This window comes from Eschrichtius robustus, chromosome 7 (genome assembly GCF_028021215.1).
Source record: "Eschrichtius robustus isolate mEscRob2 chromosome 7, mEscRob2.pri, whole genome shotgun sequence".
In the NCBI taxonomy this organism is placed as follows: Eukaryota; Metazoa; Chordata; class Mammalia; order Artiodactyla; family Eschrichtiidae; genus Eschrichtius; species Eschrichtius robustus.
Window position 1 is genome coordinate 15261708 of NC_090830.1, and position 72089 is coordinate 15333796.

The 72089-nt window shown below is 43.2% G+C and overlaps 1 protein-coding gene across 2 annotated transcripts; it reads right to left on the bottom strand.

Moving 5' to 3' along the window:
• Positions 1-930: 930 nt before the first annotated feature.
• Positions 931-53557, bottom strand: RAB4A (RAB4A, member RAS oncogene family). 2 transcript variants are annotated; one of them, XM_068547655.1, is made up of 8 exons: positions 53252-53557; positions 20780-20860; positions 18544-18658; positions 13952-14014; positions 12685-12839; positions 11181-11276; positions 7274-7407; positions 931-2658 (listed from the first exon to the last, which is right to left on the bottom strand). In XM_068547655.1, exons 1-7 carry the CDS (start codon positions 53280-53282, stop codon positions 7292-7294), a joined length of 657 nt encoding a protein of 218 aa, XP_068403756.1. In that variant the 5' UTR covers positions 53283-53557; the 3' UTR covers positions 931-2658; positions 7274-7291. The 2 variants fall into 2 exon arrangements, with proteins under 2 accessions (XP_068403756.1, XP_068403757.1); XM_068547656.1 differs by lacking the exons at positions 20780-20860; positions 53252-53557 and having other exon boundaries at positions 12685-12801; positions 18544-18644.
• Positions 53558-72089: the final 18532 nt, after the last annotated feature.

The window sequence follows — 72089 nt, forward strand, 5'->3', positions numbered from 1 at the left end:
TGGAGTGTAGAATCTTTTTCTAGGAAGACTGAGAAAATGCTTTTCTAGATATGTAAATTAAGAGCATCCTGAAAACTTAATAAGTTGTGGGAAATACATACATAACATTTGTTACTAGATATATTTGGTCTTTATATCTGGTTCCCAACACAAAGCTCCTAAAACCCTTAGAATTTCCTGAGTTTTAGGGGTCCCTTGTGAGCAGAGTTTATGCTAATGAATTGACTTCAGGTGTGTCCCCTAGAGAGCCTCAGTGTGGGGCTGGTCACCAGAAAGATCGAAGGAACTTTTAGCTCCACCCACTGGCCTCAGGGAAGGGGGGTGCTGGAGAGCAAGCTCTAGAAAAATTCTTGAACAGCAAGATTTGAGGAGCTTCTGAGCTTCCGGGTTGGTGAACAGGAAGACATCCATGGGCCGCGAGGGTGGTGCACCGCAAACTCCACGGGGACAGACGCTCCTGTGCTCGGTACCCTTCCAGACCTGGCCCTATGTATCTCCTCGTCTGCTGTTCATTTGTATCCTTTAATATCCTTTGCAAAAAACCAGTAATCTCGTAAGGAAACTGTTTCTCTCAGTCCTGTGAGCTGCTCTAGAAGTTAATCAAACCCAAGGAGGGGGTCGTGGGAACCTCAGACTTAGTGCTGACTTAACCTCGGCACTTAACCTGCGCTGGTAGGTCAGAAGCACAGGTAACAACCTGGACCTGTGACTGGCATCTGCAGTGTGTGTCTGGGCGCGGGTGGTGGTGGTGGTGGTGATGCCGGCTCAGCCCTTAACCTGTGGGATCTGATGCCATGTCCGGGTAGACAGGGTCAGAACAGAACCCATCTGGGTGTGTGAAGAACCAGAGGACTGGTTGGTGGTGTTGGAAAACACTCCATGGACCAAATACCACATTTTCCCCCCTCTTCATTTTTCCTAAAGGCCTTTATTAAGAACCACCATGGTTTGGTTCTCCAGCAACTTTTATTGGTCAAGGGATGTGGAATTATACGCAGTACCTGGGGTTTCATTAACAGGCTCACTTATAAATCAACTTAACATTTATCTTATTTAAAAAAATTTTTGCTTTTGAATAAACTGATGTGGTCAAACAGACATGCTCCTACCCCATGCAAAAAGCTGTTCAAAAACGAGCAGCTTGCAAACCCACTGTAAATGAGATACTGAATGAAACATTCTTCTAGCGAGGTCCAAGAAGCAGTTCAGTCTGAGAATTTGCTTCATATTCTGACTTTTCAAAATCAAATATTCAAGACATAAAAGAAGCAAAATTAAAGTACCGAAAGCAGCTATATCCTGATATTTTTATCCAAGTCACTTCCCAGAGTTTGTAGTGCTGCTGTGCTCTGTTGGTTAAAACAAAACAACAAAAGCAGTAGGCAGCTTCCAACTTAAAGGTAATGAAATTTACCAGTTTGCAGCTAAAAGTCACAGTGGAGGAACACATATAAGGTGAAGAATGCTTTTAAACCTTTCAGCTTTAAATAGTACTGTATTTTAACTTTAAAGAAAAGTTCTATTATATATTTTTTGCATAAACATTTTAAAATAGTAGAACCAGTCTTTGTAATACAATATATATTAGACTTCAATATAACTCATGTGAATTAAAAACATGTTAACTCGGTAACTGTCATAAGGCAAAAGCTGTACAGAAACTTCTTAGTGGTGTCCCTTTAAAATTAACTTGATTTAGCGGGTTGCCTTAAAAATGAACACAAAACAATAGAAGACTAAAAAAGAGGCAGTGATGCTCTAATACTGAATCCCAGAAAAAGCACAGTAGCAAACGATGTGTTTTCTAACAGGAAGACAGGTGGTTCAGCGAACTGGGACCAGGTGAGCAGCCCCTGGTACGTGGTTCATCTGTTGCGCTGAGCAGATGCTGAGAGTAGGTCGGTTGCCTAGGAAGTTTGGTTCAAGGCACCAGCATCTTCAGCACTGATCACAGCGCCTGAGACAGAGCAGGTGCTCAGCTCTACTTCCTGAACCGATCTGATGAAGATGCTTTAGAGTCAACAGGGTGCCGGACAGTGTCAAGTTCATGGAAAAACTCCATTTTTCATTTTATTTTGGTATGTGAGTAACTACCGATCTAGTATTTCGAGTGTGGCTCACATAACACCTTGTGGACTGTGGTAAATGGAATTAACTAAGCACTGCATCGGCGATCGATGCCAGAGTCTCTGAATATCAGGTCATAAACATAACCAACTGTGCAATATAACCGGCACAATGATCAAAGCACACCTCACAATGAACAGATTTTAGTTCAGACGATTAAAAAAAAAATAAAGTATTAGACTGCATTTAGTGCAACGCTCTATCAATCATACGATACATCAGATACCATGCTGTGGAGACGTACTGGACTAGCATATATACAGTACACAGCCAGGATTCAAACCAGGGTCAAAGGGCGAAAACGGAACAGAACATTTTTACATACATGTATACACTTAATGGTCTTGTCCACTGAATTGGATTTATTATATATGTTTGCTGTGCCACATCTACGAGCTTGCATAACAACCCAAGTTATTTTTTTTGCACAAAGATCTACTTCCATATAAAGTAGAAAAAGATGGTGGTTAAAAAAAAAAAAAACTTCTTCAAGCTCCAACAATTGTGTCCCAAATACCACTGTATGAACACCTAAAAAATATTAAGAACAATTTAGAAATATGCATAACTAAAAATGTACAAACAAACATCGATTCAAGTCACAAAGGGAACTAGTGAATGAATACTTCCAATTTTTATTTAAACTTACCTAGGCATATTAGATAATGTGGACTATACAGAAAAAAGAGGAAGCTTTAGAAAGTTAAAATCTCTACTTGCAAATTTTATAAATGAGCCTTAGCTACAGGCACATTCATTTAGACTTCAATGAACCCAGGAAAAGACTCGTCACTGACATAAAGGGAGAAGAACCTCTCAATCACTCCCATCAACTTTCCTTTCTCAGCAAGAGTATAAGGATTTCCCACAAACTCTTTCAAGCAGAGTAGCTAAGTTTTGTTTTAATTGGTAAGGCTGGGTTTAATCTAGCATTTTGCTATTTGTTTTATATTTTCCCCATCTGCTCTTTACTTCCTTTTTTCCTCTTTTCCTGCCTTCTTTTGTATTTAGATTAATTATGTATTTATTCCATTTTAATTCCCATGTTGGCTTATTAGCCAAAACTCTTCACTGTGTTGTTTCAGTGGTTGCTTTAGGATTTTTTTCTTAAGATTTCATTTCTTTAGAGCAGTTTTAGGTTCGAAGCAAAATTGAGGCGGGAAAAGTACGTAGAGTTCCCAAAGCTGCCCTGCCTTCACACATACACAGCCTCCCCCGTTACCAACGTCCCCACCAGATGGTATATTTGTGACAGCTGATGAGCCTACACTGACAATTCGTAACCACCCCAAATCCATAGTTAAATTACAGTTCACTCTTGGTGTTCTATGTTCTAGGGGTTTGGACAAATAAATGACGACACGTCTCCAGCACATGGTATCATACAGCGTATTTTCGCTCTCCTAAAAATCCTCTGTGCTCTGCCTATTCATCCCTCCCATCCCCAGCCCCTGATCTTTTTCCTGTCTCCATAGTCTTGCCTTTTCCAGGATGTCACATAGTTGGAATCATGCAGTATGTAGCCTTTTCAGATTGGATTCTTTGTTTTTTTTTGGCCGCACCGCATGGCATGTGGGATCTTAGTTCCCCGACCAAGGATTGAACCTGTGCCCCCTGCAGTGGAAGCGCGGAGTCTTAACCACTGCACCGCCAGGGAAATCCCCAGATTGGCTTCTTTCACTTAGTTATATGCCTTGAAGGCTTGACAGCTCATTTCTTTTTAGTGCTGAATAATATTCCATTGTCTGGATGGACCGCAGTTCACCCATTTGCCTTCCGCAGGACATCCTGTTTGCTTGCAGGCTTTGGCAATTATGAATAAAGCTGCTATAAACATCTATGTGCAGGTTTTTGTGTGGACATAAGTTTTCAACTCCTTTGGGCTAATAGCAAGGAGTGAGACTGCTGGATCATACAGTATGCTTACTTTCATCTATCTACCTATCTATCTACCTACCTAATGGTTTTACCCGTGTTATACGACTGACAGTTTAAACACTGATTGATTATAAACATGTCTTGCTAATTTATTTATTTTTAAGCATTACTCTTTTTTTTTAATTTAATTTTTATTTTTGGCTGCGCTGGGTCTTTGTTGCAGTACGCAGGCTTCTCATTGTGGTGGCTTCTCTTGTTGCGGAACACGGGCTCTAGGAGAACGGGCTTCAGTAGTTGTAGCGTTCGGGCTCAGTAGTTGTGGCACATGGGCTCTAGGTGCGTGGGCTTCAGTAGTTGCAGCACGTGGGCTCAGTAGCTGTGGCTTGCGGGCTCTAGAGCGCAAGCTCAGTAGTTGTGGCACATGGGCTTAGTTGCTCCGCGGCATGTGGGATCTTGCTAGACCAGGGATCGAACCTGTGTCCCCTGCATTGGCAGGTGGATTCTTAAGCACTGCGCCACCAGGGAAGTCCTAAGGTTAGTTTTATAAGAAAATGCCAAGCTGTCTTCCAAAGTGGCTGCACCATTTTGCATTCCCACCAGCAATGAACGAGAATTCCTACTGTTCTACATCCTCACCAGCATTTGGTGCTGTCAGTGTCTTGGACTGTGGCCATTCTAATAGGCTTGTAATGGTATCTCATCGTTTTACTTTGCTTTTTCCTTGATGGCATATGGTATGGCGTATGTTTTCGTATACTTATTGCCATCTGGATATCTTCTTTGGTGAGGTGTCTGTTAAGGTCTTTGGCCCGTTTTTAAATTGGGTTGTTTGTTTTCTTACTGTTGCGTTTTAAGAGGTCTTTGTGTATTTGGGATAACAGTCCTTTATCAGGTATGTGTTTCACAAATATTTTCTCCTGGTCTATAGCTTGTCTACTAATTCTCTTGACATTGTCTTTTGCAGAGCAGAAGTTTTTATTTTTCATGAAGTCCAGCTTACCAATTATTTCTTTCATGGATTGTGTCTTCAGTACTGTGTCTAGAAAGTCATCACCATACCCTAGGTCATCTACATTTTCTTTTATCTTCTCGGAGTTTTATAGTTTTGCATTTTACATTTAGGTCTGTGATCCATTTTGAGTTAATTTTTGTGAAGGGTACAAGGTCTGGTATCGAGATTCATGTTTTTGCATGGATGTCCAGTTGTTCTAGCACCATTTGTTGAAAAGACTATTTTTGCTCCATTGTATTGCCTTTGCTCCTTTATCAAACATCAGTATGTGGGTGTATTTCTGGGCTCTCTATTCTGTCCCACTGATCTACTTGTCTGTTATTTCACCAATACCATACTGTCTTGACTACTGTGGCTCTATAGTGTTTTGAAGTTGGGTAGTAACAGTCCTTCAGCTTTGTTCTTCTCCCTCAATACTGTGTTGGCTATTATGGGTCTTTTGTCTCTTCTCCACATAAACTTCACAATCAGTTTGGTTTTCCTCATATAGATGTTGTTAGGGTTCTACCTAACTATTTCCTTTTTGGGGGGATGCTAATGTAAATGGTATTGTGTTTTTCATTTCGAATTGCACTTGTTCATTGCTGGCATAGAGAAAAGTGATGGACTTTTGTATATTAACCTTGTATCTTGCAACTGTGCTATATATAATCATTTATATAGAGTTTGTGGATTTTTTGGATTTTCTACACAGATTATCATCAGTCAACAAAGTAAGTTAATTTCTTCCTTCCCAGTCTGTATACCTTTTATTTCCTTTTCTTATTGCATTAGCTAGGACTTCCAGTATGATGGTGACAGGGGACCTCCTTGCCTTGATATTAATAGGAAAGCTTCAACTTTCTCACCATTAAGCAGGATGTTAGCAGTAGGTTTTGGGTGGATTTTCTTTATTAAGTTGAGGAGATTCCCCTCTATTCCTACTTTACTGAGAGCTTTCATTGTGAATGGATATTGGATTTTGTCAAATGATTTTTCTGCATCGCTTGATGAAATCATGTGGTTTTTGTTCCCTGTTGATGTGACGATTACATTAATTGATTTTGGAATGTTGAACCAGCCTTGCATACCTGGGATAAATCCCACTTGGAAGGATGTAATTCTTTTTATACATTGTTGGATTCAATCTAACATTTTGTTGAGAATTTTTGCATCTATGTTCACAGGAGATACTAGTGTGTAGTTTTCTTTTCTTGTAATGTCTTTGTCTGGTTTTGGAATTAGGGTAATGCTGGCCTCATAGAATGAGTTAGGAAGTGTTCGGTCTGCTTTTGTTCTGTGAAAGAGACTGAAGAGAATTGGTATAGCTTCTTCCTTAAATGTTTGGTGGAATTCACCAGTGAACCCGTGTGGGCCTGGTGCTTTCTGTTTTGGAAGATTATTAATTATCGGTTCAATTTCTTTAATAGATATGGGCTTATTCAGATTGTGTATTTGTTCTTGTATAAGTTTTGGCAAATTGTGTCTTTGATAGAATTAGTTTATTTCATGTAGGTTATCAAATTTGTGGGCATAGAGTTGTTCACAGTATTCCTTTATTATCCTTTTAATGTCCATAGAATCTGCAGTAATGTCCCCTCTTTCATTTCTGATATTAGTAATTTATATATATATATATATATATATATATATATATATATATATATATATATATATTTTTTTTTTTTTTTTCCCTTAGCCTGGCTAGAGTCACTGATTTTACTGGTCTTTTTCAAGGAACCAGCTTTGGCTTCGTTGATTTTTCTCTATTGATTTCCTGCTCTAATTTTTATTATTTCTTTTCTTCTGCCTACTCTGGCTTTAATTTGCTCTTCTTTTTCTGGTTTTCTATGGTGGACACTTATATGATGGTATTTAGACCTTTCTTCTTTTCTAATACATGAATTCAATGCTATAAATTTCACTCCAAGTACTGTTTATGTTGAATCTTCCCGAATTTTGATAAGTTGTGTTTTTTCATTTAGTTCAAAATATTCTTAAATTTCTCTTGAGATTTCTTCTTTCACTCATGTGTTATTTAGAAGTGTGTTGTTTAATCCCCACGTATTTTGGATTTTCCAGTTATCTTTCTGTTACTGATTTCTAGTTTAATTCCACTGTGGTCTGAGAGCAGACACTGGATGATTTCTATTCTTTTAAATGTGATCAGGTGTGTGTTATGGCCCGAGCCTCCACCTCTGAGCCTGCGCGGGGCTCTGGGTAGCAAACCGGGGGCGAGGCCGAGGGCGGCGGGGCCGCCACGACACGGGCACCTACCTGTGCACCCGCGCTGCTTCAGCAGCCACACTCCTGCGCGCTCGGGGCCTGTGCGCGGCGTGGAGACCGCAGCTGTCTCAAGGCAGCATCTCCATACTGAATGCCTGAGCCCATTCTTTCTGGGTCCAGCTCACCTGAGGACCAAGCAAGTCTTTAGAAAAAGTTTTCACGCTTCTGTGATCCCCACAATATATTAAGTGAAAAAAGCAAAGTGCAGAACACTGTGCATATACAACACAATTTTGAATAAAGAGGAAAAAATACACACGTTTGCTTGTATGGGCATAAAAACCTCTTTGGACGGATACATAAAGAACTGGTAATAATGGTTGACTTCAAGAAAGAGCTCTAGATAGCTAGGGGACAGGAGATGGGGTAACAGAGGGTGACTCACTGTATCCTCTTCTGCACTTTCTGAATTTGGAATTATGTGAATATATTATGTATACAAAGATTTAATTTAAAATTAAACCACAAAGATACCATTTTTCACTTATGAGACTGGTAAAAACCCACGTATGATAATACACCCTGTGGGTGTGGCTTTAGTGAAATAAACCCCTTCATTCACTATAGTGGGATGATAAACTGCTACAACCCCGATGGAGGAATTTGACAGCCTCTACCTAAATTCCAAACGCTTGTGTTCTTTGACGCAGCAAATCCACTTCTGGGAATTTATCCTATACATACACTCACACACATGTGAAATGATATACAAAAGGTTATTTACTGCAACATTTTTTGTTACAGCTAAATACTGGCAACAACTCAAATGTCCAAAGTAGACTGGTTAAATAAATTATGGCAATACACAAAATTGAACACTACACACACACACACACACACACACACACACACACACACACTATGTGTGTATATGTACATTAGCATATATATGTATATGGAAGTCTCTAAATACTGATTTGTCATCACTGGTAGGTATAGTAAGTGCAGAGTTCATAGTACGCTAACTTTTGTGTAAAAAGGAGGGGAGAAAATAATGGTTTTTGAACCATACGAATGTACGTACTGCCTCTTTAGAAAACTAAAATTAAAAAGTACTGCTGAAATGGATAAACAACAAGGTCCTACTGTATAGCACAGGGAACTATATTCAATATCCTGTGACAAACCATAATGGAAAAGAATATGAAAAAAAAATATATATGTATAACTGAATCACTTTGCTGTACAGCAGAAATTAACACAACATTGTAAATCAACTATACTTCAATAAAATCTAAAAAAAAAAAAGTACTGCTGGAGAATTCTAACATATCCTTATAGTTTTTCATCTGATGTAACTATGATTTGGATGATCTCAGAAGAAAAAGATCCTGAAAGCTTTATATGAATTAACTCACACACACTGTATTCATGGGTGGATACCAAAGGGGGAAGGTAATCTAAATAAAAGCTCATGTTGAGCTAGCTAATACTCAACATCACACCAATTTTAATGATAACTATTTACGCTCTCGTCTTTAAAAATAACAGTTCTGTACCAGGTTGAGTAACTTTTTGTTGCTGTTTTCAGATCAAAAGACCACAGAAGGGTGAAGCGGCCCTCTTCCTGCTGAGACCAGCCCTCGGTCTGGGACCCTGACGCTCTCCCACTGCCTCACCCGCCCCTACCTTCTCCGTCCGCTCCCCTCCTGCCTTCTCCCCTTTACCTTCCTCTCTCTTCTCTCACGTCATTTACACGTGCTAAGACTTCTTCTGTTGCTGAAACCTCTCATTAAATTAACCCTCCTCCAGGGAGGCGCCCAGGCTCTGCTTCCTCACCTCCTCTCTGTGCTCAGCTGCTGTCTTCTCCCTTTGTCATTCTGCTGGTAAAGATGACCAGTGACTTCCTACTGCCCCGCCCCACGGGACACTTTTCAGCTCAAGTCTTAGCTTATGAGACTTTCCTCTGATGCATCTGATAATGAACAACCCTTTGGCTGAACCTCGGCTAAAGTGATACCCACGTTCCCGGGTCTCTTCATATACCTCTGCCTTTTCCCCTCCTTCTCTCGCTCATCCTCTGGTCTCCAGGGCTTCGCTCTGGGCCACTGCTCTGCCCACTCTCCACTGATCGCTGAATGATCTCGTTCCTTCCAGAGCTGCCACTACTCCTACAGATTGATGGCTCCCAAGCAGACACTGCCAGCCAGGAATTCTCCCCACAGCTTCCTGGATGCCTCCTCGTGTTTGTTCCAGTGACGCTGCCCAGGGAACCCTCCACAACAGAACCATCTTGCTTCCCTTGAGCCGGCTTACCCTCTGGCTCTGCCATGACCCTCTGGGTCACCGAGTTAGTTACCCGTGGCTGCCCCTCCCTTCCTGACCCCGCCTCTTCAGCCCCTCCCCACAGTCAACGGGCCTGCCCTGCTATTTAGCATCTGAGTCACCACGCCACTGCCAAAACGTTTCTTGGATTCATCTATGTCTCTTCATCATCTCCGCTTCCACATCCTCGATAAAGCTTTAATCAGGCATCTTTTTTCGGATTACTCAAACATGCCTTAGTTGCTATCCTGGCCATCGGCCCTGGGCTCCCTTCAGTATGTCCCTGATGTGACCGCCCCCACACACAGGATTTGCCTCCAGCCACAATCTGACCGCATCATTCACTGCCCCCGCCCCTGAATGGCCACTCACCCCTACCGCAGTGGTCCTCAATCTTGGACGAACATCAGAATTAATCACACGAGAGAGCTTTTTAAAATCTGATGCTGAGGGCTTAATTCAGCATCTATAGAGGTGGGTCTTGGAATTCAAATTTTTATGCATCCCAGGACACTCTAGCATACAGGCAGGGTGGAGACTCGGTCACCACAGGGTATAAAGTTCTAGATCCCGGATCACGATTCCTGGCCTGGCTTCTGCCTCTCCTCAGCCTTCTCTCCTGCCATTCCCCGCTGTGGTCCTTCTGTTCTAGTAACTTCAACTTCTCCCCCAGTCTCCACTCGTGCTGTCCCTGCTGGCCTCCCCTCCTCCCCACTCCCCTGCCCGCCTCCTCCTCCTCACACTTGACAGCCTGAGCTCAGTCGCCACCTCCTCCTGGAAGCCCTTCCTGATATCACCTCCTAAACAGGTAGGTTCTCCTTCTTCGTGTGCCCCAAGATCCTGTGCGCTTCTCAGTTACTGTATCGACCACACCGTATTATAATTATCTTTTGACTGCTTCCCATGAAAGACAGTTTCTTGAGGGCAAGGGTTGTGATTAATTTATTTCTGTATCCCAGCACCTGACAAAGAATAGGCATTCAGATATTTGAATGAATCAATTAAAAACTGAATGTCCACATATAATTTTGGTGATATTTAAATAAAAAGTAACTCTAATAAATGACAACTACATATTAGTTTGTCAGCTGCCTAAATTAGGGGTACTGTAAATTTATTTTTACTGAAGCAACAAACAGAACAATGATGAGACAGGTTACTACTGAGGCACGCTCAGTGAGCTTCGGGAGTAAATTCTCCCCGATGCCTGATCTAAACCAGCGGCACCCCGGAAGGTGCCCATAGATCACGTCAAGCCACACGGCTGGTGCCTCTCCACCACACACGACCGCTGGCCCAGCAGAGTCCGAGGTGCTGACGGAGCTCGGACAAAGGTCCGTTCTTCCTGAAGTGATGGCTCCAACAAAGGCTGTGTTTCTAAAAGGAAACACACCCTGACACCCTGACTCTGTCCCTTGCGTCACTGGGGCCAAGGATGCCGCTGTGAAGGAGGTGTGGGCTCCCACCTCAGCCGCGGACAAGACCTTCAAGCCCGTGAGTGGCGACTGCAGGTCGGCATGGGGAGAGAGGCCACTCTCTGACCAAATCACTCCTGGAAGTACTGAAAAGTGACACTATTGAGCTAGAGAGGAAACTATGTTAAAGGAAAGTTTATTAATGGAAAGCCTTTTACCTGATTCAATTTTGTTAAGTATTTTTCTCGCACACTGTACAAAGGCCTCTTCCACGTTCTCCCCGGTTAGTGCGCTCGTTTCCAGAAACATCAGCTCTAAAATCGACATCAAACAAAACACGAAGCCATATTTAGAAGACAATCACAATTATTCAATTCATAACTGCCGGCTTAGTACACTCTTAGAATAGTAGACGAAAGAGAATTTAGTACTTAAAACCAGGTATTTCTGCAAATATGAAATCAATAAATGTCAAAATATTTTTTTAAATATCAGAAGAAATCTAACTTTTTATGAAAAGTAACTAGTATTTTGCGCTAGCACTTAAATGTGTTGAAGAAACTAAGCAAGCAGGACGCTGGTAAGGAAGCAGGCTGGCTGAAGGCACCCGGCTGTTGATATAAGACAAAAAGTAGCAATTGCCTTTCCAATAGTCTTCACGTCACCACAAATACAACCTACAAGTGCTGACGTTTGGTGTGCCACCCTGACAGTGGGGGGATCTTACACGAATGAGCCCTCTTCTTCTTCACCAGCTGGTGACTCATGCGGCAGGAGGCTGCTCTCCTTGCTTTTGTGAGCAAACCACCACCTCTCCAGACCCTTGTTTCCTTCCTTGTAAAGATGAGTTTCATTTAAATGACAGATAAATTCCTTTCGAGCTTTAACATTCTAAGCGTGCATATTTCTAAACAGCTTCTTTACAAACTCACGAAGGCTTATGTTTTTATCGCATGTTTATTTTCTTAGCAGAAAACCTGTTCGTTTGTGAGAGTGTAAGCTGGTAGTCCTGGAGTCCAACTGAAAGTTGATATTAGGATATTTTAGTTATTGATTGCTTCTAAAAATTAAAGTTATTTTAAAATGTCTGAATTCTTTTCATTCAGCTGTCTATAAGCAACCGTTAATTTTGTGTGTCATCCTTATGTATTCTATATGGAAATTCAGAGAAGTTTCAAAGGCATCTTTAGCCAAATGACTTAAATTTAATGCAAGTGAAATAAAGCCAATTAGTCCAGTATGTCTTCTACTGCTTCCCTTTCTATTTACATCTAATATTTCACTAACTTAGCTTCAAATTACATTTTCTGAAAGATGACATCATCTGATTAGGGCCTTTAAAGATTGTTATAAATTTCACTTTAAACCAAGACCTGTGATATTCAAAGATCCTAGACTGAAAAGTCACCACAGAATGCTAAGAGATTAGCTTTTATCATCATAGTAACCTTTTTTTTTTTTGGCCACACCACGGGGCATGCGGGATCTTAGTTCCCCGACCGGGGATCGAACCTGCGCCCCCTGCAGTGGAGACGCAGAGTCTGAACCGCTGGACCACCAGGGAAGTCCCTCATCATAGTAACCTTCGTAGGCGGAATGCAGTAGGGTGAAACCATGCTCTGTGAGTCTAATGTACAGTAAAGACAATAGGAGGCTCCACGCTTCCTAACTACAGCTGCATCTGAAAGCCCCAGCAGGTGTGACAGGCGAAAGGCCACTTGCCATTTTCCTGAGCAAAGCGGGAGGCTTCCAGGAAGGTGACCTCCCGATCGGCGTCCAGGTCCTTCTTGTTCCCGCAGAGAATGATGACGATGTTCTGACTCGCCAGCATCCTGGCATCTGTTAACCAATTAGTAAGCGCATTGTAGGTTTCTCGGCTGCGTGATACAAGATTGTGAGAACAGCACAGGTATTTTATAAGGCTAGCAACGCTTTCCAGCCACTCACACCACTCGCAGCGCTTCGGCACACGCAGGGCGATGCCCACAACCTTTACGGCAACGCAGACGACCTGGGTGCCCCAGGTGTACGCCACACCCACAGGGTGCATTTCCTCTCGTTTCCGTGAAAATGAGGCAGCAAGTCAGACAGCTTGCTGCCTGTCGTTTGCCCAAGCAGGGTGCAGTATTTACTGGGCTCTTGGCTCATGCGACACGTGAGCAAGACCTAAGCCTAACTGCTGCCGCTCAATGGATCCGTGTGACACGCTTCACGGGAATTTAACACACTGATTCTCTGTAAGGACTCTGTGACACAGACTCTTATCATCTCCTGTTTCCACAAGAAACCTGAGGCCCAGAGAGACTAAGTTGCCCAAAGTCACACAAGCAGCCAGCGGCAGAGCCAGGACTTCATCAGGTGCATCCACCTTCAGGACTGTTTTCAGCCCTCATCTATCTAAGGATAAAATCCTCGTATATTCTAAGGACTGACCAAGGAACTGAATTTTAAATTTAATTGTGATACCTGGGTGATAGCTACACGCAGGACAGTGCACTCGGATCCTCATGATGGGCCGAGAGCTCTGTATGAACCAAACCTCACGAGTATTATGTGGTCATGACTCCACGGAACAGACAAGGAAACTAAAGTCCAGACGGCGGAGCACCTCGCCGGAGGACCCGCACCGCTGGTGAGGGGAACTGGGATTTGAACCCAGGCCATCCCAGCCTACAGCCTGTGCTTGATGGAGGTCCGTTACTTCTAATGATTTACCACACGCAAAGCTTCGCTTTGCAAACCTTAAGGAAAGTATCAAAACATCATGTTAAGAAACGTAATGACACGGGGGATGCTTATCTATCTGAAGCTTGGGAACACGCTGCTTTACATGGTAAAGTGGTGGAAGGGGCTGCTTCGAAAACCCCCAAGACCCCCAGGGAAAGGGCTGAGGGGCTTCCCGACCCACAGCCCTACCACCGACATGCCCAGCACACCCGCGGGGAGGCTCGGACCTCGGGGAGCACAGGCCGCGGAAGGGTGTCATTACCTGGTGATGTCATAGACGAGCAGCGCCCCTGCCGCGCCCCTGTAGTAGCTTCTCGTCACAGACCTGGAAGAGTGACAGGCTTTCACTTTCCACCACGCGGAGCCCATACCCCTGAGCACCATCTTCCCACACAAAACACCCATTTTTGCCTTGGAAACCACAACATGGGGACAGAGGTGGCTTTAAAGAGAAATGATTCAAAGTTATCTGAACATGGGCATGAAGGGCTGTCCTGCCTGAAATCGTGTCACAGGAGCGACGGGGAGGTGGGGACGCGAGGCTGGGATGAGTGTGATCCTCCCTGCAGGGCGTGAGGCTGCCCCGCACAACTGAGGGTGCCTTTGAGAACGGCGGGGGAGGGGCAGAAAGGGGGCATCACAGGGTCACGGGGCACGGAGCCCCCGGCAGCCCCTCTGCTTGCCCGGGGCCCGTGCCTTCCTGTGGACGCGGGGCAGCGCGCGGCTGCGCCCCCGACGCCCGGCCGCGCTGCCCGCGCTCGTGCCCCCGCGGCCTCACCTGTCTTCAGTGAACCCCCACCCGAGCGCCGCTCGCCCGTCCCCGCAAGCTCCAGGATTTCTCCTGCAGTAACACGCTTCCTCCCCTGCATCTCGACTCTCTCCCCGTGTGGCAGATTTTCCCGCTAGCAGAATACAATGTGCTCCTCCGGCACCTCCCGTCCTGGACGAGAACCAGGCTCCCGCTACCGTCCCATCGCGGGCTCCTCCCGCACCCAAACTCCTCAGGAACTGCTTCGCCAGCACCGCCTCCTCCTGCTCCGTGGACACAGCAGCTCCACCGACCCCGCGGCACCTGCCCTCCCCCGCTGCCTGGACCCCTCCCCCTCCCCCCAGGCCGCAGCCCCACTCCCTCCCGGTCTCCTCTCACACCAGCTACTCTGGACCATTCCTCTGAATCTGCCCCGTTGGTCCTGGAGCTCCTTCCCCAAGGCTGGGTCCTGGGCTCTCTTTTCTACCAACGCTCTCAACTCAGGTTTAATCAGCTCAGACTTCTTCCGTAAGAGCCATGCGCTAGCCCAGCAACTGTGTGTGACCACAATGAACGCGTCACAGTCAACACCTGTCAGGCAGAACCCTTCGGCTCCCGGCCTACAGGCCCCTCCTGGAGGGGGCCCCACCACCCACTCTGTTTACACAGCCAGAAATCTCTCCACCCACTCTGTGCCCATCACAAAGTGATGAGATGCAACGTGTCCCACAGTGGACACATCAGTCAGGACCCATCTCACCAAGTGGTCAGGTCCTATACCGTGCACGTCTCTACGCCTTCACCAGCACCGTCCTGATCCGAACCACCAGCTCTGCCAGGACCCCTGCCACATGCGTCCCCTCTGTCACCTGTGTCCCTCAGTCCATCCTCCAGGTCCTCCTCGAGGCCTACAAGGCCCTGGTGCTCAGGGACTGGGGCTCAAGTTCAACCCCCAATGGTCAGTGATCTAATCGATCGTGCCTACAGACTGGAACCTCCCTAAGGACCCCTAAGAAACGGGGCTCAGACAGCTCCCGCCACCTCCCTGTTCCCCAGGCTGGGGCCCCGGTGGCTCCACCTTCCTCTCTTGGTTCCTCCCTTGTGCTGGTGAAGTATATCCTCTTGAAGTTTCTAAGAAAGAATATATGAAAGACAACCTTTGTTTCCCTCCATTTTTCTATAACTGAAGGTATTTTGATTTTATTTCACACTTGATGGATAGTTCGGCTGAGTTTAGAATTTTAGGTTGGAAAAAAAATTTTTCACGTTGGGTTTTGAAGGCAAGGCTTTAATTATCTTCTAGCTTCCAAGCGTTGCTGCTCAATAGTCCAGTGCAATTCTCATTTTCATTTCTTGATATGTGATTTGCTTTCCCCTCTTGGAATCTTTCGGTATCTTCACTTCATCCCTGGTGTTCTGAAATTTTACGCGGCAGACCCTGGTCTGGATTTTCCCCCCTCATCTGTGTTTGGTGTAAGGTGGAATCTTACGGAGTCTCATTCCTCTAGTGGAAAATTTTCTTCAATTGTTTCTTTTACTGTTTCTTCTGTCTTCAGGAAGGCTCAACTGGTCAGGCCTTGAGCTTCCTGGACTAACTCTGTATGATTTTTTATGTTTTCTTCCCTTTCTCATCTCAAGTTTACTGTTTAACTTTCTGGAAGAGCACTACTCCATTTAATATATTATTTTAATTGCTCTTTTTAAATTATAATTTTGTTCTTATTCCCTGAATGCAATATCTACTCTTATTTGTGAGGATACTGTAGTTTAGTTTTTGTCTATTCCCTGAAAGTTTCTATTTTCTTTATTTTGGGCTCTTTCTCTTATCTTAAAAACTTTCATCAAGTGTCTGGTGATTCTTGGTTGATCATTTATATTCAAGAACAAGGAATGCCAAACTCTAAAAGATGCTCTTTATGTGTGGGCTATTCACTGTGAGGCAGCTGGACAGAAATTGGGCTATTTCATTGGTGAAACCAAAATGTTAGTATCTTTAAGCCTTTTCTTTGGGGCTATTTTTCTGCAGATAAGAATCGTTTCTCCTGCCTGAGACATACACACCTGGCTGCCAGCAGCTAAGGAAGAGGTGGGGGAAGAGGGTGAGGGTCAGCAGACTTTCACTTAATTTCTGTCTTTCCAGTCCTTGCCTCACTCATCCCTGCCCTCGGCTGGACCTCTACTTTTAGTTTTTAGAGGAACGTCCACACTGTTCTCCATAGTGGCTGCATCAACTTACATTCTCACCAACAGCATAGGAGGGGTTCCCTTTTCTCCACACCCTCTACAGCATTTATTGTTTGTGGACTTTTTGATGTTGGCCATTCTGACCAGTGTGAGGTGGTACCTCACTGTAGTTCTGATTTATTTGATTGGGTTGTTTGATTATTTTTGATATTGAGCTGCATGCTGTTTGTATATTTTGGAGATTAATCCTTTGTCAGTTGGTTCATTTGCAAATATTTTCTCCCATTCTGAGGGTGGTCTTTTTGTCTTGTTTATGGTTTCCTTTGCTGCGCAAAAGCTTTTAAGTTTAATTAGGTCCCATTTGTTTAGTTTTGCTTTTATTTTCATTATTCAAGGAGACAGATCAAAATAGATATTGCTGCGATTTATGTCAATGAGCGTTCCGCCTCTGCTTTTCCTGCAGGAGTTTTACAGTACCTGGTCTTACATTTAGGTCTTCAATCCATTTTGAGTTCATTTTTGTGTATGGTGTTAGGGAGTGTTCTAATTTCATTCTTTTACATGTAGCTGTCCAGTTTTCCCAGCACCACTTATCGAAGAGACTGTCTTTTCTCCATTGTATATTCTTGCCTCCTCTGTGGAAGATTAATTGACCATCGGTGTGTGGGTTTATTTCTGGGCTCTCTATTCTGTTCCACTCACCCATATGTCCATTTTTCTGCCAGTACCACGCTGTTTTTTTTTTTTTTTTTTAAATAAGAAAGTCCTTATAAGTCTGTCCAAGGTACTTTCTTTTTTTTTAAAAATAAATTTATATATTTATTTATTTTTGGCTGCGTTGGGTCTTCGTTGCTGCACGTGGGCCTCCTCTAGTTGTGGCAAGCGGGGGCTACTCTTCGTTGTGGTGTGCGGGCTTCTCATTGCAGTGGCTTCTCTTGTGGCAGAACACAGGCTCTAGGCGTGCAGGCTTCAGGAGTTGCAGCACGTGGACTCAGTAGTTGTGGCTCACAGGCTCTAGAACGCAGGCTCAGTAGTTGGTGGCGCACGGGCTTAGTTGCTCCGCGGCATGTGGGATCTTCCCAGACCAGGGATCGAACCCATGTCCCCCGCATTGGTGGGCAGATTCTTAACCACTGCGCCACCAGGGAAGTCATACCACGATGTTCTGATTACTACAGCTTTATAGTAATATTGTCTGAAGTCTAGTTATGATACTTTCGAAGCAAACAGTTTTTGAGCATTTAAAATATTATACCTGACTTTAAGTGAAATGCTTGCACTGGGACTGAGTTTTATTTAACTGAATTTTGAAACTGTGACTATCTGTTCTGTTTGACTTTCTGTATCTATTCAAAAAAACATAACTAAAATATTAATCTACTTTCCTGCTTTAGTAGTTACAGAATATCAAACATGGAACCTATCTGCTGTGGACTTCGGTCATCATTCTAAACGTCGATTATGACTTCAGTGTAACGCAAGTGCTGAGTAGAGAATATTCTGTGGAATGTTTTAATGTAAAGCAAAACCAACCCCCAAAGAGGTTTTAAAAAATTCTCCTTTTAAAGTGAAATATAGAGAAAAATTGTTTGTGCTACTACTTTGCCTTGGTTTTAATCTAAAAGTAAATTGTGGAATATGCAATGCCACGACCTCCTAATGTACCACTAGGTCCCAAAGAATAAATTAGCCTCTAAATTAGGCCGTGTGCACTCGGAAGAGATTCTAATGTATTCTTTCGTAAATCAATGCTGTGTGGAGAAAAACTGACTTTTAGCTTGTCATAAAGCTTCCAGAGGTGAACTTTCTAAAATCTGTGAGGGTGGGGGGAGGGAGGAGGGGACCACGTACATTAAGAGAATATAATTGATTATTTCAAACCCAATTTTCAAGTATTTTTATTAAGTTAGAGAAAAAGCTACCTGAATCGTTCTTGGCCTGCTGTGTCCCATATCTGTAACTTTACATATTTACCACCAACATTTATTATCTTTGAGCCAAATTCCACTCCTATTGTGTGATTTGAGTCATCTTTGACTGAAAAAGAAAAAGAAATTTAATTTTAGAACATTAGGGAAACAGGCTTATAGATTTATACAAGTAACATTAAAATCAAGAGTTCTTTCTGTCAATGGAAAATGTAATTTACTGTCGCCATTCATTTCTCCAACAGTCAGATGATAATAAGCATTCACTGTCTTAAACAGAATACACACAGTTCCTGTTCTCAAAGAGACAATAAAGCTTTTTCTCAAAAAACCTAAACAAGCCATATATTTAAAGCTGAGGCTTGGTGGCCACGCCATATAAGACCATATCTACCTGACCACCGCTAAGGTTCTCGTGAATGGCAACTGCACAAAATACTGGGTACCATCTTGGAGGGCTTACTGCCCAGTGACAGACTGCAACTTGGCCAACGATAGTTTCAACTATTCGGACAAACATTCTAAAGAAATATAAGCAAAGGGAAGGAAAAGCACCGTAGCCCAAGAAAGAAACTTGATGCTCACCAAAGATTAAGGGAAAAAGAGGAAAAGATAGAGTAAAAAACTCAGAACAAACACACCCCAAACCAAGACCTCTATGCACATTACAGCTGTTGAGTTTCATGAACTCGAGTATTGTGTGTGGCAATCATTTGGAATGAATTTGCTGGAGAAATCAATACTGTCTGAATGGGCAGGGAGGTTGGCAAAATAAGTAGTTTGCTAAACCCAACTGGAATAAGCTGTCTTATAAAAGAAAATTTCTGTGATGTGAAAGGAAAAGAAAAAACAAATATCCTGGCTACACAGTCCATTGACTGGTTTATATTTTATAACTGTAGGATAAAATTTAATTGTACCAGAAACCAGGGCGCCATCTGACGGCTGTGTTCATTGCTCCCTGGGGGCCTGGGGGAGGAAAGGGTCTGATTCCAGCAGCTGGTCTCAGGCCCAGACAGTGCAGACCGGCGTGGACATCCGCTGGTGTCCAGCTACTGGGCCAGCCTGGCAGGAAAAGCCTTCAAAGGCAGTAACGAAAGGCCAAGGGCATCCTGATTAAGACACAGCTACGAGAGCAATACAGTGAAGCCTCATTACATCATTACTGTGGTCGTGAGGGGTGAGGGGTGAGGGGAGGATGTGAAGGGAGGGTGTCCCACGAGGCCGGGCACCTGGCCCAGCACCCCCTCTTCTGAGATGGAACAATGCAAAGTCTGGGTAACTCGTACAGAACCCCAGGCCGCCCAGCGGGTGAACGCCTGTCAAATTCAAGAGGGACTGAGCCACGCTGGGTCCGTGTCACTACATGGAGGTTCCAACAAGCTCCTGGTCGATGGAAATGGAAGCAGCAGAAAACATTTCTAGAATCTTATTCTTCAGAGCTCTTTCCCAGGACACCCTTTGCTGCCTCTGTCTCCACCGTCCACCACCTAATGCATCTCATGCATTCTTACTTAAGAGGCACTTCATTAAGTGAGATTAATTTTCTGTGTTCGGGCCTTCACCTGACTACCTCTAGATAGACAGGTCATTCTCCACAATTCTTTCCATTCCTATATAAGCACGGCTTATTTTAAGGGCCTTTCAAACCTACCGTCTTTTCCAGTAGCTTGGAATACAAAATTCAACCTCTCTCACCAACACAGGGCAAGTCAACGGCACAAGATATTTTCTGTGGTCGAAAGGCCTGGGTTTGAGTCTAACATGCACCGTTACTAGGTGACCATGCCAAGTGCACACACCAAGTCCTGTAAACCTCTGTTTATTTACCTGTAAAACAGGACTGACAACAATAGCTGCCTTAAGAACAATACAAGGCCGCTGGGGACCAAATGCTATCTTATCCAAACTGTACAACTAGGGTTCTCGGGCCACTCCTGCCAGGAAATAGAATTCCACAGCACCATACTGTATTTTAGTATCTGGAAAATGTACAGGACAATTCACTACATAATGAACAATGACCTACTACGAAACTGAAACGCTAAATAAAAAAATCAGATTACTAAACGTTTAATAACATAAACATTTTATGTCCTTTAAAAATATTCTTAAACTATGACATTTTCCCTGAAAACATATTCGGAAGTTTTGTCCTAAACAAATCTGCACAAGAGCGTGCCCTCGGGAGAAGACATGCAAGAAGCACCGACCATGTGATGTCACTTACATTTTTTTTCAATAAACTGATGAAGCAAGCAAGACTTGCCGGTTCCTGCGTTCCCAATAACCAAGAATTTAAACAAAAAGTCTGAAAAACAAAAAGAGACTGTGAAACATAACTTCAGAACAGGTGCTGGTGAACTTAGACTACAATCATAAAATTTAATGAAATCTCAGTTAATATAAAAGAAAAAAGAGGTAACTGAATATTTTGTGAAAATGGCAATAAACACACTGACTTACCTTTCCACCTTTTCGATATATGGCTTATATGCTAACCCAGTGCCTTTTCAAACTGCTCTGGGGACAATTTCTTTTGATACTGCAAGTTTGAAAACTCCTCTTGTAATGACTGAAATCTCTTTGCTATTCAAATAAATACACACACGGCGACAAGCAAAAATCGCCTAGAAATTGCAATTTTTCTGTACAAAAGAAAAAACCTGGTAGACTTATAGGCTTTGAGAAGTCCACTCCTTTCTTCTTTCAGAAACAGGTGTAAGTTCTCCCTGCACTTGCAGACTTCTGTGGCCTTGCCTTTATTCCTGTGTCTATGACCTTTGGGAAGGCCGGCCTAAGCCCAGGGGTTTGGGTCAGTACTCCGCGTGTGATATTTGTCCCATTCAATATAGAGAGGGCTCTTCACTTCTTCTTTACACAGGGGAATAGATTTAATTTGGGATCCTACTTTCCATAAACTGGGAATAGAGCCTTTCTAGAATGGAGTCTGTGAATCAGAACGACGGGGCATCGGTAGCCTGACACTGGCTTGGTGATTCATTTTGCTTTTTCTGTTGGCGAAGAACTCTAGTTCTGTTCAGCCTAGCGCTGCAGGCACCAAGCCCCTCTCCACCCTCACACTTTGACCCCGACCCACGTCTGCTGACCCCCGGGCTGCCAGGCTCATCCTGGGGCCCTGAAGGGCCTGCTCCACATTCCTGGTTCTGTCGGGGGCACCTCTGAAGGTGTCACCTCCACACTCCTGTTTCAGACCCGACCACGCGCTCCCAGCCCTGGCTCCTTCTCCCCCCGCCCACCCAGTGAAGCACAAACGGTCAATTTCTTTGCTGGTGCTTGGTCCAGCCCTGTTCCTAAGAACTACATTCTTTATCACCCAAAGGTCAAGCCTATTCAACCTCTCATGCTTTTCAAATAGTTACAGGCAATTAAACTTGTAGGATAGTGCTATTAACAATTGTTAGCATTTAAAAATACCTACAGTTTTATGCATCTCACTGCCTGTTTTAAAAGCATGCCACACCAGTGTTCATAACAGCACTAATCACGGTCGCCAGAAGATGGAAGCAACCCAAATATCCATTGACGGATAAACGATAAAGAAAATGTGGTACATACATACATTGGAATATTATTCAGCCTTAAAAAGGAAGGAAATTCTGATACACGCTACAACATGGATGGACTTTGATTGTGCTAAGTGAACTAAGCCAGTCACTAAAGGAGAAATACCACAAGATTCCATTTATATGAGGTACCCAGGGTGGTCAAACTCACAGAGACAGAAAGTAGAAGGCTGGTTGCAAGGAGGCGGGAGAGGGGAAATGGGGAGTCAGGGTTCAATGGATATGAATATCGGTTTGAGAAGATGAAAAAATTCTGGAGATGGATGGTGGTGATAGTTGTACAACAATGTGAATGTACTTAAAGCCACTGAACTGTTGATTTTAAAATGATAAATCTCATGCTATGTATATTTTACCACACATACAAAATAAAATACGCAAGTCTCATCATTGTCATTGAACAGCTTTTACAGCCCAAGAAATTAAGATTGTCAGGTTAAAATGAAAATACTGAAATTTCTCAATCTTGTTCAATATCCTCTTCTATTTAAGAAATAAAGCCCAATACATTACGTAGGTTGTAAACATTGGAAGATGAGAACCAGGTAAAGATGCTGCCAGTATATAGGCAAAAGTAAGTCTTGAGAGCGAAAATAATTTACATATACAAATGCGAATGTTTCCCATGTTTTATATGCACATAGCAAAAGGAGTTTCACAAATCCATCTAATCCTGAAACAAAAACTCATAGATCTAAGCACAGACTTTGGCTTAATGCTTGTTCCATTATTATTTTCTGCTTTGGAAGTTTTGCTTAAATGGACTCTATTATGGTAATCGCTTTCCAGATTATACCACAACCTCAACAGGTTAAAGGGTAACATATCAACTGACTTGCACCTTGCTGGACAAAAGACAAGTAAGATGTGTAATTTCCATATGTAAAAATATTTAATTCCTCCAAAAAACTCTTCACACTCTGAATCTTGTAGCTCCAAGAGGTAAGTTTTCATACTTAAATAGAAAACCCTTTTTTTGAAAACCCTCTTGGGTTAAACAACTAAAAATGCTGGAAAAAATATATCATATTAAAAAAAATACATAGCTGACCTTCCAGGAAAGAAAAGGAAATCTCTAGATGCTTGGAACTGGAAAAAGCAGTAGGGGCCCCAGATGGAGGGTTGTCAGTATTGAGTTTTAACATCTGTGGGGCAGGATTTTCAAGAGCTTGTGTCCACGTGAAGGAAGGAGTAGAGAGCTGAATCTGAACAAGTGAAGGACAGGCTGGAAAAATCCTCTCACCAGCTCAGGAGGACAAGGAACCTTCTCTGACTCTGCCCGACCTCTCAGCAGGATTAGCAGAAAAACATTACCCTCTGAAGATTTATCATGGGCTGGCTCCACAGGTGAGTGTGAAATTCAAACTTAAAAAACATGTCGACAATGAACCTCCAAGTCAAGAAAGTTAAAACAGTAAAAATGGCCTTAGAAAGTGATATCAACAGGATGCCTGGAAGATGCAAATGCAGATCACTCTGGAAGGACACATCCTCAAACCGGGATACATAGGCGTCCCATGCTTACAGCTCCTCTGAAGATGAGCAATCCTCACAATCTAAAATTACAAAACACTTCAACAATCCATCATGAGTGAGTCAGCAATCCAAAGACATTACAATTTCAAGAATTTGATAAAAAAAAGAACCTGACAAGGTATACTCAGGATGATTAATACCATAAAAAAGGAACTGAATCCATAAGAAAAGATGAATCCATAAAAAATGATATAAAAGAAAAGGTAGATTTCCAGAATGTGTCTGTCTAGAAATAAAAACTGCAGTCATTAAAAATAAATAGTCAATGGATGAGTTAAAGAGTAGAATCAACAAAACTAAGGAGAAAATTAGTGAACTGCAATCCAGACGGGAGAAAATTACTAGGAGGCAGAACAGAGAAATGAAGAGAGAGAAAATATGAGAGTTTAAGAAAAATGCAGAATTGAAGGAAAAGGTCCAACATATAGGTCTAGTACATATTCTGGAATGGAAAACAAAACAAAACAAAACAGAGAATGAGGTAGAGTCAATATTAAACTGTAAAAGCAATCAGCAAGAAAGGAAAAACTCCCTACTAAGGAACGAGGTTCCTTAACCGCAAAGGTCACCATCTTCACAGTGTTGGGGCAGGAGCACAAGAACAAGGAACTGTCTAATGCAGAATTCGACGTGCAAAAAATGATCCTTAACACCAACGTGGACTTCTGCTTCCAAGAAGATGGAGTAGAAGTACTTTTCCCCATTCCGCCTGCTCAGGCCAACTTAGAACCCTAGACGCTACATACAAAAGAAACATAAGAAGACTTTGAAAAGTGTAGAGAAGGTGGCAAACTGGCCAGGGATCTTGGGGCCTGAGGAATGACACAGTGATGAGTCCCTTGGGTTTTTCCTTTTCCCTCGTATTTCCCAGACTTGGAGCTGAACAAGCTGGCAGCCTGGAAATGCCAATGGAGGCAGATTTTAAGAAGCCCCAACAAAAGCCTGCTATCGCAAGTCATCGAACCAGGAAAGGGCAACCTAGCAAGAGAGAAACCTTTTACACAAAACTGCTCTACTCCAGACAAACACTACAGGAAAAACTGTGGCCTTATGCCACCAATGCCAGCAAAGGCTGAGTGGGGAGCCTGGACCACCACCCTTCCGAGGCTGCAGTGAGGTTCCCTGACGCCCCCAGCAGGGCGGTGTCCCAAGGCCAGGTACGGAGCCACAGTGCCCGTGGGGACATGTAGTCATGGGGTGTGGGACGCCGGACACTGGGGCTCTCACCCCGGCCCAGCAGTACAAGGAACAGCCCTGGCCCTGGGTGTCCATGGGAGCTCGGTGGGCAGCCTGGGCTTCCAACTCACCCAGCAGTCACGGAGCAGCGCCCAAGAGCAGAGACGAGTTAAACAAGAGATTTAAATAAAAATCTAAGGTCTCATCACATAATGCAACAATGCCCAGGATTCAAACGGAAATCCTTCATTATATCAAGAACCAGGAAGATCTCAAACAGAAAGAAAAAATATGATCAACAGATTCCAGTGCCAAGATGATAGAGACGTCTGAAAAATCTGACAAAGATTGTAAAGCAGCCATCATGAATGCTTCAACAAGCAATAACAACATGACTGAAACAAATGAAAAGGAGAAATCTTCAGCAAAAAGAAAGGCTTAATAAAGAAAAAGAAGATATAAAGAAGAACAAAATGGACGTTTTGGAATTGAAAAATACAATAACTGATGTATGTAGCTCAGTGGATGGGCTCAAAACAAAATGGGACACAGGAAACAATCAGTGAACTGGACTTCAAAATGATAGAAAATATCTAATCTGAACAACAAACAGAAAACAGCCTGAAAATATATTAATAGAGCCTCATGGAGTTTTGAGATTATTAAAAAAAAAAAAAAAATCTAACTTTCATGAGCCCCAAAAGGAGAGAAAAAAGAGGATGGGTTTGAAAAAGTATTCAAAGAAATAACGGCTGAAAACTTCCTAAATTTGGCAAGACACATAAATCCAGCTTCGCAGAGCTTACTGAATTCAAACAGCTAGATTCTTCCGAACAAAAGTCCAAATACATCCATGCCAAAATACATAATTAAATTTCTAAAAACTAAAAACAAATAAACAAAAAAAATCTTGAAAGCATCCAGAGAGAAATGATACCTTACCTACAGGAAAAAAACAATCCAAATGACAACAGATTTCTCATCAGAAACCACTGAGGCCAGAAGTGGCACCAATATTTTTCAAGGGCTGAAAGAAAAGAACTCTCAATCCAGAATCTTATATCCTAAAAATATCCTAGAATGAAGGAGAGATCAAGACATTCTTAGAGGAAAAAAAGAACGAACAGAATTTGTCACCAACAGATCTACCCTAAAAGATGGCTAAAGGAAGCTCTCTAAACCAAAAGGAAAGGAGTTCCCTGGTGGTCCAGTGGTTAGGATTCCGGCCTTTCACTGCTGGGGCCCAGGTTCAACCCCTAGTCGGGGAACTAAGATCCTGCAAGCTGTGCGGCGCGGCAAAAAACAAACAAAAAAACCTGAAAGGAAGTGATAAAAGGAATCATGGAACATCATGAAGGAAGGAAGAACATGGTAAATAAAAATATGGGTAATTACAATAGGGTTTTCTTCTTCTCTTCTTGAGTATTCTAAAGTATGTTTGGGTGTTTAAGCAAAAATGGTAACACTGATGTGACTAAATATAAGAGGAGGAAATATTTAAGATGATTATATTTAAGATGATTATATTACAAGTGGGGTCTACCTGTGGGGTAGCACAGGTCTACCCCAGAGATACTGCGGGTTTAGTTCCAGACCACTGCAATAAAGCAAAAATCACAATAAAGTGAGTGACACAACTGTTTTGGTTTCCCAGTGCATATAAAGTTATGTTTACACTATCTTGTAGTCTATTAAGTGTGCAATAGCATTCTGTCTAAAAAAACAATGTACATACTTTAATTAAAAAAATACTTTATTGGTAAAAAATGCTAACCATCATCTGAACCTTCAGCAAGTCATAATCTTTTCGCCACAGGAACATCAAAGATCACTGATCACCATAACAAATATAATAATAATGAAAAAGTCTAAAATATTTTCATTATTACCAAAATGTGACCCAGAGACACAATGTGAACAAATGCTGTTGGAAAAACGATGCCAACAGACTTGCTCAATGTAGAGTTGCCACAAACTTCAATTTGTAAAAAACGCAGTCTCTGAAGAAGCACAATAAAACAAGGTATGCCTGTAAGAGAAGGCAAGGTTTTTATATTTCATTCGAACGTAAAATGATGACACCAGTAGACTGTGATATGTATATATAATGTGATACCTAGAGCAACCACTAAAAAAGCAATGCAAAGAGATATACTCAAAAACATTATAGGTAAATCAAATGGAATTCTAAAAAATGTTCACATAAACCACAGAAAGACTAGAAAAAGAAAAGAGGAAAATGAAAAACAGAACAGAAAGCAAAAATATAAAATGGCAAAAATAAATTCTAATAGATCAATTATATTAAATGTAAACTATATAAATATATCAAGTAAAAGACAAATTGGCAGATTAGTTGAAAAAACATGACCCAACTATAAGCTGCCTACAAGAAACTCCCTTCAATTATGATGTTCAGGCAGGGTGAAAGTGAAAGGATGGAAAAAGGTATATCACACAAGTATTAATCAAAGTAAATCATTATCATTATCAGCTAAAACAGTCTTCAGGGCAAAGGAAATGACCAGAGAAAGAAAGTGTCACTATATAATGAAAAAAGGGTATTCCACCAATAAGACATAGGAAGCCTCAATGTGTGCCCCAGAAAACAGAGCTACAAAATACATCAAACTAAAGCTTGATAGAACTGAAAGGAGAAACAAACCCACGATTATGGCTGAGACTTCAACACCCCTCTCTCAACACTGATAGAACAGCTAGACAGAAAATCAGCAAAGACACAGAAGAACGCAGCTTAGTCAACCAAGAGGATGGTCAACATTTACAGAACACTCTGCCCAACAAGAGTGGGACACATATTCTTTCCAAGGGACGATGGAACGTAAATCAAGATGGACTATACCCTTGGCCATAAAACAAACCTCAACAAATTTAAAAGAACTGAAATCATATAAAATGTGTTCTCTAACCACAAGGGAATCAAACTAGAAATTCATAATATAAAGACAATAGGAAAATCTCCAAATACTTGGATACTAACCAATCCATGTCTAAATAACCCATGATTTAAAGATGAAGTCTCCTGGGAAACAGAAAAATACACTGAGCTGAATGGAAATGAAAATATAGCTTATCAAGATTTGTGGGTTACAATTAAAGCAATGCTGAAAGGAAAATTCAGAGCACTAAATGCATGTATTAGAAAAGAGGAAAAGTCTCAATCAATTATCTAAGCTCCTACCCTCGAGAACACAGAAAAAGAAGAGCAAAATAAATAAAGCAAGCAGAAGGCAGGCAAAAAAGAGCAGACATCAATGAAACTGAAAACAGAAAAACAAAGAAAATCCATAAAACAAAGAACTGGTTCCTTGAAAAGATCATTAAAATTGATAAACCTCTAGCAAAACTGGTGAGTTCAAGGTCTGGGGGCAGATCAAGGAAAAAGACAGGACCTTGAGATGGTCACAGCACACACCACCTTCATTTGGGTAGCACTTCGGCTGGCTGCATGGGAGGGAAGCCAGACAGCACCAGCTAGAGGCCTGTCACAGCCCCAGAGTGTGTCTAAGCAAAAGTTTGCAGATGAGAGTGCGGCTTCACAGGGTATTCAAAGCAGGCAGCCTCTAAATGGCTAAAAATATGCGTATTGGGGCTATATTTAAAGCAACTGAGTGGGTAAGAATGGAGTTTGCTGCTGGCAAGGCTTTGAACTAACGTCTCAGCTTGCTGTGAAGAAGAACACCACAGAGAGGCCAACATGCAGGGCCATCTTTAACTCATTTATGTAACAAAGACTCACAACAACAACAAAGGGAGGACACACATAGTCAATTTCAGGTCACAGCACTACAGACCCAGCAGGGTAACAAGAGAGTATCAAGAACAGCTCCACATACTTTAATTTGACAACTTAGATGAGATGGACCAATTCTTCAAAAACACAAAGTAGTACAACTCACCCAATAAAATAGATAACTTAAATAGCCATGTAACTTAAGGAAACTGAATCTGTAATTTTAAAACTAACAAAAAAGAAACATTTAGGATGGATGGTTTTACTAGAGAATTCTATGAACATTTAAAAAAAGAATCAACACCAACTCTATATAACATCTTTGAGAAAACTGAAGAGGAGGGAACCCTTCCCTAGTTATTTTATGAAGCTAGTATTTCCCTGATACCAAAGCCAGAAAAAGACAGCCTTAAAACAACACAAACGACAGAGCAGTATCTCTTATGAACATTAACAAAATATTAGCAAAGAGAATTCAGTTTTACATATATAAAAATTATACACGATGACCAAGTGGGCTTTGTTTCAGGGACGAAAGGCTGTTCAATATTTGAAAATCAATCAATGTAATTTCTCTACTAACAGGCTAAAAGGAAAAATCACACGATTATATCAACTGATGCAGCAGAAGCATTTCGTCAAAGTCAACACTCATTCATGATAAAAACACTCAAAAAACAAAAAAAGACAGCAACCCAGAGAGGAACTCCCTCAACTGATGAAGAGCATTTAAAAATTTCTACAGCTAACCTTACACTGAACAGTGAAAGACTGCTTTCCCGCTAAGATCAGGAACAAAGTAAGAATGTCTGCTCTCACCACTCTATTCAATATCATACAGGAAGTTCTAGCCAGTGCAGTGAGGCATAAGGAAACAAAGGCACACAGATCAAAAAGGAAAAAATAAAATTGTTCCTATTGGCAGATGATATGATTGTCTACATAGAAAATCCAAGGAATCAAAAAAAAAACAAAAAAAATAAAAAAACCCCAAAACCCTCCTATAACTGATAAGTGAGTTCAGCAAGGTCCAGATTGTAGGATATAAAAATCAATCGTATCTCTACATACTAATGACAAACACATGAGCGTCAAAATTTAAAATATAACAGCACTTGCAATCACTGAAAAAAAACCTCTGGCATAAGTCTAACAAAAACATGTAAAGGGTTTCTATGATAAAAATTACTGCACGATGCTAATGAAAGAAACAAACGGCAATCTAAATAAATACAGAGACGTACTGTGTTCATGGATTAAAGACTAGACAAAGTAAAGACGCCAATTCATTCCTATTTCTAACAAGACTTTTTGGTACATATAGACAAGATTATTCTAAAATTTATATGGAAAGACAAAGGAACTGGCATAGCAAAAACAATTTTGAAAAAGAAAAACAAAGTGGAAGCAATCACCTTACCTGAGTTATTATGTAGCTACAGCAATCACACTGTGAGGGACTGATGGGGGAGACACACAGATCAATGGAACAGACCAGAACTAAGAAGTAGACCTACATTAATACGTCCAACTGCTTTTGAAAGTGCAAAAATCATTTCACAGAAGAAAGTGAGCCTTTTCAACAAATGGTGCTGAAGCAACTGGACATCCATGGGGGGGGGAAAAAAGAACTTTGACCTAAGCTTCATATCTTATGCAAAATTAACTGAAAATAGATCACGGACTTAAAAGGTAAAACATTACTATGAAACTTTTAGGAAAAAATAGGAGAAGAGCTTCAGGAACTATGGCTAAGCAAAGAGCTCTTAGACTGGACACCAAAAAAAAAAAATCCAGAAAAGGAAAAACTGATAAATCTGACTTCACCAAAATTGAAAACTTTTGCTTTGTAGAAAACCTTGCTAAGAGAATAAAAAGACAAGCTACAGACTGGATGAAAAGATCTGCAAAATATCCAACAAAGGACTAACATCTAGAACATATTCATCAATTAAAAAAAAAACCCTCTCAAAACTCCACAGTAGGGCTTCCCTGGTGGCGCAGTGGTTGAGAATATGCCTGCTAATGCAGGGGACACGGGTTCGAGCCCTGGTTTGGGAAGATCCCACATGCCGTGGAGCAACTGGGCCCGTGAGCCACAACTACTGAGCCTGCGCGTCTGGAGCCTGTGCTCCGCAACAAGAGAGGCCATGATAGTGAGAGGCCCGTGCACCGCGATGAAGAGTGGCCCCCGCTTGTTGCAACTAGAGAAAGCCCTCGCACAGAAACGAAGACCCAACACAGCCAAAAATAAATAAATTAATTAAAAAAAAAAACTTCACAGTAAAAAAATTCAAACAACTCACCATTAGAACTAATAAATGAATTCAGTAAGGTAGCAGGATACAAGATTAATATACATAAATCTGTTGCATTTCTTTACACTAACGATGAAATATCAGAAAGAGAAAGTAAAAAAAAAACAATCCCACTTAAAATTTCATCAAAAAAATATCTAGGAATAAACTTAACCAAGGGGGTGAAAAACCTATACACTGAAAAATATAAAACATTGATAAAGGAAATTGAAGATGATTCAAAGAAATGAAAAGATATCCCATGCTCTTGGATTGGAAGAATTAATATTGTCAAAATGTCCATACCACCCAAAGCAATCTACAAATTTAGAGCAATCCCTATCAAATACCCATGACATTTTTCACAGACCAAGAACAACAATCCTGAGATTTATATGGAACCAAAAAAGACCCATAATTGCCAAAGCAATCCCGAGGAAAAAGAACAAAGCTGGAGGCATAACCCTTCCAGACGTCAGACTATACTATAAAGCTATAGTAATCAAAACTGTGGTATTGGCACAAAAACAGACATATAGCCCAATGGAATAGAACAGAGAGCCCAGAAATAAACCCACAGTCAATAAATCTATGACAAAGGAGACAAGATAATACAGTAGAGAAAACACAGTGTCTTCAACAAGTGGGGTTGAGAAAGCTGGACAACTACATGTAAAGGAAATCAGAACACTCCCTCACACCATATACAAAAATAAACTCAAAATGGTTTAAAGACCTAAATATAAAACATGATACCATAAAACTCCTAGACGAGAACATAGGCAAGACATTCTTGGACATAAATGGTTGCAATATTTTCTTAGATATAAGAAATAAAAGCAAAAATAAACAAATGGGACCTAATCTATCTTAAAAGCTTTTGCACAGCAAGGGAAACCATCAATGAAATGAAAAGATAACCTACAGACTGAGAGAAAATATTTGCAAACGATGAGACCAACAAGGGGTTAATCTCTAAAATATACAAACAGCTCATGTAGCTTAATATCAAAAAACCAAAAACCCCAATCAAAAAATGGGTGGAAGATCTAGATAGACGTTTCTCCAAAGAAGCCATACAGATGGCCAACAGGCACATGCAAAGATGCTCAGCATCACTGATCATCAGGAAAATGCAAATCAAAACCACAATGAGGTACCACCTCACACTCGTCAGAATGGCCATCATCAAAAAGTCTACAGGAGGAGCTTCAAGATGGCAGAAGACTAAGACGTGGAGATCACCTTCCTCCCAACAAATACATCAGAAATACATCTACATGTGGAACAAAACCTACAGAACACCTACTGAACGCTAGCAGAAGACCTCAGACCTCCCACAAGGCAAGAAACTCCCCACGTACCTGGGTAGGGCAAAAGAAAAAAGAAATAACAGAGACAAAATAATAGGGACGGGACCTGCACCAGCGGGAGGGAGCCATAAAGGAGGAAAGGTGTCCACGCACTAGGAAGCCCCTTCGCGGGCGGAGACTGCGGGTAGCAGAGGGGGGAAGCTTCGCAGCCGCGGAGAAGAGCGCAGCAACAGGGGTGCGGAAGGCAAAGCGGAGAGATTCCCGCACAGAGGATCGGTGCCGAGCAGCACTCACCAGCCCGCGAGGCTTCTCTGCTCACCCGCCGGGCGGGCAGGGGCTGGGAGCTGAGGCTTGGGCTTCGGTCGGATCGCAGGGCGAGGACTGGGGTTGGCGGCGTGAACACAGCCTGAAGGAGCTAGTACGCCACAGCTAGCCGGGAGGGAGTCCGGCAAAAGTCTGGACCTGCTGAACAGGCAAGAGACCATTGTTTCAGGGTGCGCGAGGAGAGGGTACCAGAGCGCCCCCTAAATGAGCTCCAGAAACGGGCGCGAGCCGCGGCCATCAGCACAGACCCCAGAGACGGGCATGGGACGCTAAGGCTGCTGCTGCCGCCACCAAGAAGCCTGTGTGCGAGCACAGGTCACTCTCCACACCGCCCCTCCCGGGAGCCTGTGCAGCCGCCACGGCCAGGGTCCCGTGATCCGGGGACAACTTCCCCGGGAGAACGCACGGCGCTCCTCAGGCTAGTGCAACGTCACGCAGGCCTCTGCCGCTGCAGGCTTGCCCCGCCTCCTCCGTACCGCTCCCTCCCCCGGGCCTGAGTGAGCCAGAGCCCCCGAATCAGCTGCTCCTTTAACCCCGTCCTGTGTGAGCGAAGAACAGACGCCCTCAGGCGACCTACACGCAGAGGCGGGTCCAAATCCAAAGCTGAAACCCGGGAGCTGTGCGAACAAAGAAGAGAAAGGAAAATTTCTCCCAGCAGCCTCAGGAGCAGCGGATTAAAGCTCCACAAACAACTTGATATACCCTGCTGCTGTGGAACACCTGAATAGACAAGGAATCATCCCATATTGAGGAGGTGGACTTTGGGAGCAAGATATATTATTTTTTCCCCTTTTCCTCTTTTTGTGAGTGTGTATGTGTATGCTTCTGTGTGAGATTTTGTCTGTATAACTTTGCTTTTACCATTTGTCCTAGGGTTCTGTCCATCCGTTTTTTTTTATTACTTAAAAATTTTTTTTTTCCTAATAGTTTTATTTTAATTATTTTATTTTATTTTACTTAATTTTATTTTATTTTATCCTCTTTCTTTTTTTCTTTCTTTTTTTTCTCCCTTTTATTGTGAGCTGTGTGGATGACAGGCTCTTGGTGCTCCAGCCAGGTGTCAGGGCTGTGCCTCTGAGGTGGGAGAGCCAAGTTCAGGACATTGGTCCACGAGAGACCTCCCAGCTCCACGTAATACCAAACAACAAAAATCTCCCAGAGATCTCCATCTCAATGCCAAGACCCAGCTCCACTCAATGACCAGCAAGCTACAGTGCTGGACACCCCATGCCAAACAACTAGCAAGACAGGAACACAGCCCCATGCATTAGCAGAGAGGCTGCCTAAAATCATAATAAGGCCACAGACACCCCAAAACACACCACCAGACGTGGACCTGCCCACCAGAAAGACAAGATCCAGCCCCATCCACCAGAACACAGGCACTAGTCCCCTCCACCAGGAAGCCTACACAACCCACTGAACCAACCTCAGCCACTGGGGACAGACACCAAGAACAACGGAAACTACGAACCTGCAGCCTGCGAAAAGGAGACCCCCAAACACAGTAAGTTAAGCAAAATGAGAAGACAGAGAAACACAGCAGATGAAGGAGCAAGGCAAAAACCCACTAGACCAAACAAATGAAGAGGAAATAGGCAGTCTACCTGAAAAAGAATTCAGAATAATGATAGTAAAGATGATCCAAAATCGTGGAAATAGAATGGAGAAAATACAAGGAACGTTTAACAAGGACCTAGAAGAACTAAAGAGCAAACAAACAGTGATGAACAACACAATAAATGAAATTAAAAATTCTCTAGAAGGGATCAATAGGAGAATAACTGAGGCAGAAGAACGGATAAGTACCTGGAAGATAAAATAGTGGAAATAACTACTGCAGAGCAGAATAAAGAAAGAAGAATGAAAAGAACTGAGGACAGTCTCAGACACCTCTGGGACAACATTAAACGCACCAACATTCGAATTATAGGGGTCCCAGAAGAAGAAGAGAAAAAGAAAGGGACTGAGAAAATATTTGAAGAGATTATATTTGAAAACTTCCCTAATATGGGAAAGGAAATAGTTAATCAAGTCCAGGAAGCACAGAGAGTCCCATACAGGATAAATCCAAGGAGAAACACGCCAAGACACATATTAATCAAACTATCAAAAATTAAATACAAAGAACAAATATTAAAAGCAGCAAGGGAAAAACAACACATAACACATAAGGGAATCCCCATAAGGTTAACAGCTGATCTTTCAGCAGAAACCCTGCAAGCCAGAAGGGAGTGGCAGGACATAATTAAAGTGATGAAGGAGAAAAACCTACAACCAAGATTACTCTACCCAGCAAGGATCTCATTCAGATTTGACAGAGAAATTAAAACCTTTACAGACAAGCAAAAGCTAAGAGAATTCAGCACCACCAAACCAGCTTTACAACAAATGCTAAAGGAACTTCTCTAGGCAGGAAACACAAGAGAAGGAAAAGACCTACAATAATAAACCCAAAACAATTAAGAAAATGGTAATAGGAACATACATATCGATAATTACCTTAAATGTAAAAGGATTAAATGCTCCAACCAAAAGACATAGACTGGCTGAATGGACACAGAAACAAGACCCGTATGTATGCTGTCTACAAGAGACTCACTTCAGACCTAGGGACACACACAGACTGAAAGTGAGGGGATGGAAAAAGATATTCCACGCAAATGGAGATCAAAAGAAAGCTGGAGTAGCAATTCTCATATCAGACAAAATAGTCTTTAAAACAAAGACTAGAATAAAAAAATTCAAATAACTCACCATCACTCTGATACCAAAGCCAGACAAAGATGTCACAAAGAAAGAAAACTACAGACCAATATCACTGACGAACATAGATGCAAAAATCCTCAACAAACAGGAGACAAAGAAGGACACTACATAATGATCAAGGGATCAATCCAAGAAGAAGACATAACAATTGTAAATATTTATGCACCCAACATAGGAGCACCTCAATACATAAGGCAAATACTAACAGCCATAAAGGGGGAAATCGACAGTAACACAATCATAGTAGGAGACTTTAACACCCCACTTTCACCAATGGACACATCATCCAAAATGAAAATAAATAAGGAAACACAAGCTTTAAATGATACATTAAACAAGATGGACTTAATTGATATTTATAGGACATTCCATCCAAAAACAAGAGAATACACATTCTTCTCAAGTGCTCATGGAACGTTCTCCAGGATAGATCATATCTTGGGTCACAAATCAAGCCTTGGTAAATTTAAGAAAATTGAAATCGTATCAAGTATCTTTTCCGACCACAACACTATGAGATTAGATATCAATTACAGGGAAAAGTCTGTAAGGAATACAAACACATGGAGGCTAAACAACACACTACTCAGTAACCAAGAGATCACTGAAGCAACCAAAGAGGAAATCAAAAAATATCTAGAAACAAATGACAATGAAAACACGACGGCCCAAAACCTATGGGATGCAGCAAAAGCAGTTCTAAGAGAGAAGTTTATAGCAATACAATCCTACCTCAAGAAACAAGAAACATCTCAAATAAACAACCTAACCTTACACCTAAAGCAATTAGAGAAAGAAGAACAAAAAAACCCCAAAGTTAGCAGAAGGAAAGAAATCATGAAGATCAAATCAGAAATAAATGAAAAAGAAATGAAAGAAACGATAGCAAAGATCAATAAAACTAAAAGCTGGTTCTTTGAGAAGATAAACAAAATAGATAAACTATTAGCCAGACTTATCAAGAAAAAAAGGGAGAAGACTCAAATCAATAGAATTAGAAATGAAAAAGGAGAAGTAACAACTGACACTGCAGGAATACAAAGGATCATGAGCGATTACTACAAACAACTATATGCCAATAAAATGGACAACCTGGAAGAAATGGACAAATTCTTAGAAATGCACAACCTTCTGAGACTGAACCAGGAAGAAATAGAAAATATGAACAGACCAATCACAAGCACTGAAACTGAAACTGTGATGAAAAATCTTCCAACAAACAAGAGCCCAGGACCAGATGGCTTCACAGGCGAATTCTATGAAACATTTAGAGAAGAGCTAACACCTATCCTTCTCAAACTCTTCCAAAATATAGCAGAGGGAGGAACACTCCCAAACTCATTCTACGAGGCCACCACCACTCTGATACCAAAACCAGACAAAGATGTCACAAAGAAAGAAAACTACAGACCAATATCACTGATGAACACAGATGCAAAAATCCTCAACAAAATACTAGCAAACAGAATCCAACAGCACATTCAAAGGATCATACACCATGATCAAGGGGGGTTTATCCCAGGAATGCAAGGATTCTTCAATATACGCAAATCAATCAATGTGATACACCATATTAACAAATTGAAGGAGAAAAACCATATGATCATCTCAATAGATGCAGAGAAAGCTTTTGACAAAATTCAACACCCATTCATGATAAAAACCCTCCAGAAAGCGGGCATAGAGGGAACTTTCCTCAACATAATAAAGGCCATATATGACAAACCCACAGCCAACATCGTCCTCAATGGTGAAAAACTGAAACCATTTCCACTAAGATCAGGAACAAGACACGGTTGCCCACTCTCACCACTATTATTCAACATAGTTTTGGAAGTTTTAGCCACAGCAATCAGAGAAGAAAAAGAAATAAAAGGAATCCAAATTGGAAAAGAAGAAGTAAAGCTGTCACTGTTTGCAGATGACATGATACCATACATAGAGAATCCTAAAGATGCTACCAGAAAACTACTAGAGCTAATCAATGAATTTGGTAAAGTAGCAGCATACAAAATTAATGCACAGAAATCTCTTGCATTCCTATACACTAATGATGAAAAATCTGAAAGTGAAATTAAGAAAACACTCCCATTTACCATTGCAACAAAAAGAATAAGATATCTAGGAATAAATCTACCCAAGGAGACAAAAGACCTGTATGCAGAAAATTATAAGACACTGATGAAAGAAATTAAAGATGATACAAATGGATGGAGAGATATACCATGTTCTTGGATTGGAGGAATCAACATTGTGAAAATGACTCTACTACCCAAAGCAATCTACAGATTCAATGCACTCCCTATCAAACTACCACTGGCATTTTTCACAGAACTAGAACAAAAAGTTTCACAATTTGTACGGAAACACAAAAGACCCTGAATAGCCACAGCAACCTTGAGAAAGAAAAATGGAGCTGGAGGAATCAGGCTCCCTGACTTCAGACTATACTACAAAGCTGCAGTAATCAAGACAGTATGGTACTGGCACAAAAACAGAAATATAGATCAATGGAACAGGATAGAAAGCCCAGAGATAAACCCACACACATATGGACACCTTATCTTTGATAAAGGAGGCAAGAATATACAGTGGAGAAAAGACAGCCTCTTCAATAAGTGGTGCTGGGAAAGCTGGACAGCTACATGTAAAAGAATGAAATTAGAACACTCCCTGACACCATACACAAAAATAAACTCAAAATGGATTAAAGACCTAAATGTAAGGCCAGACACCATCAAACTCTTAGAGGAAAACATAGGCAGAATACTCTACAATATAAATCACAGCAAGATCCTTTTTGACCCACCTCCTAGAGAAATGGAAATAAAAACAAAAATAAACAAATGGGACCTAATGAAACTTAAAAGCTTTTGCACAGCAAAGGAAACCATAAACAAGACGAAAAGACAGCCCTCAGAATGGGAGAAAATATTTGCAAATGAAGCAACTGACAAAGGATTAATCTCCAAAACATAAAAGCAACTCATGCAGCTCAATATCAAAAAAAACAAACAACTGAATCAAAAAATGGGCAGAAGACCTAAATAGACATTTCTCCAAAGAAGATATACAGATTGCCAACAAACGCATGAAAGAATGCTCAACATCATTAATCATTAGAGAAATGCAAATCAAAAGTACAATGAGATATCATCTCACACCGGTCAGAATGGCCATCATCAAAAAATCTACAAACAATAAATGCTGGAGAGGGTGTGGAGAAAAGGGAACCCTCTTGCACTGTTGGTGGGAATGTAAATTGATACAGCCACTATGGAGAACAGTATGGAGGTTCCTTAAAAAACTACAAACAGAACTACCATACGACCCAGCAATCCCACTACTGGGCATATACCCTGAGAAAACCATAGTTCAAAAAGAGTCATGTACCAAAATGTTCATTGCAGCTCTATTTACAATAACCAGGACATGGAAGCAACCTAAGTGTCCATCATCGGATGAATGGATAAAGAAGATGTGGCACATATATACGATGGAATATTACTCAGCCATAAAAAGAAATGAAATGGAGGTATTTGTAATGAGGTGGATGGAGTTAGAGTCTGTCATACAGAGTGAAGTAAGTCAGAAAGAGAAAAACAAATACAGTATGCTAACACATATATATGGAATCTAAGGAAAAAAAAAAAAAGGCCATGAAGAACCTAGTGGCAAGATGGGAATAAAGACACAGACCTACTAGAGAATGGACTTGAGGATATGGGGAGGGGGAGGGGGGAGATGTGACAGGGTGAGAGAGTGTCATGGACATATATACACTACCAAATGTAAAATAGATAGCTAGTGGGAAGCAGCCGCATAGCACAGGGAGATCAGCTCGGTGCTTTGTGACCACCTAGAGGGGTGGGATGGGGAGGGTGGGAGGGAGGGAGATGCAAGAGGGAAGAGATATGGGAACATATGTATATGTATAGCTGATTCACTTTGTTATAAAGCAGAAACTAACACACCATTGTAAAGCAATTATACTTCCATAAAGATGTTTTAAAAAAAAAAAAAGATGTGGCACATATATACAATGGAATATTACTCAGCCATAAAAAGGAACGAAACTGAGTTATTTGTAATGAGGTGGATGGACTTAGAGACTGTCACACAGCGTGAAGTAAGTCAGAAAGAGAAAAAGAAATACCGTATGCTAACACATATATATGGAATCTAAAAAAAAAAAAGAAAAGAAAAAAGGTCAGAACAACCTAGGGGCAAGATGGGAATAAAGATGCAGACCTACTAGAGAATGGACTTGAGGATACGGGGAGGGGGAAGGGTAAGCTGGGACAAAGTGAGAGAGTGGCATGGACAAATATACACTATCAAACGTAAAATAGATAGCTAGTGGGAAGCAGCCGCATAGCACAGGGAGATCAGCTCAGTGCTTTGTGACCACCTAGAGGGGTGGGATAGGGAGGGTGGGAGGGAGGGAGATGCAAGAGGGAAGAGATATGGGGACATATGTATACGTATAACTGATTCACTTTGTTATAAAGCAGAAATACACCATTGTAAAGCAATTATACTCCAATAAAGATGTTAAAAAAAAAGTCTACAAATAACAAATACTGGAGGGGGTGTGGAGAAAATGGAACCCTCTTACACTGTTGATGGGAATGTAAATCTGTGCAGCCACTATGGAAAAAAGTATGGGGGTTCCTCAAAAACTAAAAATAGGGCTACCATATGATCCAGCAATCCCACTCCTGGGTATATATCCAGAAAAGACAAAAAAACTCTAATTTGAAAAGATACATGCCCCCCAATGTTCATGGAAGCATTATGTACAATAGCTGTGATATGGAAGCAACCCAAGTGCCCATCAACAGACAACTGGATTAAGAAGATGTGGTATATATGTACAATAGAATATGCCTCAGCCATAAAAAAGAATGAAATATTGCCATTTGCAGCAACATAGAGAATATTACACTTAGTGAAGTAAATCAGACAAATATTATTGTGATATCACTTGGATGTGGAACCTAAAGAACAGTACAAATGAATCTATATACAAAACAGAAACAGGCTCACAGACATAGGAAACAAACTTATGGTTACCAAAGGGGAAAGGGGAGGGGAGGGATAAATTAGGAGGTTGGGCTTAACAGATACAAACTACTATACGTAAAATAGATAAGCCACAAGGATTTACTCTATAGCACAGGGAACTATATTCAATATCTTGTAATAACATATAATGGAAAAGAATCTGAAAAAATATATAAATGAATCACTTTTCTATACACCTGAAACTAATACAATATTGTAAATCAACTATAATTCAATAATTAATTAATTAAAAAATCAAACAACCCAATTAGAAAATGGGCATAAGACATGAAGAGGCATTTCACTGAAAAGGATATACAAATGGCAAATAAACACATGAAAATGTTTGTCATTAGCCAATAATTAGAAAAATGTAAATAAAATCATAATAAGGTATCACTACACATTAACAGAAAGGCTAAAATAAAAAGTAGTGACACCACCAAATGCTGCCCAGGAATGTGCAGAAACTAGATCACTCATACATTGCTGGCAGAAATATAAAATGGTACAGTGAACTGGAAAATAGCTTGACAGTTCCTCAAAAAAACTAAACAAGCAACCACCAGATGACTCAGCAACTGCACTTCCAGGCATTTATCCCAGAAAAATGAAGACTTACGCTCACACAAAACCCTGTACATGAATGTTTGTAGCAGCTTTATTTGTAATCGCTAAAAACTGGAAAGAACCCAGATGTTCTTCAACAGGTGACTGGTTAAACAAATTAGTACATTCAGACCAAGGAACAGTACTCAGCAATAAAAAGGAGTGAACCGTTCACACATGTGATAAGCTGGATGGATCTCCAGAGAATTATGCTGTGTGAAAAAGTCAATCCCAAAAGATTACACACTGCATGATGCCACTTCCAGAACAGTCCTGAAACAGATGAACAGATGAGCGGCTGCCAGGGCCTAGGGAGGGGTGGGAGCAAGGAGGAAGAGTATGTGCCTTTAAAGGGTGCAGGAGAGATCTTTGTGCTGATAGAAGTGATCTGTATCGGTAGCCAAGGCAACATCAAAATCCTGGTTATCTTACGACCGTTTTGCAATGTTCCCACCGCGGGCAACAGGGGAAAGGGTCCGTGAGATCTCTATTTTTTCTTAAACCTATGAATCTATCATGATCTCAAAATAAAAAGTTCTATAAAAAAATAAAAGAATAGGTGGTGTTATCAGACAGCGACTCTGTAAGTTGACTCTGCACATCCCACACTGAAAGGACCACTGAAGGGTGTGCTTCAAGGAGGACGTGGTACCCAGAGGGAGGGACCGGCAGGTGAGATGCGAGGCTCTGTGTCCTGTTATTTTCCGTCTGGAGATACATGTGTTTGGTTGACACAAACACGACCAAGCACCACAACCAGCAATGACTTATTCCCTGTAGGTGACAAGGATCCAACTTACGAAGAGTTTCTATTAAACTCCTCCTGTTGACGAGGGGATCTGGATTTCACAGGCTTCCTCGGAGCTGAGTGGCATCATCTACAAAACCTGGCACTCTCTCCTCGGGGCGTGAGGTTGGCTGGTTTTTCACAGCAGTGAGGCTTTCACTCACGAGGCCCATATCCATGGGTTTGGTAGAAAGTGCGCTCGCTGGCTTGACTGATTTCTTTTGTTTTTATGATCTGTGTTTTTTTTTTTTTCCCCCGCTTTCCTTGCTGGAAGTTGGATGACATACACATTGCATATCATGTATGTTTTATATGACAAGTGTACAGTGCTTAACAGCCGCAAAAAAGGCATACCAGGAGCAGGTAACTAGGCATGTTACACAGTAATTTATGGAGGGATGTGTAGGGCACATTGTTAGGTTGTATAAGATAACTAATTGTGAGCTAAATAATTATGTCTACTTCAATTGGATTTGATGTTGTTTTATTACGGTGGATGTCACTTTGCTCAAAATCACAAAGAAATTTTTTGCATCCAATTTATGATCACTATGAGGGTTTCCTCAGAATGAGCTAAGCTTGAGGGTGGGGGGAAGATCATATCCCAAAATAGAAAACCTAAAAGGGATATACGCTGCTAATATATTTTTAATTTTGCATGAGAAATGTTAAATGAGATAACAGGAAAGGTATTGAATAATTAGAAACCAGTCTTGGGCAAAAGTCAGTCATTGAGGAACACGGACAAAATTGGATCAGGAAAAAATGGCCTCCACTGAAGCAGCTAACACAAAGCCAAAGGATTAGCTCCATGGGGGAAACCTCATTTGGAACCCACTGACTTGTTTTTACACTCATTTCAAGCAACCTCCAATTTCCCGGACCGCAGCAGATAGGTAGCACATGCTACAGTGTGACTGTGGCTACAGGCACAGTAACGAGTGACGGGGAACCGGGAAAGCGGCACTAAGAACGCCTCACATCTGCTGCACCGCTGACCTGCAGCCTTCAAGAAAAGTAAGTCACGCTGTCACGCTGGGTAGACCAGATGACCTCCGCCTTCCTCGTTTCGCCAAGCACTGGTTCTGCTTTTAAGGTTTCCAGAGGTCAGAAAGGAAGCAAAGGTGGATGACGGCCTTGACTGCAGGATTCATTCCATGTATTCCACCTCCTGGAAGAAGAGGCGCTGGGACAGTGGGTCATCTGAGAAGGGGTCCTGGGTTTCCGGCTTAGGGACCAGCTGGTCAGTGACACCAACAACTGAGGTAAGAAAGCCTGAAGGTTCTGAGGACGTGTCCACATTGTGGTGCAGACCCAGGGATCGCACTTCAAATGCCCACGACCGTGGAGATCTGGGGAGGTGGTTCCTCTAAGTGCTGACTGTGAAGGGAAGCTCGGTAAGGTCAACCCCCAGCACCCCGCGGTGAACCAGGTCACTGGAGCTGGGGGCAAGGGTGGGCTGCTGAAGGACAGGGGACGTGAGAGGCTGCAGATAAAAAGCCCTGGCAGCTCTGGCCAGAAGCCTGGCTGGGATGGAAAGAAGGGCCAGGTCAGTGAGGGGAGAGTGCAGTGTGGACGCCAGCAGGTGGGAAGTGACCAGTAGAAAAGGGATGACTGCTGACACACGTCCCTAAGACTTGAGAGACGAAGTGTGAGGCAGGAGGCAGGGCTCAGTCTCCGCGGCGACAGAGACCTCCGTTCTTGAGACAGCAGGACCAGGGCTAAGGTGAGGCGTGGAGGTGAAGACAGGCTGGAGAAGGGGCGGGAGGGCAGGCAGTCTCCTTAGCACGGCACCTTTCCCTTCCTGTCACCTAGTGGAGGTGAGCTTAGGGCTTGAGATCAATGAAGGTCTAAAACAGCAGATGCAGAGGAAAAGCGAGGCGGCCAGGAGAGAGGGAAGGGCGGCCAGGCACCCCGCGCACCTGGCCGGATGCAGAGGCCGTCTGTCTACAGAGATCTCGGTCGGAGAAGAGCTTTGTCTGCAGGACCGCGGGCAGGGCAGATGGTGGGGAGCCAGGGCCGGGGTCACAGGGCGAGTGCAGCTGAGGAAGGAAGAGGCGAAGGAAAGGCCGTGCGCGGCACAGCTGGAGAAGGAGCCCCTCATCGCCCGAACAGAAGGGGCTGGAGGGGCCGGGCGCCCGGAGCTCCTGAGGGGACGAGCGGGGGAGGGTGATCGGGACGGGGCATGCGGCCACGTCCAGAGAGCAGCCGGGGACGGGAGGGCCACAGAGTGGGGGCAGAAGAGAAGGAGGAGAAGGGGACAGGCAACGACATCGAGGCACTGAGAATCCAAGCGGGGACCCTGCCGTCGCCCAGGGTGGGCGAGGAGCTGTAGGAGAGAGCGGGACCCCAGCCCAGGGGACCCTGGGGGGTAAGGAACAGCCCCAAGGACACCAGCAGGGAACAGCAACAAGGAGGACAAAGTACGGCGCAGAACATCGGGTGACCTGTAGTACTTCCAAAAATAAAAGTTCTGGTTTACTGGGTAGGGGGAATCAAGCAGCAAAACCCTTGGTGGAGCGCTGGCTTAGGCGAGGTGGCCGGTCTGGGTGGCAGGAGAGCGGTGACCTACGGATGGCGGCGGGACAGACGGCGAGCAGCCTGGCTGCTGGCAGCGGCGCTGGGGCTTCTCCTGAGCCTGAGGTGAATGACGGCAGAGAGGAGCTGTGACATCGTGGGTTTAACATTCCCGGCACAGGCCCCAAGGGCTGCTCAAGGTCACGGACAGGCTCTGAGACGGTGCGGACACGCTCGTGCGGGTCAGACCCACCGGGGGCCTGAGCTTCCTTAGCAGGTGAGTGAGCCTGGCCAGCGAGCCAGCATCAAAACCGCAAGTTCTTAGGTGATACCTACTTGATGTAATAACATGAAAAAGAAAAAAAGAAGAGGAATTCTTCTCCTAAAGTAGAAACTGCCCAGAAAAGGAAGTTGGCGGCCAGTGAAGCAGACAGAAATGAAGAGAACTAATTAAAAAACAATTATCCTTAACCAGGAAACAAGTCTGGATACTTTAAAGAGTAGAATGTTAAATCTGATTGAGGTATACGAGAGGATAAAATTATATGAAGAACTAAGGGCAAGCTGTTTGTCAAAATGTTTCAGAGAACACTCCAACTAGGGTAATAAAAAGAGAAAAGTTGAACAGTTATTTTTGTATTTGAGGATTCATACACAAAACGTGTCTTTCTGAACTACAACTTTGGAGCAAGCCTCGAGTACCATAATAGTATCTGCAATTTTAGAGATTACACAGAAATGAAAGCACCCCATGTGAATGGGAAAGGTCTCTGGCATTAGTTGAGAAGGTACAGGCTTCAGAGCCCACCTCCCAATTGTGTCCTGAGTTAGAAAGAGATTCTGACTCGTATCAAACATCCAGTGTTTGTCTAGCACATGCACTAGACAATGAGACCCAGGGGGTCATCACTGATCAGAGACTATATGGAGGAGAAAGGTTTCTGTTCGGGAAAGGAAAGGAGAGTAAGGACTTGATTACCCTTGAGAATGAGCTCAAATGCCAGCCCCACCACCCTAGCTCTGGGACCCTGAGCAGACACCTAGCCTCTCAGAGACTTTCCTCATCCGGAAGTGCGTCCCAGTGTTTACCTTGCCCTGTTCTGGTGAGGATTAGACACTGGATACAAAGCACCTTGTGTAGATTATTCTAACTTCACCCTTCATCTAGAGATTAGGGTTATAATTCAGGCTGACACACTGATGGTTTCTCAATAAGGAAAGATTTTCTGGTACAATGGAAACAGAATAATTGGTCAATACCAGAAGAATCTCATTTAAGGATATTGAGATTAGGGTTATAATTCAGAGATTAGGGTTATAATTCAGGCTGACACACCAATGGTTTCTCATTAAGGAAAGATTTCCTGGTACAATGGAAACAGAGTAATAGGTCAATACCATAAGAATCTCATTCAAGGATATTGACCTGAAAGCGTCTTTAGTCACATAACAGCTAGAAATAATAGTCACGTAACAGCTAGAAATAACACTGTTCTTGGGAAATGTAACCAGGGAAAATTAACTTTGTTACTAGATGATACACACCAGAAGAAATACAGAGAAGGTCACTTTTAACTCATAATGCTTTTGTAGTTGTGAACGTTTACTGAACTTATTTATGTAATAACAAAACACACTTTAATATCAATTTTACCAACAAAGTTTTATCAATGTCTAGACTATGAAGGTCCCTACGAATTTTAATATTAAAAAGACAATCCAAAGTAAGCACTTCATTCTTATAAAGGTATGTGACAGGTATAGTATCCTAGTTTATGTACCAATTTATGACAAAATTACTCAAGGTGCTAATTTATGAAAAGTGGGGAAATAGCAATGGCCACCAAATAATTGACTTCCATTCCTCGCCCCCCCCCCGCCCAAAGAATTAGTGCAGTCAAAGTGGTTCTGAAGGTAAATGTTAGTCTTCAAAACACCAAATATTTTTATCAGCTTCACAAAGACAATGAGAACTAAGGTCAAAGGCAAGTATATTGTGTCTGCAAAATAACACGAGAAATCTCGCTCTTCCTAAGAAGATCAGGGATGCCCATCTGTGCTCGCCCACGGTGGAGGTCCGCGATCTTTCCACAACTCTGCTGCGTCCTCCCCATTGGAGAAGGGACATCTAAGTCTGCCCTCTACTTCAGGAAGATCACTAACCGGAAGAAACAAGTTCAAACTGAACCGCGGCTGACATTTTTTGGAGACCAGGAGGCACTGCTGCGGTACATGTTGTCCGCCTAACAGCCTTCCCCCAAGGAGCCACAGTAACCTCGGGAAACAGGACCCCAGAACTCCAGGACAGGCGCTGTTTTTATAAACCGATTCCCAGGCCCCTCCTCCCTTCCTGAGACTGGATTAGAAACACAGGTTTCAGCTAAAGAGAGCAAGGCATTACCCTGCCTGTAACTGGTCCAGGGCAGGCACTTGACCTAACTTGGCCCAATCAGATGGGGATGATGGACTTTATTTCATAAACATGGGAAAGCACTCCTCTCTTCTATGGATGTAAACAAGGAAGGGTACCCAGATTACAAAGAGTAGCCGTTTTATGACTCAGGGGATGAGGATAATACAGCCGTAAGAGAGAGATGTTAAAAATTTAGGTCCTTGCTGACATGGCTGAGCTTCTGAATCAACCAGCCCTGAAACCTCATCTATAGCTATTTTCAAAAGTACATGTTCAAACTCAACAAGAAGAGTGCACTAGAATGAATTCCGACAGACCAATACTTGAATAAAGTACTCTAAAATGAAAAAAAAAATACATTTTCATATTACCTATGCCACTTGCAGTTGGAAACCTTCCACCTGAGAAAATGACCACAAGAGCTAACAATCTATTATCTATTGAACAGAAATTTTCTTTTAAGCATAATTTCTAAAAAAATTTTATTTTTGATCACATAGAGTCAATTTATAATCAGAAGGTGGTTCAGTAAACATGGATTTAGAACCAGGTGAGTGCATTCCTCGAATGTATTTAATAACTACCAACTGCCGGGCATTTGAATGTTTGGTGAACACAGATTCCAGTCACCTGGTGTCTGTCCCCAGGGTGGGGAGAAGTCTGCCCGGGTGCCCCAGGCCCCAGGGCAGGGTGCCACCCTCCCTGAAGTGCCTGATGGACACACTAAGGCCTGCCTCTGGGCTCTCGTACCTGCAGGCCGGCCAGCTGCCATATGACCATCATGTTCTCTCTGCAGGTGCAGTTACGTTCAGCTGGGCAGCGGTCAAGGGCTGCTGCCCCAGAAGCAAAGCAATGGTGCCTCTGCAGCCCTCTGCTCCAACCGCTGGGAGCTGGTTTCAGATGTGACTTCCCAAGGGAAGTCCATTCTCAAAACGGATGCCTGTGTGACCTCTTTGGAGAGGTTTTAATTAGAATTGCATTTATATTACATACAATGTAAAAAACTGGTAGACTTCTACCATAAAGAAAAGAATTAAACGACATCTTCCAGTCAGCTTTTCTATTCATCCTGGTGTTTTGTTTCACATCCTGTAACTGAGAGGAAAATATACCACCTTCCCAGTGGAATCAAAGTGAAGGTTCATTCAGCGTTCCCTGACGGCTGTCCAGGGGCTGGTCACAGCATGGGGGACAGAAAGTCATGCAAGCAGTGCCCTGCTTTCAAAGAGCTTACGGTCTAGTCTTGAAAGAGATGTGCTTTGCCACCATCAAGAGTTGACTGAATTGCAAAATAGATCTGCGAGTCCCCACGGGCAGCAAAGCTGGGTGTTTAGGGTGTTTATTTTATGAGGACGCCTATCATAACCCGTGTAAGCAAGTGAACCAGAGAAACTTCTGTAATGAAGCGAGCACGTGGCACGTAACAATATTTTAAATTACAACAAAGGAGGGAAAGGTGCTGTGTTTTTAAGTCTGCAGTCTCTTCTGGAAGATTAAAAATTCACATTTGAAAAATGATAAACCTCCCTCTAAAATACATCGTCTCATTCATAAAGTATTAGCACTTTATGAATGGTGTCCCTCCCCCCCATTTCTAAATATTAGCTGCTTTTTAAGACTTCTTAACTGCCCAAAACACAGCATATAAGAGAAATAGAAAGAATTAGAAGGCCAAGGTCACTAAGTGTTGTCATATAAGCAGTTACTGTTCTGAGTAGTGTAGGGTTGCATCTAGCTATGGCAGAGCAATCAAGCATGATTCCCCCAGGTATCACATCCGTCATCATCAGGGATTTATTTATTGGCCAAATCTCTCTCAATGTAAACTTATTTTTGTTGAGAAAGTTTAGTGGGGATTACAAAGGAAGACAATTTGTAGACAGTGTTCGTTTGACTTATGTGTTGTGCTGTAGTACCCTATCCTTTTCATCTGCCTTGCTTGATCCGCCTTTAAACAATAGTATCCTGCACATCATTTTAGCTTTTGATTCATATTCACAGCTACAGAGAAGCAAAAGTCTTCTTTAAACACATGGAACTCAGTCCATTACCAAGATGAGACTGGCAGAGAAAGCTGTGACATCCAAAGACAAGTGTTACAGGACACAGAGGAATCAAAGGTTTTCCCTCAAACTATTTCCACTGGCGAGTATTCTAATGGATTTGTTAGAAATGGGGGAAAAAAAATCTATTACATCAGTCTGAGCAATCTCTAACAGATGGTTGAGGAGAAAAAAAAAATCAAAGAAACTTCAGCTTTCTTCTCATTCCAAAACAATATTCAGAGCAAAGATCATCTCTTAGGCAAATGGGTACCTGGGGAATAGCAATGGGTAATTAGTTGGGTTTGGGACATGGGGTAGGCTACCTCTAGGCCATCCACATGCAATAGGTAGGTAGGGAGTTGAAAACAAGATATTTAGCTTGAGGGACTGATGTGGCTAGAAATATTTAGGAGACTTCAGAGAAAGGCAAATGACAGGCAAGGATTGGAATGCTTTATAGTTCAAATGACCATGAAAAAGTCTCATAAACTTCTGATTTTCCAAAGAACAATGTTTTCAAAGTTCTAGGGCCTGGAGGCATTGTAGAGAATAGTGTCCTGATATGCAGTTGTGGTCCTTGGACCAACAGTGCGTTCACAGCCTGGGAGCTGGGCAGGTGCAGAAGTGAATATGCAAAACCAGAATCTGCATCTTAACACACCAGGGGGCTCAGGGCACATGCAGTTGAGAACCACGGTTGTAGTGTTCCCCAAACGTTGGTTCTTGTTCACCAATTTTCAATGGTGAGAAAAAGAAAAATACAAACATTTAAAATGATAAACGTATTCAATTTAGAGAAATGTCCTTTATTCTGATGTTATATGCTTCCTTTGTTGACATTTTTTACACGCCCTGTCTAGCAAAATACAGTAATGGCAATTTAGGTGATTTCCCTAACAGCAAGTTTTTTCATACTTCATTGGAACCAGATGACTCTGAAGACATTATTTCCTTTGCCTAGAATGTTCTCCTCACTCCACTTTGCTTTATCAAGCCTGAATTTCTCCCTGAATCATATTTTGACTACCAACGCCTATGTATTAGTTTCCTATGGCTGCTATAACAAAACGCCACAAACTGGATGGCGTATTTGGTAGTCTCGTAGTTCTAGGTTAGGAGTCCAAAGTCAAGGTGCTGGCAGGGCCAGGCTCTCTCTGAGGATGCCAGGGAAGGACCCCTCCTTGCCTCTTCCTAGCTTCTGGTGGCTGCCGGCCATCCTTGGTGGTCCTGGGCTTGTAGTCACATCACTTCGACTTCAGCCTGTCTTTACATCACATTTTCCCTCCACGTGTCTATGTCAAATTCCTCTCAACTTATAAGGATGCCAGTCATTGAATGAGAGCTCACCCTAATCCAACATGACCTCATCTGAACCTGATTACATCAGTAAAGACCCTATTTCCAAATAAGGTCACATCCACAGGTTGCCTGGGCTTAGGACCTGAACATACCTTTTAGGGGACACAATTCAACCCACAGCAGCCTATAGTGATAACATTTTAAAAAGAACATGTCCTGATAATTCTCAAAGTTATATGTCAAATGCTGTAATACTTTCAAAATAGAGGACAAAATAAAAATACTGAGTATACTGTATCAATAATAAAACTAGTATATGACCAACAATTTGTGTTCTGGCTTCATAAATTGTTGTCACTGTAGAATGCATAAAGTCCAGTGTGTATAGAGATTTGGTTTAGACTTTTCCTCACTCTCAAACTGCCTCAGCCCTTACATTTTTTTTTTTTTTTTTAATTTCTAGCATCTTCTACACCTGGAGTCCCCAACCCCAGGGCTGCAGACCGTTACCTTCCGTGGCCTGTTGGGAACTGGGCCGCACAGCAGGAAGTGAGCGGCGGCAAGCAAACAAAGCTTCATCCAACGCTGCCCATCGCTCCCCGTCACTGGCATTACCGCCTGAACCATCCCCGCCCCCTCGTCCATGGAAAAGTCGTGTTCCACAAAACCGGTCCCTGGTGCCAAAAAGGTTGGGGAACCGCTGTTCTACACCACTTACGCTTCTCAGCTCCTTTCTGAACATCACTGCTTGATACTACCTATTTGATTCATTAGTTTTGTCTCACAAATCTTGGTATCAGAAATTAAAGCCAATTTGTGATCAGCCAATCTGGAGCTCCTTGGGAAGCCCCAAGCCATACTAAGCGGCCAGAGCATTAAGAATGCTGTGGATCTAACAATGTTTGGGAAACACTGTTTCGGTTTAGGGATATTCAGAGGGAGGATTTCAACCAGAAACCTATGTGTTCGAGATTTCAATGTTGTATTACAATATTAAGTAAAGTATTACATAACATATGTTATTCATGCGGTTGGTGCTTTCAGAGCAGCAAAATACTGAACACTATTCAGTCACTGGCAAGTGAAATACTGCTTTAATAAGCTAAAAGGCAGGTAGACAGAGCTCATTAACAGTATACTGATAAGCAGTGGTTCTTTATTTTTCATCATATACCTGTCAAGCTACAGAGACTCCTTTTCCAGAAGAGAGAAAATGAGCACAGAGTACAAAGGAGTTTAAAGATTAGGCAAACATTCCTTTACCAGCTACCTAACAGGCGAACGTCCAGAAGCAGGGAACCAATGCTGTGCCAATCCACCAATGATAAGTGAAGGTGACAGTTTAGGACTTGGTTTTGGGTGACTTTTATTTTGGGTTGGCACTTTCAAGTGCCACACTTGCTTTTCCTAAAACTAATTTTCTATGAGTTTCTTCTATTAGAGGGAAGGATTAAATTCAGTTAGTTTAAAGTAAAAAACATATTTGGAAGGTACCATGAAATAAGAACACTAAAGGTCAAAACAAAGCCTGATGAACAGAATCTGATCAGTTAACCTGGGATACTTGATGAGCTCTGTCTGAAGTGGAGATGCCAGATTTTACCAAGGTTATTGTTTCATATGAGACAACTGAATAATAAAATCTCTATCTTCCCATATTCCTCCTAACTCATAACTCCACTTGGTTTCTTACTTGGACTTTCCACCCCTCCCATGTGCTCCTTCTCCCGGTCAGAGGAAAAAACAAAGTGTGGGGAAAGGAGCACTTGAAAATAAAGAAAAAGCAAAAGCACAACCAAAACTTGCTGGAGAAATGGATTTTCTTTAGGAAATATGACTGTGGTTCTCTACAGACAGAGGCAGACCACGTGGATGTGACAGGTGCTGTAGCATCAGAAGCTCCCACGACACTGATCCTTACAAGCCAGGGATGTCCTGTCGGACTTCCTACACCTTCTAGGAACAGCCATCCTGCTCCCAGTGTTACAAGAACAGGGCAGGTTCCAGTCACCGGAGTGGCTGAAGGTGGAGCAAATGCCCAGGGGCCAAGGGGCCTCAACCACACTCCTCTTATAGGGACCCTGGATCCCTCAGGGCCTGGGTATTTGCACACTGGTTAATGCCTCCCTGGCCTGGGTCTGGGTCAGGTTTCTTTCTAACATACCTTCAGAGACCACATTCCTTCAGAACTCCTGCCTGAAGTTTTTAACATTCATTAGTATCATACCTGGATTAACACTGTATCCCACCGCCTCCCCCCGCCCCGGACTGTAAACTCCCTGAGAGCAGATCAGTGCCGGTGGGTACCTTGTAGTGTTGGAAACCACGCCGGCCCATAAAGCCGGCCCACGCCTATCCGTTGATGGGAAAGGGGGCAGCATGCCAGGACACACGGAGGAGACATGACTGATTTGCCTAGAAGTAATGGTTCTGAACTTGAGCCCCTCCCTGGGACTGTAAAATCCAAATCAGACTTAATCTGAGAATGCACACATCTGAGAGTGATTCCAGACTTGTGAACACCTCATGAATCTTGATACAAAGCAGAAGTGTACTATGTTGTTTATTTTTACCACGCAGGACAAAAACACAGTTTATGAATTGGGAAGGCTTTCGTTTATTAAAAAAAAAAATCTCTGTTGGGTGCCTTCAGGTGTGGGTGCTACAGAGGAAGCAAAGATCAAGCCGACTGGGCTGTGCTTCGGAGGTGTTTATGGTCTTAAAAAGACACATTTATAAATAGCCATCACGCAGCCTGAAAAGTCTCTGGAAGAAGAAATGGATGAACTTGCCTATCGATAAGTCCTTGTAATTTCAGTGCAAAGGAAGGACTTCCAATCTAGGAAAGCTCAAAGTGCAATAGCCGAGAAGCACACTCAACTGCAGGCGTCGCCTCAAGTCCTTCACATCCTTTGCTAGGGACAATATCGCAGATGAACCGAGTCTCCAACTGGCTTCCCAAACCCCGACTACTGATACCAGACTAAGAAAGGGAAACCCTACCGGCGTGAACGCGGAGAACCAGCAAGAGGACCCTCGGAGAAGCAGATTACGTAGACTGGCTACCCTCGGCCGGCCGGCGCCCCGGCACTCGGATCGGCGCCCCGCCGCCCGCGCCCACCCCACCCCAGCCGCAAGCCCGGGCCCCCGGCACCCCGGCCCTCCCCGCCCGCGCCCCCCGCGCCCCGGCCCGCGCCCCCGCCTCGTACCGTAGGTCTCGGACATGGCCGTCTGCGACATCTTGGGAGCGGCTCCGCCTCTCGCGGGGCACCGTCTGCAGCTCCGCCGGGCCGGCGGCAGGGAAGCCGGGTCGTCGGCCGCGCCTCGGAAGGGAACGCCAGGGGCAGAGGACCGGAGGAGGGAGGGGCCCGCGGTCTCCACGGCAACTGCCCGCCACCCCGCGGCTGCGGCCCCGCCAGACTGTCCGCTCCGCGCAGGCGCACGGCCCCGCCCCCCACCGGTCGGGACGCGGAGGAGGGGGCAGGGGAGGAGGGAAGGGGGCGCGAGGCCTGGCCCCCGCCGTGGTCGCGCGTGCGCGCGAGGAGGCCGGGGCGAGGATGGCCGACGGGCGCCGAGAAGCCGGGTCGGCGCGCGGGGAGGGCGGGGCGCGGTGGGGGGGGGGGGGCGGACGGCGAGGGGCGGGCGGTCAGCAGGCCTGGGGGTGACGGGTTGGGCACAGGGACTGGGACCGCGGGGTCCTTTCTCGCGCAGAGGAGGCAAAGTGCCCGCACTGGCGAGGAAGGCAGCCCTTTGCCAGGTTGGCCGCCTCGGTAAAGGCTTGGTCGTCGTCAGCTGAGGCGCTCGGCCGGGGAAGGACTTCCTCCGCGCTGGAGGAATGATCAACCCGGGGACGGGGTGAATGTGTAACTAGGAGGCCGTGCGTGGCCCCAGGTGTCCAGCTGGAGGCCAGCCCTGCGGGCGGGGAGGCAGGCTGACCTGCCGGGGCCGTAGCCGCTGGGGCCGAGCTGGCGTCTGGGGGAAACTGACAGAAGCTTAAGACGTACCGGTTCCAAAAAGTCCCCGGAAGACTGTAGGCGTTGGCCCCTCTGCACCTCACTTTGGGGAATGTGGCCTTTGGGCAGGAAGCATCTCTGGGCTCTCAGCCGCAGACGCATTTCTACGGGTAGGAGTCGTTGGTTGACTATTTTGATTTAAGGAGCACAAATGAATTCAGAATCCCCTTCTGTTGGAAATGCAGCGATAAACATTTACTGGAAAGAGATTCTTGGTTGGGATTTTGCTCCTTCAGAGCGTGATCAGGGCCACGTGGTGTCTCATAAGACCCAACCTTGTTCAAAAGACACAGAAGAATACTAAAAATATGCCCTGGCTAAGCTCCCAAGTGACTTGGATGGTGGGGAAGATGCCAGGAAATGCATTTTATTCAAGCCCATTTGACTCTGTCCTCCAAATTGGCATCAGACCTTCCCTGAGATCTTCCTCTCCTCTCCAAAGGCTATCTGGCTCGGCATTTTACTCTACTCTCTGATGTTAGCAGAAAATAGATATCCTTGCTTCCAAGTCACAGAGGAGGCCCCATGCTGAAATGTGGTGAGAACTGCAATTTCCTGGAATTATTTTGTATATATCCCTTGTTCAGCGGCTGGGACACTTTGTTGTTTTCTCATTTGGCTTTCTGCAGGTTAGGTTTGATTTACACTCCTGAGTATCGCAGACTGACTCTGATTAGAGCTGTTTCAGAAGAAAGACAGTGATCCCATTCTTTCCATCTAAGTCTTCTTCCTGTCAGGAACTTCTGTGGATAATAAGAAAGGAATCACTGAGTTATTGAAACTGGACCTCATGATTTGTGAAACCTGGACAGGGTGATAGAAACAGAAATTAAGTGACTGTTTCAAAGCTGAGAGCAGTTTTCTTTACTGCGGAAAAAGAATGCTTAGATAGGCCTGTGGAAAAGACTATTTGTTTTGGAAAAACCACCCAGAGAAGCCATTTTTGTTTTAGTTTGCAAATATAAAGCCAAAATATCACAACTTGAAAGGGAAGTACTCAAGAACTGAGGTTGGAAGGAGCCAAACTTCCTTGAATAATAATGTGAAAGATGATTTGCATCTCAGCAACGTTGGATCTTTGAGAGAAAATACATTTCTCCTAAATATTCTTGGAGACTGCTTTGATTCTGAGGTACTGTTGATTGTGTGGAAGGGAAACTTACTGCAAAATTAATCTGTGTTCTCTCCAGTTATTTTCTCCTTTCTCTTCAGGGGAGCCTTCCAAAATCCTAGGCACATGGGAAATTTGTCTAATGGAAATGAAGGGAGAAGGATTTCTTCCAAAATAGGTCTTGCCCACTCCTCCTCAGGTCAGTGGGGCCTGGAAGCACCTGGTACTTTCCTGTTTGCTCCCTGGCAGTGTGTCACATTTAACGAGTGATTAGGAGCTTCAGGGGCTGCCAGCCTCACAAGGAGTCCTGTTCCCCAGGACTGGCAGAGGCCCACATGGGTAGGGGCAGTGGTATCTCTGGAGGAACCAGTGGGGACAGATGGGCTCCTAGACACAGGGTCAGACCTAGAACGGTGGCCTGGTCCCCTGGAGGGGAGCCTTAGGGCTCGGGATGAGAATCCAGCATGACCCTGACATTCTGGGGAGCGGTGACACTGGGAACAAAGGGACGTGGCATCCTTGGCAGAGCCAGTCTTGGCGGGGGGCACTGGTCACAGTCTCTGTGTCACTGTGATTTTCCTTGGTAACTGAAGGAGGTGAAGAATAGGAGCCAACTTGTGTTTGAGTATTTGGGGACTCAGAAATATCTGGGTGATACTGTGAGAAGGTACCAAGTTCTGTACAGGTCGGTGGAGGCTTGAAAAGGTACCTAAGTTAGACACCCAGGCTGCTGACACTTGTGACATGTAACTCATGTCTTCAAGGTGGAAGAGACCTCGGAGGCCACTGGACAGGTTTGCCTTCTAGTGCCAAACAAAACTTCCACTGTAATGGGACCTGTGTGGTGTCAGGGGGTGTTCAGTCAGGATGGGCTAAGTTAGCTGTAGTAACAAAGGTGTCCCAACATACCCATGCAGTTTATCTCTCACTCAGACTGCCTCCTGCACTCATGCTGGCAGAGGCTCAGCTCCACGTGGCATTGGTAGACCCAGGGTGCCCCAAGGGTCAGCTGCACACATGCTGCTACTGTCTCTTGGGCAGGGGGAAGACACGGCACCACGTGCATTAGCTCGTGAGGACCCCTTCAGGAACTGATAGAATCACTTTCATTGACATTTTACGGGACAGAGCAAGTGACGTGGCCACACCTAATGTAGGAGCGCACAATGTCGTTACTGCTGCAGAAGGAGAGAAGGGGTTACGTGGAGAGATGTGACATTCCCCCCCCCACCCCGCCCAGGAGGTCTTGCCTGTGCAAGCAGCTCATCCTGCTTTTATTTTAAACAACTTTGTTGAAGTATAACTGACATTTAAAGCACACGCTTTGATAATTTTCTGGTATCTGTGTACACCTGTGGTCACTACTCCTGGGATGTCACTGCTTCCAGGCCTTTAAGGTGGACAGAAGCATTTTGTCTTTTTATGATTCTATTTTACCTGCTGTTGGCTTATTAGGAATAACTGCTCCTGAGGTTATTTGAGTGGTTGTTTTAGGGTTTATAATAGGGTCTTCACCTCATCACTGTCTACCTTCCATTCCTAGCAGCTCACCACCGTTCTCCCCACCCATGGTGCTGTGGGTCTTCTGCCCCCATATTTCTCATATGCCCCATATATGCTGTTATTATTTTTGCTTTAAGCAGGCAATTTCCTCTGTTTTTAAAATTGTGGTAAAATACACATAAAACTGACCATCTCAACTGTCTGACTTGAAGAGTACAGTTCAGAGGCATTCAGTCCCTTGGTATCCGTGGGGGATTGGTCCCAGCAGCCCCTGCAGATACCAAAATCCATGGATGCTCAAGTCCCTTAGATAGGATGGTATGGTGCAGTTGGCCCTCTGTTTCCGTAGTTCCACAGCCACAGATTCAACCAACCACAGAGAGAAATTTCAATCCATGGTTGGCTGAATCTGTGGATGCGAAACCCATGAATATGGAGAGGCCACTGTGTATTTATGGGAAAAAATCCATGTATAAGTAGACCCACGCAGTTGAAACCTGCACTGTTCAAGGGTCACCTGTATCCACATCGTACAACCATCACCACCCTCCGTCCACAGAACTCTTTCCATCTTGCGGAAATGTAACTCTGCACCCTCCACCCCCATTCCCCTCACCCCCTGCCCCCTACAACCACCATTCCATTTCTCGGTCTGTAAATTTGACTGCTCTGGGGACCTCATGTGGATGCAATCACACGGTTGTCCTTGGTGACTGGCTAATTTCACAGAGCATCATGTCCTTCAGATTCAGCTGTGTTGTAGCACGTGTCAGAATCTCCTTCCTGTATATTCCACTGTGTGTTTTTACCACATTTTCCAGCAAATTCCCTTTTCAATAGGTTTAAACAATAAGACCCAACATCTCATATTGAGCCCATAGGTAGCATATCTAGGACTCCTCAGCCCTCGGTGTGAATGCACATCTCCACTTGCCGTCATTTCCCTTTTGCCTGAAGGACTTCCCTCAGCGGATCTTGAAGCACAGGTCTGTGGGTGATGAATTCTTTCAGCTTTTGTATATCTAAAAAAATCTTTTTTTATCTCTGTTTTTGAATGATATTTTTGCTAAGTTTCGACTTCTAAATTAATGTATGGTTTTTTTCCCCCTAACAAAATGTTTTCTGGCTTATGTTGTTTTTGATCAGAAGTCTGCTGTCATTCTTATCTTTATGCCTTTGTATGCATGGTGTCTTTTTATCACTGCCTGCTCTTAAGATTTTATCTTTATCTCTGATTTAAGCAGTTTGATTATGATGTGCTACGATGTGCCTTGGTGTGGTTTTTTTCATGGTTTTGTCCTCCAGTTTCATTACATTTCTTTGTTTTGTTTGTGTGTGTGTGTGTGTGTGTGTGTGTGTGTGTGTGTGAGTTTATAGTTTTTATCAGATTTGGAATTTTTTCAGCCATTATTTCTTCAGATAGTCTTTCTGCCCCTCCCCTCTCTTCTGCCTTGGAAACTGCATCACACATGTATCAGGCACTTGAATTTGTCCACAGTTAACGGCTACTCTGTTTCATTTCTGGCCAGTCTTTCTTTCAGTGTTTCATTTTGGATAATTTCTATTGCCTCGCCTTTAAAGTCACTAATCTTCCCTGCAGTATTTCATCCGCTGTTAACCTCATCCAGTGTATTTTCCATTTCACATATTGTAGTTTCATCTCTAGAAGTTCACCTTGGGTGTGTGTGTACCATGTTCAGTGCTTGGTCTCACCTCTGGCATCTTGAACCTATGGAATATATTCTAATAATGGTATTCATGTCATTTTCTACTAATTTTATCATCTGAGTCATTTCTGAAGCAGTTTCTATTGATTGGCCTTTCTCCTTGTCGTGAGTAATGTTTTCCATGCCAGGTAATTTTTGATCGGATGCCAGACATTGAGACGTTTACTTTGTTTATATATGTAAGTATTGTTGCACTTTGTTCTGGGATACAGTTAAGCTATTTGGAAAGAGTTTGATGCTTTCAGGTCCTGTTTTTAAGCTTTTGTGGGGGCCCCAGAGCAGCATTTTGCCCCATTACTGAGGCCAACCCCTCCTGACGACTCCGCCCAGTGTCCTTGAACTTGAGGACCCACTGTGGTTCTGGACTTACGCGCTCTCCTGGGCCCTGGCTGGGTGCTGGGGATTCTCCCCTCCACTCTCCGCAGGTGACCCTTCCCCGGCCCCAGGTAGCTTCCTCGCAGGCCTGTGCGGGTCCATAGATGAAGGCGTGAAGGGACCCCTGGAGGCTCTGACCCCCTTGCTGCACAGTTCTGCCCCCTCCTCACTGGGCCCCGAGGACTCCCACTCTGTCTGCCCAGCTCAGGGGTGCTGCTTTCTCCTCAGGCTGTGATCTCTTATCCTCACTCACTTCCTCATTATTGATCTCATCCAGTCGCAGGGCTTTAAATATCTGGTAAAGTTGAGGCTGCCAGATCTCCTTCTTGCCTGGGCTTCTGTATACAATCGCTTACTTGATATCTCTTACTTGAACGCCTCTTAGGTTTCTTAATACTCCAAAATAAAACCCAGACATCCAAAGTTCCCAGCAAACCTGTGCCCTCCGTGGGCTCTCCCATCTCAGCAAATGGCAGTTTGCTCAGGACAAAACCTTGGAGTCCTCAGCTTTGCTCTGTCACTCGTGCCCGTGTTTGGCCCTCAGCAAGTCCCCCTGGCTCCACCTTCAGAATCACCTTTGCCCACTGTGCTGCCGCCTCACCCACGTGCCCCTAACTGGCCTCCCTGCATCTATCCTGGCCTCCCTGCTGTCTGCTCTCCCACAGCTGCTGGAGCAAACCTATTAAAATGTAGATAAAAACAAAAAGAACAATCCTTTGAAGCAGCCAGGGATGGGGGTGGTGGGTGGCCATGCTCTGCTCAGAACCTTCCTCTCATCACTTCCCAGGGCTCTATCTCTCCTCTGATGCTTTCCTCCCCCCGACACCCCCACTAGTCTCATGGCTCTGATCACATAGGCCCTCTTGTTGTGTCTTGGATACACCAAGCAGGCTCTGGCCTCAGGGACTTTGCACGTGTTCTTTCCTCTGCCTGGAATGCTCTTGCCCAGACATCTATGTGGCTTGTACCCCCAGAGCCTTCATGTTTTCTGCTTATACATCACCTCATCTGTGAGGCCCTCCCTTTCAGACATAAAATAGTGATCCCTCTCCTCCCCAGCCCTTCACACACTTCCTCCTTTGGTCCCCCCAGCATCTACCCCGTACATCATGTATTAGTATATCATCTGCTCCCCTCTAGGCTGTAAGCTCTGTAAGGAAAGGGGATGTATCTATCTGTCTTATTCCCTGCTCTGACCTCATGCCTAAAATAGTACTGGGCACATAGAAAACCCTCAATAATTAAGTAGCTGTTGAATGAGGAATGAATGAAATAAAACTCAGCAGCTCTTTATTAATTTGGATTTCATTTAATATAATAAACTTAATTTTCAACTTGTTGATTTATGGGAAATTTAAAAGTCAGTAGTTTCATATGCCACCATGTAATTGTGGAAAGGCTGTAATAAAACCATTTAAAAGTATCATCTAATACTATTTACTGAGGACTTAATTAAAGACTAGGTATAGCACTAAGTGCTTTACATGTATTATAAAACCCTAGTCCTCACAACAAACTCATAAGGTAAGTATTATCTCATTTTGTAGATTAGGAAACAAAGGTCTAGATGGATTACATATTTTGCCCCAGTTCTCACTGCTAGTATGTATCAATGTTGGGATTTTTCTCTAAAGCCAAACTAAACTAGGCATGTCTCCTTTTTATCTATAATATGTAAGAGAAAAAAAATGCAGTATAAAAACATCCAAAACACAGAGGTGTGACTTGAAAAGGCATTAAATTGTTTAAAGTAGGGGAACCTAAGAAAACCGATGGCCTGTCTGGGTGCTTTCTGTCCCTTCCCTCGACGCTCACAACACCTGCCCAGGTAGCTCCCCTCACCCTCCTTTACAGCTGAGGATGCACCAAACCCGGGTTCTCTCGGGCATCACGATGCTGAATGTACAGAGATGTGAGTGGCAGCACTTCCGGTTGTGAGATAGAAAACAACACTGCAATTAACGTCCTGTTCTACATGACCGGGCTCAAGGCTTTGGACCTCCTCTAAAAGCACATGGACTTGTTTACGTGACGGGAACATACCGCAAATGCTCGATGTGAGTACACAGTGTATAGTGTTCAGTCGAGGCTAGAGCTATGGGTACACTTCAGTGATGTGGTCATTCCCCCCCTTCATATTTTAATTTGAAACTTACCAGTGAACCGTCCATTAGTTCTAATAGGAACACTTCTCTGCTTATTTCTGCATTTAACAGCATTTGTATTCAGGGATTACTCATGAGTTCTTTGAATTTTTGTTCTTTATTCAGAAGAAGAAGATTGGGGCTTCCCTGGTGGCACAGTGGTTAAGAATCCACCTGCCAATCCAGGAGACAGGGGTTAGAGCCCTGGTCCAGGAAGATCCCACATGCCACGGAGCAACTAAGCCCATGCGCCACAACTACTGAGCCTGTGCTCTACAGCCCATGCTCTGCAACAAGAGAAGCCACCGCAATAAGCCCGCACACTGCAATGAAGAGTAGCCCCCGCTTGCCGCAACTAGAGAAAGCCTGTGCGTAGCAACAAAGACCCAATGCAGCCAAAAATAAATAAATAAATAAATAAATAAATTTTTTAAAAAAGGAGAAGAAGATTTTCTGGTTTTTGTTTTCTTTTTATTATATTTTCCATGTCAGATTAACTATCTGCCTGAGGATGTTAAAATACACGTGTTTTCATTTTCTGATAAAAATGCTATAGAATTATCTTTCTTCTATTTTTCTATTCCTTTTCCATACTGTGTTTCAAATCAAATGGCCTATTTTTAGCCTGGTTTCTTGTTTAAAAGATGGTTTGCAAAAACAAGTGGTTTTTTGTCTTTTTCTTTTCTTCTTGGATTTTCTTTCTAATCACCACCAAACAAAATTAACCAGAAATTTCTTTCCTGGGCTGATTTTTCACTTTAATCAGTTTTACTGAGTTATAATTTACATGCAACGAAATTCATCAATTTTGTGTACAATTCAATGAGTTTTGACAAATTTTACACAGTCGTGTAACAAACAGCCACAACCATCATGATATAGAAACTTCATGTCACCCCAAAAGCTCTTTCATGCTCTTTCTAAATCTTCTCTAGGCTAATTTTTAAGAAGTTCTGATAGAAGATGACTGGCTTTCCCATGGGAAAATATAATATGTTCCATGAGATTGGGGTGGGTTTTTCTACTGTGAGGACACCCACCATATCCTCTGTTTCCAGCCTGCTTTCCCTCCTCCAAACTCGGTCCTTTATTTTGGTCTCCACATCTTTATTTGGGCCCAAACTGTAGCCAATACCATTTCTATTGTAACAAAGGACCACAGAGCGGGGAGCTTAGACAGCAGACATTTACTGTCCCCCAGTCTTGGAGGCAACTCGACCAAGATCCAAGTGTGGGCAGGGTTGGCTCCCTCTGAGGCTGTGAAGGGGGATCTGTTCCCTCTGCTGTCAGCTTCTGGTGGTCACTGGCACCCCCGTGATCTCTGCCTTCATGTTCACGTGGTCTTCTCCCTTTGTCTGTCTCTGTGTTTTAATTTCCCCTTTTTATAAAGACACCAGTCACATTGGATTAAGTCCTAATGATCCTAATGACCTCATCTTAACCAATTACATCTGCAACAGTCCTGATCTTAAATAAAAGGTCAGTTTCTGAGGACCTGGGTGTTAGAACTTCAACATATGAGTGTGGGGTGGGGACACCATTCAACCCATAAATAACACTTTTCGTCACCCAAATGCTCCACAGAGCTGTAAATACAGTACAGCAATGCTGTGTGTCAGTACAGGTCCTGCTCTCTGCTCCGATGTGAAGACCAGGCTTCTGCAGAGTCTGTGAACACCTGGGAGACTGGCCGAAGCACAGACTCTGGATCCCATCTCCAGAGGGTCTGACTCACCGATCCTGGGTTGGGGCCCAGGGATCTGCATCTTTTTAACAAGCATCTAAGGATTCTGATGGAGGTGGTCCCCACACGTGGGGAATCCTGATGTGGGCTGGGGTGGGTGGCGCTTCATTGCTAAAGGACTCAGGCACTGACTGCCTCTGGGGCATGGAATGGAGGGCAGCAGAGGCTGAGGGGAATGTCAAATGCGGTGGGTGTCGGGGCCTTTGTGTCTGGCGGTGAGGACATCTTGCTGGCAGCTAGTTCTCTGGTTAGAGGTATAGACAGGTTGGAAATACACCATGGGCTAACGTTCAAGCTATCCATGTTGGGGGCTGCTCCCTCCCTTTCAGGGCTCCCCACCACTGCCCCACTCAGCAGAGCTTCTCTCCAGGGATGCAGCCAACACCAGCCGTCAAAGCTGGGGGGACCGGGTGGGTTGCAGGGCCCCCTCCTCACTCTCTCATCTTTCTCAAGAGGCTCTTGACTCGGGACTTTCCCTGATCCCCTCTGTTGAGATGGTCCATTTCCTTTTTTTTTTTTTCTTTCTGGAGCATCAAGTTTATTAACTAGAATTGGAAGAACCAAGGAGTTCTTGGAACAAGAACTATCCCCCTCCCCCACCAACACGGAAGACAGAAGAGTAGGGGAGGGGAGACGTGCCCCAGGAATGACAGTCCAGTCTCTCAAGTTTCACCCAGGTGGGGGTTGAGGGGCAGACCTGCAGCCACGGTGGCCTCGCTTTCGGTCGCCCGGGCTGCTCCGGACCATCCTCTGAGCTGGCCAGGGTCTTGGATACGATGCTTCTGAAGGCCGTGCAGAGAACACACTCCTCTTCCCCTGCACTGGGCCCCAGGGAGCGCGGCGGCCTGACCTTCCTGCCTCGGTCATCCATGGGGTTCACATGGGCTCACTTTATTATGACGCCTCATGCTGGGCAGCTTGCAACAAAGATGTTTCAAAATAAAGTTCCAGATTCTCCCAGCCACCCCTTGCTTTTTCTGGCTCTGGCCAGAGACAGTGGATGAGGACACACTCTCAGGCTGCCCAGCGTGGGAGGACCTTCCAGTGTTGGACACACCCAGGGGGCAGCTGCTTCCCTCTGGGGCTCCAATCCTGCTGCTGCTGGAGGTGGATGTCCCAGTGCCACACTGGGGGGCTGGGCTGGGGGTGGCAGTCCTCGCCTCCAGGCTGGGTGGGGGACAGGCAGACTCACCGGTCTTCTGCCCTGCCTGCTGGTCTTCCTGCAGCTGCACATTTTTTCTGTGGTAGAGCCACCTGGTTTGCAGGGAGGACACCACAGGGCTTGGAGAAGGCTCAAGTTCACTGCCACAGAGGTCCCCGCAAGAGAAGGGCTTCAGAGTTATGATGGAGACCTCCACCTTGGGTTTCTTGGAGCTCACACTGCCTGTCCCAGTGTCCTGGATCTGGTCGCAAGTCAAGCCCGGAGTCCTCACCATTGTCACCTCCAGGTCCTTTTCACAGGGTGGCTGGAGTGGCTCCTTCTGGCCCATGTTGACCCATGGATGCCTCATGAGGTCAGGTAAGGTGCCTCTGTCACTGGGGTTGAGGGCAATCATTTTTTGTAACAGGTCCCTTATCTTCAAAGACAGATAAGGTGGGATGGGGTATTGCCCTTGTAGGATTTGCTTCCGCAGCTCCTGGAAGTCTTTTCCCACAAAGGGCTGGGACCCAGTTACCATGGTGTACAGCACTACTCCCAAGCTCCACACGTCCACCGCAGGGCCGCTGTAGCTCTGCCCCAGGAAGAGTTCCGGGGCAGCATAAGGGCGTGTGCCGCAGATCGTGTCCAGTTGGACAATGTCATCACACTTGTTGCTGAGGCCAAAGTCTGTAAGTTTGATATTCATGTTGGAATCAAAGAGGAGGCTCAGTGGCTTCAGGTCCCGATGCACGATGCCCCTCCGGTGGCAGTGCTGCAGGGCGGAGACCAGCTGCTGGAACGGGCCTCGGGCCTGTGCCTCTGTCATACGGCCATGGGTCTTCAAATAGCGGGACATGTCCCCCCCACTGAGGTACTCCATCACCACGAAAAATGTCTCCTCTGTGTCAATCACCCCCAGCAGTTTTACAATGTTGGGGTGATTCAGAGCCTTCAGACTGCACACTTCCTGGAAAAGTGCCTGGACACTTGAGAAGCTCTGACGCCTTTTCTTTATGACCTTCACAGCCACCTGTGTCCCGGTCAGAATGTGCCGGGCCAACTTCACTTTACCGAAGGTGCCTTCACCAATGGTATGGAGGATCTCGAAGTCATCAATATGAGCCGCCTTGCCAGCAGATTTGGCTGTGAGGCCCTGCATCCTGGTGATCTGCTAACTACACTGACTGACAGCACTACCTAGCAACGCTAACTACGCTAAATAACAATGCTAATTGTACTAACAGGGCTAAGTGTGCTGTCTCTACTAACAACGCTAACTACGCTAACTGTACCAACAGCGCTAACTAGTACTAACTACACTAACTATGCTAATCAAGTATTAACTACACCAACAATACTCACTATGCTAACTGTACAAAGAACAATGACACAAATAAAAAAGAGCAGAGAAAAGAGAAACGAAAATCAACAAAATGGCAGAAACAAGGAAAACACAAGCTAACTGTAGGTCCAAGGCCGTCAGGTCACCAAAAGCAGCTTCCTGGGCTCTAAGGACCAAAAACCTGGGCCCACCTTTCTCTTTCATAGGGCTTTGTGAAGTACATCACAATGGTGCACTCTGAGGTCAGAGCAAGAAATGACCCATCACCGCTGGGGATACACCACAGTGGTTTTCTCACTTTTTGAGTTCAAGGCCCCTTTACACTTAGGAAAAATGATCCCAAAGAAATTTATCTTTACGTGTGTTATTAGATATTGGTATTCACTTTGTTATAAATAAAAATCTGCAGGATACTTCAGTGGCCTTTTTATTTCTAGTTTGAAAATGTGTAATAATTTTAGAGACCTCATAATGTCTACACTTGAAATGTTCAATTCCTTTTCCTTAAGTTCTGGTCTCAAAATAACGTTACAACTTTACTGACTTCACGATACTATACAAAATGTTCTGTTGCATAAGACATGATACGGTACATTATGAAAGTCTATGAAGCTGAGAGAAGGTTTGCCAGGAAGGTCATTGAGCAGATTTCTCATCAGGAGCCTCGGAGGCCAGATGGCATGACTCAATGTACTTGAAGTGTTGAAGGAAAGAAACCGTCAACCAAGAATCCTATATCTAGCAAAACTTTTCTTCCAAAATGAGGGAGAAATCAAGACATTCCCAGTTAATCAAGAGTTGAGAGAGTTCTTAACCACCAGACCCGCCTGCCACAGGGAGTTCTTCAGGTTGGAGTCAAGGACCCTGGACAGTAGCTCAAAGCCTTATGAAGAAATAAAGACCTCTGGTAAAAGTAGACAGACGGGCGACAAGAAAAGCTAGTACTGTTGTAACTTTGGTTTGTAGCTCCACTTTTTGTCTTCTATTTGATTTAAGAGACTAATATATAATAAAACACACACAAATCAAAAAAAAAAAAAAAGATCACCTCTTCACCTAGAGAAGTTACTTCACCCCCACTTTAGCCTAACTTTGGGAATTCCCATCAACAACATTCTTCTTTCCACTGTAGGAAGCAACGCTGCCAGAGCTATGGCAAGCAGAGCCTCTTCTAAGATGCCTTTGATGACTGCAGCAACATGGATGCAACTAGAGATTATTAAGTGAAGTAAGTCAGAAAGAGAAAGACAAATACCATGTGATACCACTTACATGTGGAATCTAAAGTATGGCACAAATGAACCTATCTATGAAGCAGCAACAGACTCACAGACATAGAGGACAGACTTGTGGTTGCCAAGGAGGAGGGGGGTGGGAGAGGGAAGGGCTGGGAGTGCGGCATTAGCAGATGTAAACTATTATATATAGGAGGGATAAACAACAAGGTCCTACTCTACAGCACAGGGAACTAGAGTCAATATCCTGTGATAAACTGTAATGGAAAAGAATATAAAAAAAGAATGTCTATATGTGTATAACTGAGTCACTTTGCCATACAGCAGATTGGCACAAGATTGTAAATCAACTATACATCAATAAAAACAATAAAATAAAATAAAAAATGCCTCTGATGATGTACACAGCCCCTGCTCCTGCTGACTACCTCTCTGCAGCACCCAACACTGTGAAACCCCGCCCCCAGCTGAGGTCACTCCAGTCCTGTGTCTCCTTCCTTTGTCCTCTGTCTCCCACCAGTGTTTCTCTAACAGAAACACAAAGAACTGCTGTGTTTTCACTCAGTCTCACTGTTCACGTTCCCACGCTTGATTTGGGCATCAGACCTGCAAGAGTTCAAAACTTACTGGGTGGTAGAACTGCCATTTCTCTGCCTGTCTCTCATTATAAAGAACTTCTCTGAAATTCTGAATTCACTGGTCTGGTCATCCATTCACCAGCAAGTATCTAGGTACTGGGGTTAAGAGCTAGGAATGAGATACAGTTGTTAGTAAAGAAACAACAAACCCCAAATGGAGTCACTTGTGCTAAGTCCCACGTCAGCAAACCAAGACTTAATAGCTAACCTAATTGCAGTTTCAGCCTCTCTCAGGAATGGGACCTTTCACCAACAGATCTGGAATTACCTGGTCAGCACTAGAGGGGTGACCCCCCACCTTCCCCCAAAAGGAAGGTGACCCTGCCTGAAACAATCCACTCTTAGCTAGAAACTTCCCTTTTCTGCCCCCTCCTGCCTGTAAAGTTCTTGCATTTTTTACAGCTCCGCAGAGCTCCTTTCTACTTGCTCAATGGGATGCTGCCCGATTCATAAATCATTGAATAAAGCCAATTCGATCTTCAAATTTACTCAGTTAGAATTTTATGTTTTTAATACAGTGATGAGCAAAACAAATAAAAAGAGAGGCATCAAACTCTTCGGAGAGTGTATCCCATTATCCCTCACACTCTTGGAAGCCTGGGTCAGCAGAAATGGAGGAGAGCCAGTGACAAGAAAAAGCCTCTTGAAAACCAAATCAGAGGTCCTGAAATACTACAGACTTACTTGTACAAGTGGGTGGGAACAAGCAGAGAGTAGCAGTTGTTTATTACTGTACACTGTAATCGAGGGAAACATTTGGAGTTCAAGAATAGAGATTTAAAGATGAGATGCTAAAATTCATAACAACTTGTCCAAAACAGGCCAGAAAACCTTAAGTTTTCACCTTGTTTAAAAGAAGTCCTAAGTAAAGGGAAAACCAAATATTATGAAAAATTTTGGAGACATCTCACACACCAACCTTCCCTTTATTTGAATTACTTCATTATCATTACTTTAGAGTTATGTACACTCATAAAAGTTCATTTATTCTGAGTTGAGAAGTCCATTTTATCATCATGTGTATTGTGCTTACATTTTAAAATCAGAAACAACTTCCCCAAGATAAAACTGATTCTTCATCTCTTTTGGTTTTACTATTCCAAAATAGATTAGGTGACTTGGGGTATTATTTTTACCCTATGTTGATTTGCCTACCTTGTAAAGGAGCAAGGAACTTTCCCTTCAACCCTTATTTTCCTAGTGATTTGTTTAAAATGAAAGGTAAATATGTGTTTGTGGGCATATAAGTGTGTGTGTGTACAATCATTTTTATATAGAGATTTATTATCTCTCAATTTATTTTGTACAAGAGGTTTGTCTCAGAAAATCAGTGTCTTCTTTTTTTTTTTTTTCACGATTCATATCTTTAATACTCTCTGAGAGGCAAGTGAAAAGCAACAATGGATTTTTAAAAGGACCATGTCTGACACATTTCTGACAACACTGAGAGTGGGGGAGGAGGGAAGTTAACCAGCTAGCACAGTGCCTTGCATGTAGTAAGCACTGCAACATTTGTTAAATTGCAATGACTTGAAGTTGAAGATCATGATATATTTTTTTTTTTTAGATTTTTAGAAATTTCATGTAATGTCTGAAACATTTATATTAACATATTTCCATAAAAATAACCCAATGAAAGTTTAGTATTAGTTGTTTTATTTGTTTGTTTTTTTATACTGCAGGTTCTTATTAGGCATCAATTTTATGCACATCAGTGTATACATGTCAATCCCAATCGCCCAATTCAGCACACCACCATCCCCACCCCACCGCAGTTTTCCCCCCTTGGTGTCCATATGTCCATTCTCTACATCTGTGTCTCAACTTCTGCCCTGCAAACCGGCTCATCTGTACCATTTTTCTAGGTTCCACATACATGCATTAATATACGATATTTGTTTTTCTCTTTCTGACTTACTTCACTCTGTATGACAGTCTCTAGATCCATCCACTTCTCAACAAATGACTCAATTTCGTTCCTTTTTATGGCTGAGTAATATTCCATTGTATATATGTACCACTTCTTCTTTATCCATTCGTCTGTTGATGGGCATTTAGGTTGCTTCCATGACCTGGCTATTGTAAATAGTGCTGCAATGAACATTCGGGTGCATGTGTCTTTTTGAATTACGGTTTTCTCTGGGTATATGCCCAGTAGTGGGATTGCTGGGTCATATGGTAATTCTATTTTTAGTTTTTTAAGGAACCTCCATATTGGTTCTCCATAGTGGCTGTATCAATTTACATTCCCACCAACAGTGCAAGAGGGTCCCCTTTTCTCCACACCCTCTCCAGCATTTGTTGTTTGTAGATTTTCTGATGATGCCCATTCTAACAGGAGTGAGGTGATACCTCATTGTAGTTTTGATTTGCATTTCTCTAATAATTAGTGATGTTGAGCATCTTTTTGTGTGCTTCGTGGCCGTCTGTATGTCTTCTTTGGAGAAATGTCTATTTAGGTCTTCTGCCCATTTTTGGATTGGGGTGTTTGTTTCTTTAATATTGAGCTGAATGAGCTGTTTATATATTTTGGAGATTAATCCTTTGTCCGTTGATTCGTTTGCAAATATTTTCTCCCATTCTGAGGGTTGTCTTTTCGTCTTGTTTATGGTTTCCTTGCTGTGCAAAAGCTTTGAAGTTTCATTAGGTCCCATTTGTTTATTTTTGTTTTTATTTCCATTACTCTAGGAGGTGGATCAAAAAAGATCTTGCTGTGATTTATGTCAAAGAGTGTTCTTCCTATGTTTTCCTCTAAGAGTTTTATAGTGTCCAGTCTTATATTTAGGTCTCTAATCCATTTTGAGTTTATTTTTGTGTATGGTGTTAGGGAGTATTCTAATTTCATTCTTTTACATGTAGCTGTCCAGTTTTCCCAGCACCACTTATTGAAGAGACTGTCTTTTCTCCATTGTATATCTTTGCCTCCTTTGTCATAGATTAGTTGACCAAAGGTGCGTGGGTTAATCTCTGGGCTTTCTATCTTGTTCCATTGATCTATGTTTCTGTTTTGGTGCCAGTACCATATTGTCCTGATTACTGTAGCTTTGTAGTATAGTCTGAAGTCAGGGAGTCTGATTCCTCCAGCTCCATTTTTTTGCCTCAAGACTGCTTTGGCTATTCGGGGTCTTTTGTGTCTCCATACAAATTTTAAGATGATTTGTTCTAGCTCTGTAAAAAATGCCATTGGTAATTTGATAGGGATTGCATTGAATCTGTAGATTGCTTTGGGTAGTATACTCATTTTCAAAATGTTGATTCTTCCAATCCAAGAACATGGTATATCTCTCCATCTGTTGGTATCATCTTTAATTTCTTTCATCAGTGTCTTATAGTTTTCTGCATACAGGTCTTTTGTCTCCCTAGGTAGGTTTATTCCTAGGTATTTTATTCTTTTTGTTGCAATGGTAAATGGGAGTGTTTCCATAATTTCTCTTTCAGATTTTTCATCATTAGTGTATAGGAATGCAAGAGATTTCTGTGCATTAATTTTGTATCCTGCAACGTTACCATATTCATTAATTAGCTCTAGCAGTTTTCTGGTGGCAGTTTTAGGATTCTCTATGTATAGTATCATGTCATCCGCAAACAGTGACAGTTTTACTTCTTCTTTTCCAATTTGTATTCCTTTTATTTCTTTTTCTTCTCTGATTGCCGTGCCTAGGACTTCCAGAACTATGTTGAATAATAGTGGTGAGAGTGGACATCCTTGTCTCATTCCTGATCTTAGAGGAAATGCTTTCAGTTTTTCACCATTGAGAATGATGTTTGCTGTGGGTTTGTCATATATGGCCCTTATTATGTTGAGGTAGGTTCCCTCTATGCCCACTTTCTGGAGAGTTTTTATCATAAATGGTGTTGAATTTTGTCAAAAGCTTTTTCTGCATCTATTGAGATGATCATATGGTTTTTATTCTTCAATTTGTTAATATGGTGTATCACACTGATTGATTTGCATATATTGAAGAATCCTTGCATCCCTGGGATAAATCCCACTTGATCGTGGTGTATGATCCTTTTAATGTGTTGTTGGATTCTGTTTGCTAGTATTCTGTTGAGGATTTTTGCATCTATATTCATCAGTGATATTGGTCTGTAATTTTCTTTTTTTGTAGTGTCTTTGTCTGGTTTTGGTATCAGGGTGATGGTGGCCTCATAGAATGAGTTTGGGAGTGTTCCTTCCTCTGCAATTTTTGGGAAGAGTTTGAGCAGGATAGGTGTTAGCTCTTCTCTAAATGTTTGATAGAATTCACCTGTGAAGCCATCTGGTCCTGGACTTTTGTTTGTTGGAAGATTTTTAATCACAGTTTCAATTTCATTACTTGTGATTGGTCTGTTCATATTTTCTGTTTCTTCCTGGTTCAGTCTTGGAAGGTTATACCTTTCTAAGAATTTGTCCATTTCTTCCAGGTTGTCCATTTTATTGGCATAAAGTTGCTTGTAGTAGTCTCTTAGGATGCTTTGTATTTCTGCGGTGTCTGTTGTAACTTCTCCTTTTTCATTTCAGATTTTATTGATTTGAGTCCTCTCCCTCTTTTTCTTGATGAGTCTGGCTAATGGCTTATCAATTTTGTTTATCTTCTCAAAGAACCAACTTTTAGTTTTATTGATCTTTGCTATTGTTTTCTTTGTTTCTATTTCATTTATTTCTGCTCTGATCTTTATGATTTCTTTCCTTCTGCTAACTTTGGGTTTTGTTTGTTCTTCTTTCTCTAGTTTCTTTAGGTGTAAGGTTAGATTGTTTACTTGAGATTTTTCTTGTTTCTTTAGGTAGGCTTGTATAGCTATAAACTTCCCTCTTAGAACTGCTTTCGCTGCATCCCATAGGTTTTGGGTTGTCGTGTTTTCATTGTCATTTGTCTCTAGGTATTTTTTTATTTCCTCTTTGATTTCTTCAGTGATCTCTTGGTTATTTAGTAACGTATTGTTTAGCCTCCATGTGTTTGTCTTTTTTACGTTTTTTTCCCTGTAATTCATTTCTAATCTCATAGCATTGTGGTCAGAAAAGATGCTTGATATGATTTCAATTTTCTTAAATTTACTGAGGCTTGATTTGTGACCCAAGATGTGATCTATC

What these genes read in the sequence shown, in the direction of transcription:
- RAB4A (XM_068547655.1), bottom strand. Translation starts at nt 53,282, where the DNA reads ATGTCGCAGACGGCCATGTCCGAGACCTACG. An exon ending in GCAGGCCAAGAACGATTCAG is followed by an intron (nt 14,015 to 18,543) that starts GTAGCTTTTTCT and finishes TCACTCTTCCAG; the next exon opens with GTCTGTGACGAGAAGCTACT. An exon ending in ACTTAACAAAATTGAATCAG is followed by an intron (nt 7,408 to 11,180) that starts GTAAAAGGCTTT and finishes CTTGGTCCTCAG; the next exon opens with GTGAGCTGGACCCAGAAAGA.